Source organism: Trifolium pratense, linkage group LG3 (genome assembly GCF_020283565.1).
Source record: "Trifolium pratense cultivar HEN17-A07 linkage group LG3, ARS_RC_1.1, whole genome shotgun sequence".
Taxonomy (NCBI): domain Eukaryota; kingdom Viridiplantae; phylum Streptophyta; class Magnoliopsida; order Fabales; family Fabaceae; genus Trifolium; species Trifolium pratense.
In genome coordinates, this window is record NC_060061.1 from 20235700 (window position 1) to 20307788 (window position 72089).

The following is a 72089-nucleotide window of genomic DNA, read 5'->3' on the forward strand; positions in this document are numbered from 1 at the left end:
TAAGATCTACTCAAGTGTTCACAACTAGATCGACAAATTAGTGAATCGCAATCTCTTGTCAAAATCCACTCTATTCGTTGTCGATACTCCCCCGATCTCTCGGGCGGAAGCTACCTACAACGAATGATATTAACGCGCGTCAATCGTTCGCTACACTCTATGCCTCAATCTCTCGACCGGAGACACTCGAGTGCTCAATACAATTCAGTTCAGACATTAAATCAATACTCTCGCACGTGACTTAACTCAAAATCATTACAACACTAATGAAGGATTGTAAAGCATTAGAAACAGACTTGAATTGAATGAACACTATAAAGAGAGTATGATCTTACACAATTGCAGGTTACATTCAATGAACTACATCCTAAACTACCTAGATTCTACCTCCGAAGGAGTTTAGCTCCTCATCGTTCTTCGTACGCTTCCTCGCTTCATCGCCACAGCTCGTGAATCCATGATCTGATGCGCTTGGAGCTCTCCACTGGAGTGTTGAATCACGATCTTCAAGTTCCAAGACCAGAATGTAGTAAAAAGTTGCAGAATTTTCCAACCCGAAAACAGAATTATGCAGAAAATATATATACAGAAGGCAACCACGCCGCGCGCCAGATCTACCACGCCGCGCGTGGTTGCAACTCCATCACTATGCCGCGCGTGATAACAGAATCACGCGGCGCGTGATCAAGTCAGAGGCAAACTTCTTCTTCAATCAAGACTTCACGCCGCGCGTGGTCAAAGCTACGCCGCGCGTGATCAAGTCAGAGAGCAACCCAGTTCCTGAACAAAGCTTCACGCCGCGCGTGGTCAAGTATCACGCCGCGCGTGATCAGAGTGGAAATCTTGGCTCCCTGTGAGCTCCATCACGCGGCGCGTGATAGGCTACGCCCCCAGCGTAGTGAAAATCCTTCATTTCCTGCAGTTTTTCCTGTTTTCTTGCAAAATAAGTAATCAAGCTAATGGTTAGATTTCTCTCATATTTATTGCTAAAAACCTACTAAAATGTATCTAATGTTGCTAAAATAGGCATGGAATAGAGAGTGTGACGATTTGTCATCAGTTTTGCAATTTCAGTTTTGTATTTATTTTTGTGGGATTCAATTGTTCTTTTGAATCATGAATTGAGTGTATCTGGTAAATAAAAATAAATATGCACTCTTTTTGGAAAATTGCAAGTTCTACTTGCAAACTTGGTTACGATTTTGGTAAGTATTTTAAATTCAAATATTGGACAGTTTAAGGATATGTATTTTAAAATAAGTTGATTGAAACATAACGTTGCCAAAGTAACCTCTTTTGTGGAGATTAATTTATTTTGAAATACAAAAGGTTGTGTGCTTGTAACTTATGTGAATATTTAACCTGCCTAAAGGAAGGTAACTATTTTACAGAATTATAAGTGCAACTGTGGTGATAAACGTGTGATAATTATTCGGTTTTACGTGTGAATAATAAATTGGCCCAAAGGAAAATTTGTTATTTGACATGTTTTTATTATCAGTGTTTGATTACTACGCCAAGGTATCACTGAAAAGTTAATATTTTGTCCAAAGATAGAATATTAATGGATTCCCGATATCTTGTAATGGGATTTACATTTATTTGAATTTAAAATTACTTTTATATTAAGGCTTATTTGAGCATATTTTGCTTGATTTTTGTTCTCTCTTCAATTATGAATGACATGTTGAAGTTTACTTTCAACGTCAATTTAGTTAAATGGCTCAAACTTCATGTTTTAGAAAGTAAATCTTTTGATAGTTCTTGAAGTATGTATCTCGACGTTGCGTTAAGGACTGATCCTCCCTCACCTCGTACGGATGAGAGTACCTCTAAACAAAAGAGGGAAATTGGAAGGTGAGAGAGGTCAAATTGCATATGTTCGATGATCATAAGAAATGCCACTATGGGAACATTCTAGGGAGACTATCTGACAAAGATAAATACGGTAACAATTTTCAATAAGGAAATTTGAAAAGAGGTTTTTCAATAACGAAAAGTTTGATATACCTATGTTTTTTTGGGAAACCTTAATTCAATAAAGTATAAGGATAAACTACAGATAAAGTGTCTCAAAAGGAACAACAACATAAATAATTTAAATCAGGTAACGATAGTTGTTTTTTTTTTGTGGAACTAAAGGGAAAAGAAATATTACTTTAACTGTCAAACATGACATGTTAAGGGAAGGTATATTTCTTATCTGGTTTGTTTTAAGGTTGATTTAACTTTGGTATGTAGACACACATGTTGGATAGAGTGTCACAACTAACAACAGTGTGCCTATGTAAGGTTTTATGAATTGTCGGCAGCTAAGTGATGGTGAAAGATACATCTATATGTGGTTGACGACAAAACAGTTCAAGTTAAGGCAATTGAAAAAAAAAATAGATTATTGATAAAGACTAAATTGTATTTGAATTTTGATGAAACTATTTTTGCACTGTCTTTCAAACAAAAATTAAGTTCTATTTTTATTTTGAACCTATTTGGTTTTTCATGTTTATTTGGGAATGAAAACTTAAATTATTTCAAAATTTTAAATTAGTTGGTTTTGGTTCTTTATCAGGTTACAATAAAGAAAACTTTGTGCGTTGGTATAAACTGTCATCACCAAAGTGGGACCGCTTATATCGATCGATGAGATTTTCTTTGTACTTTGAGAAATGTTTTTAATTGGAACATGTAATTTTCTGCCCAAAGTTGATTATTATATGTTACGATTAAAAATTAATTTGAGATGAAGTTATTGGAGAATGCGTTGAACGGAGGAATTTGCCAACCCAAATGTGACAACTTTCAAAGCTCAATGTATACTCATTGATTAACTCATCTGAGATTTTGACTAAGGATTTGACCTTAGTTTGTACATTCTGCCCAAAGGTGATTGTACTATTATATTGGCCTGTTATGATAATACTAATCCAATTTGGTTTTGATTCAAAAATGAATTTCTCCACACATAATTGTTATGTTTTCATTGAAATGTTGAACATCATAGATCACTTGATTAGTGGGAGATAACTTATATTCTTTTGATATGCTTTATTAGTGGGAGTTTAAAATTTTATATTAACTCCTTCATAATGTTGAAATTATTTTAAGTATTATATAAATAAATATTATAGCTCAGTGTTATTTTGGATCACTATGCCGGTGATCAACACTATTTTGGAGCTGAGACATTATATAAATAAATATTATAGCTCAGTGTTGTTGGGATCACTATGCCGGTGATCAACACTATTTTGGAGTTGAGGCATTATGTGTAAACATAAATAAAATTAAGCTCAGTGTTGTCGGGATCACTTAGTCGGTGATTAACACTATCTTGGAGCTGAGGCATTATGTGTAAACATAGATAAATAAATTAAGCTCAGTGTTGTCGGGATCACTTAGCCGGTGATCAACACTATTTTGGAGCTGAGGCATTATGGTATCTTAAGAACCATGTAATTTCTCTGGCTTTGAGGCATTTGAGAGAAATTATGTCTAAAATATTGAAGCTCGATGTTGATTAGATCATTATACCGCGGTAGTCAACATTGTTTTGGAGCTTGGACTTGTGGTATCTTATGGACTATATAATTTCTCTGGCTTTAAGGCATTTGAGAGAAATTGAGGATTGACGAAGAAAATGATAGTATGGTTGAGATCACAGACATATCATTTTCTCGATACAATCTACATAAATGACTAGTCGACGAAGTTTGGTGGTATTTGTAACCATGGAAGGTGTTGTATTGATAATGATATAATTACCGCTATGATTCGATATCATTTAACTTTTGTTGGACGGAGTCTTAATTAGATGTTGCATCTTGGGATCAATGTGGCCACGTTAAAATATGTTATCAACCCGAGAGTCGTTTTCAAAATGTTTTCTTCAAATTAAATATACACAATTGATTTTGCCCAAGTGGGAGAATGTTAGAATATTTTCTAATATTATGTGGGCTGCAATCAATTGTGGGTTTTAGTTTTAATAAAAACGGGTTGATGTTGTTGTAATCAATTTGATGATGCTTAAGCCCGATAATTGTGATCAGTAATAATGGGTTTGAACACTAATTCTGATTTGTGTAGAAACAAAGTGTAGGCCCAACTCTAGAGTCCATGATGGGTGGTACTAGGGTTGTGATATTATATAAGATTGGCTAGGTCCCCTTTGCCGTCACGTACAAACACAATAAGCTCATTTGTGGTTTTACCCATCAAAGACCTCAAAGACCGGAGCAAGTAATAGGCAAAGGAAGACCTTGTCTAACATATCGATGTTTTCGATATTGGCTCTTCGGTAAACACAATCGTTTGATTATCAAGTAAGTGTGTTCTAATTTCATATAATATATCAATCTCTAAATTATTAATTATTACATTTGGTATCAGAGCCTAATATTATATGATTTAGACCCCTAACTTTTATTGGGCGAAATTCTTATTCAATGAACCGAATCTACTTGAATCAAATTTTGAACAAATTGAATGTGCCATAAACATAACCGTAGCTTTAGAAATTTGCTTCATCATATCATGGCTATCGTTAATTTCTTTGGTAGATCGGTTTTCATTGTTGAAGGATTATTTAATATTACCGATTGATTGTGATCGGTTTCCTATATACTAGTAAGCAATTTGCTTCATAATTCCTATTTTATTTCATGAATTGATGAAAATTTTGGTTAGCACTGCCATTACTTTATAATGATGAAGATTGCAATTTATCGTTACTAGATAATTGAATCCTTAATTATTATTATTATTTTATTTTCAATTGGGGGGCTTTGCTTGATTTGGTTATATTATTTTAAATTGAAGCACGTGCTTTGAAATTGTAAAAGTCTCTCTTGGGTATAGTTTACTGAACTTTTACAATCTGATATAGTTATTATCACTATTGTAGTGGTTTGATAATTGGTTCCACAAAAACAATTTTCTGGCCATTCGACATTTTTTGTGTGCCCTCTGTTGTGCTTTTTTTATTTATTTGTAAAATACATATGATGGGTTCTCAAAACACAAACCTATTGAAATGTATAAAGATCCTGGAATTATTGGTATTGTCTTTTGAGTTTGGTCATCTATACTTTTTTATTTAGCATATACTTGTATTTTGATCATATTTATTCTTATTATTTGATCAAATTTTATGTGCCATTAATAAGGACTATCATTGTGACTATCCTTTGGATTCTGAGGTAAATTTCATTTCTCAGTTTGTGGATCATGTATGTGTACATAATGCCAGAAATTCTTGTTCGATGACAAATACTTTGTGCAATATATTGAATTCGTTGGTTTGGTTTGGCAAAGAACCAAAAACTTTGTGCAAAATAGAGATTGCGGCGGTTTCAAACTGCCAGTAAAGTAAAAAAAAATATTATGATAGAGCGACGGTTTTAAACCGTCGCAAATGCAGAAATAGATTCCTTGCTAATTTCCATTTCCCGACGGTTTTAAACTGACGATAGCTTTGTCGCGACGGTTTGTGTGGCGGTTCTTAAAACCGTCGCAATGTTTAGCGACGACGCCAAGTTTTGCGGCCCTTTACCAACTGTCGTAATATCAGTTTGCGACGGTTCAAAACCGTCGCTAAAGCCTTTTAGAACGGTCGCTAACTATCAAATTTCTTGTAGTGACTCTAACATTCAATATCTTAAGTTATGAATTTCAAAAGAATTCAATTGTTTAGTAACATTTTTTTTTGAGTTATGCTATTTCTCTAATATTGTTTGTTTTTTTTAGTTATTTGGTTTAATTTGTTATGTTAATCTTAATATGTGTCGATCAAGACAAATGTGTTTTCTTATGAATTGATTTAGTTTTTTTTTTTTTTATATAATTGATTCATATTTTTTTATTATAATAGATTCATAGATTTAATAAATGATAAAAAAAATATTAAAAAAGAGAAGACGCGTAGATGCCACATCAGATTAATTATTAAAAAAAATGCCAATTATGAATTTGCTAGATGAGAAGCAACGTGAGAATGACAAGTGTACCTTTTACTTTGAGCAAGGCAAATATATAGGGTCTGTTTGGCCCAACTTTTTGTAGAGCTTATGCAAACAATTTATGCAATATAAATTAGGTTTTATGTTATTTTATAAGTTTACACTAGTAAAAATTGTGATTTTATAAGCTATTTTATCATAAAATAGCTTGACAAACTTATAATAATATATAAAAATTGCACAAACCGTTTGCATAAGCTCTAAAAAAAGATAGGACAAACGAGCCATAGTATAGATGAAACATGAAAGTGGCTTTTATTGTAACGCAATGTCTTGGTGAAATTAAATCACACGTAGTTTGAATTAACAACAAAAATGGAAATAGTAGCTAATAAAAATTATAACAAATAGTGGTTAGACAGGATTCATTCCACGATTGTCTGTGTATATTATGTAAATTTATCTTAAAAAAAATAAAAAAAGACATGTCTTATATGATAGTGAGTTTGTTAATAAATTTTTTTTCTGCTTTGTCAAATTTATTATTAAATATGAGGACATTGATATCATTGATTAAACCATCATATCATATTAATATATGTTTTTTAGAGCTCGGTCTAAAGGGTTCAACAACATTTTAAGCCTATGGCGGATGAATCCGTTAGCAGGCCTTAGAGTAAACTGACGATATTGTCTTGTTTCGGTGGATTGAAATTATCATTTTTGTGCTCCCTGCTATTTTTTGGTTTTTTGCTGTTGTTTTGGTTATTATGCAGGTATTGTATTGGCATCAAAAGACGTTTGCTGGAAGCTGCTCTGCTAAAATATGCATCTCGGTTGCATTTCATAAGGTCATCGTCCGGTTTGTCTTGGGTCAGAAACATTCAGTTTTTCTGTTGCCTAAGCGCGTAAGTGACATGACGCGAGATCCCGAGTCGCATTATTTTAACATTGTTTTGCTGTTCCTTGAGGTGTTCGCTGATTTTTTGTGGGCTCTACGAAAGAAATTCAAGTCGTATTGAGCGCTTTATTTTTCCATATTAGTATCAGACATGTATTGGTCTTGGTAGGCATACATTCATTTGGCGTATCTTAGCTAATTCTGATTATGGTGTATCTCTTGAATTTCTGTCATGTTGTGATGGTACTGAGATTTGTGGTCATAGGCTGTTTGTTTAGGTGCTTCAATAGGCTAGTTTAGCTTAATAATTCTACCTTTGATCTGCTTCTTTTAGTCTTCATTGTGATAGACTTGCTTGTATTGTTTCATAGCTCTTCTTGTGCTTATTTTTTTTTTAATTTAATATTTCCTTTGCTTTTCCAAAAAAAATATATGTTTTTTGGTAAGATCATATTAATATATGTTCAGGATGCTGCATTTTACAACCCATCTATTACTTTAAAAAATAAATCTAAGACTTTTTGGTAAGATATCTTATCTAAAAAACTCAAACAACATATATATTACAAACGAAAATTTGAAGGACCTCCAATGTATTTGGCCAAAATATCTAAGACTTTTTTTTTCAATGGGTGAATGGATCATTTATAAACACTTTTTTTTTAATTATATTACTAATTTTAATAAATTAACAATTAAATATCTTGGCCAAATATAAATCACCTATTGAACCTATACTATTCAGTCTTGTTGAAATAACAACAAAAATTTTATCTGTTGGATATGCCTTGAAATCTCAGTTACAAGAAGTCAGAAAAATCTTTGTTGAATCTTTTTGCATCTTTGATGTTTTAAAGATTTTTTGGGAAAAAATATATTTTCTTGGAAGATACTCTGACTTGGATTTGTTTTATTTTAAAACAGATTTGTTACTATTTTTTGGCATATATTTTTCTATAAATAGGGAGTGCTTTATTCATAGAAAAATTGAGAGAGAGAGAGAGAGAGAAAAGGAGCAACAATGTAGGGTTTTCAATTAGGATTTGCCGCCGACACAAGGCTAGGGTTTTAGAGAGAAACAAGAGGGGTTGTCTCTTGGTATAACTCTAGGGTTGAGCAAAGGGGATTGATTACACCTTGGAAAACACTTATCAAATTGAGTCTCTTGGCCACGGGAAGAGATTCGGGTTTTGGGTAGAATTAGGATTAATTCTTGTAACCCAATTGGGAATTTCTTTGTAGCGTTACTCTTTGATATAGTGGAACGGAGGGGCTGCTCTCTCCCCCAGACTAGGTCATTATTGGACCGAACTGGGTAAACAAATATTGTGTTCTTTCTTCTCCTTTATCTCTTTTATCGGTTATTATTATTATTGCTTATTCCGCTTAATTATTTGGTTGCCGTTTTATTGCTCCACACATCAAGTTATTCATTGGTGTGATTTTAAGACGAATTCACAACATTAACCAATGTTGATCATTGACATTCACATATTCTAATTGTTGAATAAAAAAAGGAGAAGAGTTTTAGTTCAAATTATTCTCAAATCAAACTAATACATAAAGGGATCATAGCTTTCTGGTGAAATAAGGCACTTATTACTACAATGCATGTAATAGAAATATAACAACCTAATCACTTCATAATGAATAGTGACAGCTGTTAATTAAGATTAACCACAATTACTTAGGATGTGCACCACACCAGCATTAAACGATGTAGGATTAATAATGCTAGTCTCTTTTGAGAAAGTTCTTGTACCATTGGGCAGAAAGCTTAGGGTGCCTTTTCAATCCATCTTTGTAATCTACAAAGTTAAATCCAAAACGAACAGTATAGCCATTAAACCATTCAAAAGAGTCGAAAAGTGACCATGAGAAATATCCCTTTACATTCGCGCCGCTCCTGCAATTTTTTTATATCGAAAAAGTCAAGTAAATAATTAAAAAATAATAATCAAAATTCATAAACCGTAGCATATAGTAGTAATAATCCTTTACTAAAAAAAATTGTAATAATCTTGTTACTTTATAAACAAAAAATTACTAGATGAAAATGTAAATGTAATGGATATTTAAAACAATAAGATCGTATACTGGAGTTTGGATTATGGTTTCATCAAACATCAAACTCAACCCATGGATATTAAGTTTTAGTTGTAGTTTTAGTCTACTGGTGATCATAATTTAGTTGGTAGAAATATCGTATTTTATATTTAGTAGTCGAAATTCGAACACTTTACTTATTCACTTTAAAAGTGAAATTTAGCCACTAAACGAATCTACGGAAGAAAAACAAGATATATAGCTTTAAGTTATATGATATATACAGTTTAGAATATTGTATAAAAGGATTTAGAATCAATGTTTGTACATAAAAAATAACGTATTTATGATACCTCATCAGTTGGTAGTTATTGGGGAAATTATTGGAGGATTCAGAACTTGAGCTTCGGAATTCCCATTTATCCACACTTATGGTGTGTGTGTGTGGAAACTAGAATACTAGACTAAAAAATAAGCTAAAATTGCAATAATACAATCAAAAGGATAATGTTTTGGGATAATAGCAATAACTTACTTAATTGCAGAATGAATGTAGTAGAAATGACGATACAAGTAATCAATTCTGTAAGTATCTAGAAGAGATTCTTCAACCGAAAGTGTTGGATCATTGAATTCATTCATACCTATACAATAAATAAGGGATATAGTATATGAATATAAAAGTACCACACAAATTAAGAAAAATTACATTTAAACTATTTTATAATATATGATTGTTCAATATAAATTGTTCAATTAATTTTTATTTTTCAAAAAGGAATTGTTCAAGTGAATAAGACAAGATTCAAGAAAATTGATCGGTTATTATTTCTATATTTACCATTTTCATGGATGTAAATTACAGGATTGTCATATTTATCCTTAATGTGTAACAAAAGATCACGAAGTCCCTTTGGATAAATGTATATCCAAACTGAAGCAGCCTGAAACAATTATAAATATTTATTATTATAATGCCCTCTCAAATTGTAACACACCTCTATTTTGGAAAAATATAATTCTAATAGAAAATTATCCCAGTGATTATTTTAAGTTACAAGACACTTACCCTTGGACCTAGGGGTATCCCGTTTTTCTCAACTGCAATTATGAAAATAAAGACAAAATTATCAAATTCAATTTATTTAATTTCTCCTAATATTAAATTAAATAAATAACAAGTAGAATAGATAAGTGTTCCTACATGAAGTCTCGGTCATAGGATCTGTTGTGAAACTGGGTTTCTCATTTTCTTGTGGAGGAGCATGGTTAATATAACTAGAAGAGTAATAGTTTAAACCAATAAAATCAAATGAACCATTAACTTCTCTTGATTGCAATTCAGTGAATGCAGGCAATCGACTTTTCACTATGCGTCGCATGCTTTTAGAATAATCTCCGGTTGTTAAGGGTTCCATAAACCTGAAATCAATCAAACAAATTAAAAATTTATTATTTTTCTAGTTATATTTTGTTACTCCTTTTTTTTTTTTTTTTACAATCCTTAATTGTTACTCCCTCCGTCCCAAAAAGAATGACCCATTTTGAATATATGCACTATTCATATATATTGTTTTGACCATATTTTTCTACTAATAAATAAAAATAAATATTAACATATAAGATGTTGTTAGATTCGTCTCGATGAGTATTTTCAAAATATCAATTTTTTATAATTTTTACTATTATACAATTAAAGATATTAGTCGCCAAAGTTATGCATTGGCATGCGTGTTTCGGTCAACTGGGTCATTCTTTTTGGGACGGAGGGAGTATTATTAACATTTGATTTTTTTTGAAAGTCAAGTGCTCTTATTATTAATTAGTTACCATCCAAATTGGAAGTCAAGTGCTCTTTCGGCAGCCTTTTTATCTGGTATGCTATTGTCTCCAAGTGGCAAGAACCAGTTAGTAACCAACGTTATGCCTATTTGTCCCTTTTGATTTTCCTGTACAATGTACATATCATATACGATGTTACTTCCATTCTAATAATATTTTTTTTTTAAAAAAAAAAATCAGTTTTCAATAAAGTTAAAATATTAAAACGAACCTGATACTTAGTCTTATATACTTGTACAGCTTTTGCATGAGCAAGAAGTTGATTGTGGGACACTATATAAGGTTCTGTGCCAGAATTACCACCCAGACACGTTGGATCCGAACATCGACCTGGTGGTGTTGTTCCAATTGCATATCCACCATTGCTAAAAAACCATGGCTCGTTCAGAGTAACCCAGTATTTCACTCTATCTCCAAATTCCTTGAAGCAAAGATTTGCATAGTCTTGAAAATCATCTCTGAAACATTGATATGAAATTAAAAAAATTAATTATAGTTCTCTACACATTAAATTGTTATGCTAGCAAAACAATATTTAGAAATGGAGATATTTACATCGCCAACAACTAGTGACTATAGTGCATTATTGACTGAATTCCATAGCAGCCAAATGTAATGCAAAAGCGACCAAAAATTAGGTCATTAGAAGAAAACAATTTATAATAGTTAGACTCACATTATTTGGGAACTTAAGAAACCGCCATACTCATCTTCTAAAACTTGGGGAAGATCCCAGTGAAAAAGAGTTACAAATGGTTGTATACCTGCAGTATTATCAACAATATTTAAGTAATTTTTAATAATAACAACTTGATTATTAAAATTATTATGATAAATAATATGTTGGGACTGTGAATTTTGAATGTTACCCTTATCCAATAGTTCATTGATGAGCTTGTTGTAATAACCGATCCCATCATAATTTATGCCTCCGCTCAACTTTCCCCCTATTGGTAAAAAGTAATCAAAAGAAGTGATGTTCATATTGTTAATTACATATATGGAATCCAAGTACAAGATAACATTGTGTTAAAAATTGTCGATGATCAAAGTTTGACTTACTTGGGAGTATTCTTGGCCAAGAGATTGAAAATCTATACGAATCTATATTTTGATCCTTTGCAATCGCAACATCTTCCTATAGTAATAAATTTAATATATTTGTTCACACACACAAAATCAAATTAATTAAAATGAAATAAAATACTGGCACTCTGCCAAAATTAATAATTATTTTCAATTCATATTTATCTAATCTAAGGTTATTAAGCATTGCGAGGTTCAATTATTATATTATGCTTAGTGGATGCACTGGTCTGTTATGTGTAAACTAAAGGCTAAAAGGCGGTTGGTTTTAGGGTTTTGAGACCGCTTAATTTCTTCATAATTTTTATATTACTAACTAAATCCATCCGTTGCATCAAAATATAAATCTGTAACTTTATCAGGGTTTTGGGATCGAAGATCACTCATCTTTTATCAACCATACATAAATCAATGGAGTGAGAGTACCTTGTAGCGGTGATATTGGTCAATGGTGATATCTGCATTGCTTCCATCCCTTATTCTTTCTGCATTTCAAATCATATATCATATATAAATTATGTATATACACAATTTAAAATCAAACAAGGATGATAAAATGATGTTAAACTTTATTGAATTTCCAATTTAATTAAAATGTTAGTTTAATTTTGATTTATACATCAAATTTATACATCATTTTATTATCAGAATAGTCATTTAATTTTTTGAAACGGAAAATGTTAGTAATGTTAATTTTTATCTTGAAGGTGGGGATCAAACCTGGATGATCATTGGTGTAGGTATCCCAAATACTTGGTCCTTTACCACCTTGGTTTACTGCACCTTCAACCTATATACATGTGTAATTAACAAAATCTCAAGTCAAGTATAAACATGAAAATATAAAATAATGTTAAAGAGGTGTTCATTCAATAGTAAGAACTTAACATTATAATCTCAAAAAATATAATTCATATTTCACTTTAAACAGTTATAAAATAATTATTAATATCACATGCAATATTTTTTTACACATATTCTCTTGATTAAAAAAAAAAAAGTTATAATGACTAGAAACATGTGTTTGAAAACTTTATACATACTTGGTAAGAGGACGAACCCGCCCCAAAGATAAAGTCATTAGAAAAATTGCTCCTTCTAAGGTTACCAATGTACTCAATAGGTGAGACTTCAACTGCTTCAACTGTATTTTTGGAGTTTATTGTCAATGAGCTAACAACTAAGAGACCAAACATGGACACAATGAAATCCATATTTTGTTTGTGTTATTTGGTGTGAGTACGTCTGCCTATTTATACAGTAAGGAAGTGTTTACCTACCCATCACCAAAATGTAAACCTACCAAACACCAAAAAATAAAAGTAGTCTATTGTATTTAATTAAATGAGGTTGCCATAATTTTACTTTTCTTAATTACTCTCGTGGCTAAATTTCAATATACGGATAATTTTTACTAGTGAACTATTCCTTAAAAATATTTAATAATAAGAGTATGACAAGTTGCTTGCCTGATTCATGGAGCATGTGAAGGTTTATTGTTCCTCTCTTAAAAATATTTGTTTATTTTTCTTCAACAAGTATGTTTCGAATTATTCTTAACTAATCTGATTTATTTTATGCAAATTAACCCCAATTAGTGCCTTAATAAAATTATGTTAAATCATTTGAATGCCTACATATTCATAGGTTCAACAATAAAATTTATCTAAGTTTGTTACCACGTTTATAGTGGTTTGTTACCTTGTCTACCTAAACACATCTTGTGTTTTGGCGACTGTTTTTAATAAAATTATTGCTGATTAAAAAAAAAAAAAACAATAAAATTTATCTAATTAAGTTGTATGAAAATAAGCCATTTTGAATTTTCGACATATTACATGTTCTGAGTAAAGCATATTGATATTAGGTTCTTTCACTTCTTTGTACATGAATGCAAGCTAGAAAGTAAGCAAAATGAAGAACCAATCCCATCAAGTGGTTTTCAGTTCAAGTTGTTAATTTTCAGTTCTTATATTGCCTATAATGGTTAAGAGTGTGGAAAAAGGCCTAACATAACAATGTCATGTAACGAGTGATAATTTCATTCCTTTATTTCTTCTTAACATTACTAGACTTTGAATGTTTCTAAGGATGACATTGTGTCATGATAATGGGAATTGATGTGTGAAAGTTGAGGGCAAGTGTTTCTAACAAAGCTAGCGTGATACATACAATGTTAAAAGTGTGTTAATTATAAATTTTCAATTGATTTTTTTTCTTCTTGGTTTTATAAAATTCTATAATCAAACCATATAAAAGTCTATATGTTGATTAGAAAGTGAACATGGTGAATCTCTTGCAAGGCCACAATTGGGGAAGGGAGAGTATGAATCGTATACTCTTAAGTTTTAGCCTTTGAATCAAGAAGTAAGTGAACATACATAGTGAATCTCTTACAAGTTGCTATATTCCATCTTTGTTGTTTATGTGCGTAGCTATTCACATATGCATGGATGGCCATAAGTGCTTTTGATCACAGATTCTTTCAAACATATGGTGGCTTATATGATTCCCATTTAATAAATGAAATTTTATATAGATAACAATGACAAAATTTGAATATATTAGATTGAATTATAAAACTATATCTTATGCATAAGAGTGCAAAATACAAATAAATAAAACCATAAAACTATACAAGACCCAAAAACAAAGCATAGAACTAGACCACCACATATGACAGTTCAAAGCTAAAGTGCTACTCGTCGCTTCCATCCATCTATAAGAGAAAGACTTGATCGTGTCCAACATATGATGTACTAAATTTGTCGAGCCTCTAAAAAATCTATGGTTCCGTTCAGTCCACACAACCCACACGCAAGCAAGCCATATGAGCTGCTTCAAAGAGCGTCGTGCACGAGAACCCCCAGCTGAATTAGAAAACTGAACAAAGTGATCCGAAATAGCCTGAGCAGGCACCAAAGGGGAGCCAATCCACGAGCTGACAAGAGACAAAAGAGAACCAAAAGTGCTGCAAGATAGAAACACATGTTGAGCCGTTTCAATCACTCCACATTTAGAAACACAATAATGAGTCTCCTGAGATAAAATGCCACGAGATACCATGTTTGCTTTGGTAGGTAACCTATCACGCAAGAGACATCACGAGAGAATGGAGACCTTCAAAGGAACCCGAGAGTATCAAATAAGACCAGTCGTAGCATCCAAAGTAATTGCATCCTGAGCCGTCAATAACTAGTATGCACAACGGACTGTATAGTCTGTATCCAGGTCTAACAGCCACTACCATTTATCTGGAGTATGATCCTGAAAGGAGATATGAAAAAGCAGGGCCGGTTCCGAGATTTTGGAGGCCCCGGGACAAATAATAAAAATGGACGACTAATAAAAATACAATTTTTTAAAAAAGAAATTTGATAGTGTTTTTAATAAAAATTACAACTTAAATTTAGAAATTAATTCTTTATTAATATAATTTTCTTGAAAAAAATAAATAAAGTAGTCAAATTATTTATAATTTATAGAGTTTTTTTTTTGTCAGAGTTATAGAATGTTTTTATTTATAAAATAAACAATAATAATTGTGTAAATTCATTATAGAAGTCTTAAATAAAAAAAATAAAAACAAAACTGTCCCAAGAGGAACTTGAACTCACAACCTTGGAGTCTTAAATACCATTCATGTGCGCGCACCAGCAGACCAAGGCATCTTTTGTGAAATTTTTTGTCTGAACAAATACATAACATATATTTGAAATGATGGGCTTGAAAAAAAAATTAAGGCCCCATCTTTTTTGAGGCCCTGGGCTGGAGGCCTGGTTGCCTTGGCCAAAAACCGAGCCTGTGAAAAAGTAAAGTCTGGCACTCCCCTAACATCTCCTCCTTCACGCCCTCAATTGACGTTGCCACACCCACGCGTCACCACCTGAGTGTCCTATAATTAAGATTATGCTGTATATATTTCACTTAACTTAATAGTATGGAAATACACTCATTTCCTATGCTGCAGATATATGACATGCTCTTATTTGCCAAATTTGAATTCCAATTTATTTTATAACTTTTTAAAAATATAAAAAAATATTTTTCTTTTAATATAAAATTTAGTTTTTCAATACAAGATTTTGAATATAGATCTAAATATCAATATGATTTCAAATTTATATTTCTATTTAGAAATTTTTAAGATTAGTTTGTAATTTAGAGATATTATTTTATTTTTTTTTACCACTGTACATAAAGTCATATAACTATAAATATAAATAAATGAATAAAAAAATTTAAAATATTCTTCATATTAAAATATATCTATATCTCTACATATAAGGTCATATAACTATAAATATAAATAAATAATAATATAATATCCTTTGAAATATATTATTTTGAATTTTTTTTATCTCTATATATAATAAAGTCAGATAGCTATAAATATGAATAAGAAGATTCTTTAGATAAAAATATGTCTATATCTCCCTTAACTTCCGCTATACAAACACATAAAATCAATTAGTAATATTTAAATTCCCATCAGATAGCATGGCCCTTTGTTTAATAGACAATGTTGTTAAACAATCCTTATTAAGATTCTTTTTGGCCTATCGTATACATAGATCTGTTACATTTGACATTTGAAATTTGAATAAGCATTTCCTACTGTTGTCTGCGTGATGAATAAGATGAGATTTAAGTAAAAGATTATTAAGGGAGTATCACTTATAAGTATGATTTTTTATTCTATTAACAGTAATCAATTAGTCTAAGGATTGATTAACTAACCCATAAAAATATAATTAGTGTAAGCTCTGCCCAGTCAACTGTTTCCTATAATAAAAAAATTAAATAATTGATTAAAGTGGTTAATGAATTCTCTTTAGAATAAATCATTTGGGAATTAAAATTGGAGTTCTATATTTTTGATAAAAACAATTTTTGATCAGATTTTATTAAACTCGTGGCTGATTGAACTCTAAATTACTAGGGGCATCTTTTTCAAGAAATCAAAGGATTAAAAAAACTGTTGTATGATTCTATATTTAAATTTGGTACAAACTTTACGGATGGATTCTTCTGTATTTAATGAGAGATCATCTTATAGATAAAATTAGTTTCAAAATGGTTTATACTTTGTACATAATTAACCTTCAATTTTTAGGAGAATAGACTTTGATAATTTGGAGTTTAAAAAATAAAATCTGATTAATTATTATTCCACCGAAAAATCAATTTGTTCGAATAATTCATTTCTTAAGTGATACTTATTAAGCATTGTAGATCAATTAATTTGTTAACATAATTTAATTAGTGTAAGCTCTTCCTAATCAATTGTTTAAAGAATACTTACCTCAAAAAAAAAAAAAAAAAAAAAACTGTTTAAAGAATACTATCTATTTTTTTTTTTTGAAAAGTAAAGAATACTATCTTTAATTTGGATCATGTGCTAGTATTTATAGTAAAGATCGACTCCAATTTTCTAAGCGGATTTCTTGCGCCCTTGTCCTTGGTTTTGCCCTCCACGTGATTTGTAAATCTGGTTTTGTTATGTGATCACTGAATTTGCATGGATACATTTTTAAAATATTTCCATTTTGCATGCTTTGTAGTAGTACACCTACCCCGTCGATTTTTTTATTTTTTTTATATTGAGATGAAGTTTCTACTTCGTTAAGAATTCTATGGAATATATATATATATATAAGGTTGGTTCTCCTCTTCCAATCGGATTTTTTTACACGGATGAGTCAGGAATTGAACCACAAAATACATATTTAAGGGGATTAAGACTCTTATCACTTGGACCAATTCATTATTAAAAGCCATCAAATTAATTTATACTAGTAATTAAAAAAATATTAATTATTATTAGTATTGCAATTGTTGCATATATATTGATGCTATGTATTATTTTGACTCAAGACGCAATGTATTTTTGGGAGTATCATCGATGTTATAAATAATATAAAATCATCGATATGACTTTATCCTAACAGCTTAAGTTTTTTGGATAATCGGTTATTTGACATGGTATCAGAGCTAATATGACTAAGTGGTCTAGAGTTCGATCCCCGCTCCCCTCACTTTCTAATTAAAAAGTGAAATTTAAGCATATGGTAGGTGGGCCTATGCATTATCCACGCTTCAAGCCCAAGTGGGCTCTTGCATGAGGGAACGTATTAAAAATAATATAAAACCATTGATGTGGATCTATTCCAACAGCTTAAGCTTTTGAGATAATTAATTATCTAATAATCAAGTTTAATGAATATATTTATTCAAAGAAGAACATGTGTAATACTCTCTGGTCCTATTAATAATAAAGAACATTTTGAAAAAAGTAGGTGAACATGTATTTTGAATATATTTATTCACAAATTTTTATATCTTGTTGATTTGTAATTAAGCCAAGTCTATGGTGAATGAAGGGGCTACTAATGTAGCGGCTTGTGGAGTATTTTACAAACTAGTAGATCCAAGTCTACGGCTTATTTCGGGTTCACTCGAAGCTGGTTGAGTTTTTTTTTATGTGTTCTTTTTCGTTTCTTTTTTCCTTGTTTTTTTTTTTTGTGTTTATAGTTAAATTAAATTTATCTTTTAATAAATATAGGTGTCTAGTAAATGTTCGGTTAAAATTTTAACAGCGAGAATTAAAAGTATTAATAGAAAAAATATAGAATAATTTCATCATAAAACTATTTACGGACTATTCTTAACTATAAGGGAAAATGTAATGACTAAAAACATATGTAACTCTTTATTATTTTGATTATATTGATGATTAGTTGATTATATTTATATTTATAGTTGATGATAGTTGACTAGTAAGTTTATTATATTGATTGATAATATAGTTAATTGTATTATATTGATTTTTGACACGTGAAATCAACGAATTATTTAATTGCACAAAATTGTACTTGTATTCCTCAATTATCGCTCTATAGTAAACTTCTTAAACATTGTTTATAGATTGACTATTGGAAACTAGAATGAGCCTTCCTATATTCTGCTGTCATTCTATATTTGCGTGATGCATAACATTGTTTATGATTAATTTGTACTCCACTTGAAATCTATAATATTTAACTGCCCAAAATTTTAATTCCTCAATTATCGTTCTAATAAAACTTCTTAAACATTGTTCATAGATTTAATACTATATTTAAAACTAGAATGCACCTCGAGTAAGGGTTGCGTAGTCACTTACTTGCCATATATCTGACATGTTTTATCTATCTGTTATAGCACTAATGTCAAACAAATCATAACAACAACATCATCAAATATTGCGGAACTTTTAGCACTACACGAGTCATAGATTAAACACATATAGAAGAATTGTGGTTTATCTTTCGAAAGAATGAATGCAACAATTATTTATAAAGATAATACCGCATGCATTGCTCAGTTTAAAGAGTGGTACATACAAAACATATTTTATCAAAATTCTTTTTCACTCGTGATCTCAGAATAATGGTAAAATAAGTATTCAACAAATTCATTTGTGTGACAATCCTGCATACCTTTTTACAAAGTCACTCCTGAGAAGAATTTTCCAGAACCTAGTACTAAAGATTGGTCTTCGTCATCTCATAGATAATTGTCTAATTGTGAGGAAGATAAATATATCATAAAAGGATATTGTATTGTACTATTTTTCCTTCACTAGAAATTTTTCCATTGAATTTTTTCTAGTAAAGTTTTAATGAAATATATCATCAATAGACATTCAAGTGAGAGTTTTATCAATATACTAGTAGATATTGTTAGAATTCAATTGATTCATAAACCCTAGAACCGATCATATTAATCATTAAGAAATAAAACATAATCATAATCATAAGCGGAAGCGTACCTGAGTTTGAGTTCTCCATATGTGATGATCAAAGGTCACGGGTATGTGTGATCTTCCAACCGCAGAATTCCTTATTGGCTCCTGAAACCTCTTCTGATGGGGATGAAGAGAGAACTTTTGACTGAGCGCCGTTTTCACGTTATTTCTACAGTTGGGGACCATAACCCTTATAAATAACCTTAGGGTTATTTCTTAGTTTTCAATATTCTAATTTGGCCCCTCATCAAATTAGATATTGACTTATGGTATCTACACAATAAATTATCTTTCATGATATTTATGCTTTTAGCCATAGACTTATTATTAATTATTAATTAGACCACTGATGCTTTGGCTAATTACATAATGACCCTAACACATGTAATATTACTATTGTGACCCAAAAATTCTAACAATCTCCCACTGGTCACATATGTAATTATACACATGTGTTAGACTTTATGAGCTCAAAATTCGCCATTATATTCCTTAAGCATATCCAAATTATCTCGTCCATTAGTCATGCCAATATATAGAACCAAGGTGATTTTCGTTACATTAATCATAACTAAACCCATCAATGATCACCAATAGTGACACAACTAAATGACATAGACCCATCATGAAATGTGTAGCATGAAAATCACATGAAGTTGGTCTGTATATGTCGATTTTCAACTGGTCCTCCTTATCCTTAGTGAGATCAAACCTTAACCATAGTCAGAGTGTAAACATACCAAAACTGTATTTCTGCAGAAAATATTCTTAAGCCTTACTTGAACTGAAGTGTGTCTATATTATAAAAGCATTAAAAATAACAAACTCCCACTAGAACTGAATATCACAAAATGACTTGACACCCATATGAGCAATATGCTCATGAAGCCTTTTGGGTGGAAAACTTTAGTAAGCGGATCCGCAACATGGAGTTTGTACTGATATGCTATATAGACAACTGTTCACTCTGAACTTAATCTTTAACAACAAGACTTCGTCGAGTTCCTGTTGTTATTGAAAATAGAACTACTGATTTATTGTCACAAATAACTTTAGTGGTCTTTAACTCCTTATCCACTGTGTGCAGCCCCGTGACAAAGTTCTATAATCAGATGCGTCATGATATGTTATCTTTGCATCTAATATAATCGGAGTCAATATACCAAATGATCTCAAACTGGTCTGACTTCCAATATATGAGCATGTGTTCTTTTGTTCTCTTTAAATACTGTATGATCCATTTGGCTGCTTCAAATGGTCTGATCTTAAATTTCTTAAATATCGGCCCAACATCCCAAAAATTGTACGCAATACTTGAACGCATACAAAACTGAATATACATTAGACTCCCTACTACTTATCACAAGGAATCTTCTGCATTTACTTTTCTTTAAAGTTATTCATAGGGCACTGTTTGAGACTGAACTTGTCTCCCTTAGCCACATGGTTTACCGTCTTGTCATTGACAAACAAAACCAAGAAAATATATTTGCTCCCACACAACTCATGATATATACAATCATCAACCAAATTCACCTCAAAACCGAATGAGATGATCACTTGATGAATTTTGAAATACCATAATTGAGATGCTTGCTTGAGTTCATATATGGATTTCTTAAGTTTGCAAACCATATATTTTGAAACAAAATTTTCCGGCTGCACTATATACATTGTTTCATTAATGTTACCATTTAGAAACATTGTCTTTATATCCACCAGATGTAACTCAAGTTCTAAATGTGTCACCAATGTCATTATGGTCCTAAAAGAGTCTTTCGAAAAAACCGAAAAGAAAGACTCTTTATAATCAATACCTTCTTTATATGTAAATCCTTTTGTGACAAGACGAGCTTTTTACCTCTCCACATCGCCTATCGAATCCCTCAAGACCAATGAGTTTCGCACCTTATGGCAATGAGAAAATCCCAAATGTCATTGTCATTTATGGAATTTATCACTTTATTTAGGGTATCGATCCACCTTTGAGAGTTAGAACTTTCCATTGCTTGATGAAATCTGATCAAATCATCATCCATCATTCCAATGTTAACCTTATGTCCCTGGATAAATACAATATAATCATCTATTGTATTTCTATTTTCTCTCATGGATCTCCTGAATGACATATGTTCTTGAGGTGTAAGAGTTTGTTCATATGGAACAATTTCTTGTATGGAGAGTTAAACACCTATGGAAATATCAATATATTCCTCCATAACCATATCTCCCCCTGCAAACTCGACATCCTCAAAGAACTCCTGATAGAAAAATGAAATTTAATTGTGGGATCATAAAACATGTACCTTCTTCTCATTTGTATTATAAGGTCTTGCTATAACCGGACATTAAGGGCATATGCTGCAGTTTTAATTGAAAAATAAAAATTATTGGACGTTGTTCACCTGAATTGTTAAATTTACCATAGTATTCACTACCACGGTTAAACTTAACTCTTTTGATTCTTTAGTCGAGTTGATTCTCAACATCAGTCTGGATAAAAATTGAACACGTCCAATGACTTTCTTGTTTCATGAATGAGATAAATGAAGCCATATAGAAAATCGTCTTTGAACATTATGAATATTGTTTACCATTCCAAACAGCTGGAAAGAATGACACACAAATATCAATATTAATAAGTTCAAAGACATCCAAAGTCTCACTGGCCTCGTATCTCCTTTATTGGTTTATTTTCCCTTTTCTGTAAAACCTGAGTCTGAGATTTCATTTGACATAAGTCTCTTTATTCTCCATTTGGAGATGTCACCCAATATCTTGTGTCAAATGTACCTTAATTCTCATTGGTTAATTAAATGTAGCAATTGTGTTAAATTGAATAGAGATTATTGTAACCTGACAAAGAACCAAAACCAACTAATTTTAAATTTTGAAATAATTTAAGTTTCCATTCCCAAATAAACAAGAAAAACCAAATAGGTTAAAAATAAAAATAGAACTTAATTTTTGTTTGAAAGACAGTGCAAAAATAGTTTCATCAAAATCCAAATACAATTTAGTCTTTATCAATAATCTAAATTTTTCAATTGCCTCAACTTGAACTGTTTTGTCGTCAACCACATATAGATGTATCTTTCACCATCACTTAGTTGCCGACAATTCATAAAACATTACATAAACACACTGTTGTTAGTTGTGGCACCAGAATCTATCCAACATACGTGTGTCTACATACCAAAGTTAAATCAACCTGAAAACAAACCAAATGCATTCCCTTAACACGTCATGTTTGACGGTTAAAGTAATCCTTCTTTACTCTTTAGCTCCACAAAAGAAACAACTATTGTTACCTGATTTAAATTATTTATGTTGTTGTTCCTTTTGAGGCATTGTATCCGCAGCTTATCCTTATACTTTATTGAATTAAGGTTTTCCAAAAGCATAGTATATCAAACTTTTCGTTATTGAAAAACCTCTTTTCAAATTTCCTTAATGAAAACTGTTACCGTATTTATCTTTTCAGATAGTCTGCCCTAGAATGTTCCCATAGTGGCATTTTTTATGATCATCGAACATATGCAATTTGACCTCTCCCACCTTCCAATTTCCCTCTTTTGTTTAGAGGTACTCTCATCCGTACGAGGTGAGGGAGAATCAGTCCTTAACGCAACGTCGAGATCCATACTTCAAGAACTATCAAAAGATTTACTTTCTAGAACTTGAAGTTTGAGCCATTTAACTAAATTGACGTTGAAAGTAAACTTCAACATGTCATTCATAACTGAAGAGAGAACAAAAATCAAGCAAAACATGCTCAAGTAAACCTCAAAATAAAAGTAACTTTAAATTCAAATAAAGGTAAACCCCATTACAAGATATCGGGAATCCATTAACATTCTATCTTTGGACAAAATATTAACTTTTCAGTGATACCTTGGCGCAGTAATCAAACACTGATAATAAGAACATGTCAAATAACAAATTTTCCTTTGGGCCAATTTATTATTCACACGTAAAACCGAATAATTATCACACGTTTATCACCACAGGTGCACTTATAATTCTGTAAAATAGTTACCTTCCTTTGGGCCGGTTAAATATTCACATAAGTTACAAGCACACAACCTTTTTATATTTCAAAATAAGTTAATCTACACAAAAGAGGTTACTTTGGCAACATAATGTTTCAATCAACTTATTTCAAAATATAAACTTAAACTGTGAAATATTTGAATTTAAATTACTTAACCAGAAAATTATAACCAAAGTTGCAAGCATAAAATAACTTGCAATTTCCCACAATAGTGCTTTCAAATCTGAATTTACATGAACCACTGTTGCACTGATTCAAAATATACACTTAATTCACATATCAAATGCTTATTGTTATTTCGATCAATTTGTTTCTAAAACAAATATTAAACTGAAAACTGTATTGAAATAAGATTACTTAAAACAAATAATATAAAGATGAAACTTATGAAAAATGAGAAACTGAACCTCATAAAAATTGATACCGAATAACATTTATACAGACCAAACGGGAACCGAAATAGTGAAAGCAGAATTTTGCCAAAAATAATTAGCTTTTGATTTAATCCAAAATTCATAAGTTCAATCTGAATTGTTCCAAGCACTTTACATCTTAAAATAACATTTAAGAAAATTCGTATAGGAACAGGTATTTCCTCACGACACATAACAAAAAAAGAATAAAGCTTATATTCATTCAGATTGAATCAAGACAAGATGCCATGTGTGTGAAACAAAAGGAACCGAAGCATAAAACTCAACCATAGCAATATATCTTATTATGAAAAGCTGTTTGCAAAATTGAACCCAATATCATAACTAAAATTGCAAGTATAAGAACACAACTTGAAATTTTTTCATAACCGATTAAACAATAGCCCCATGAATTATCTGCTAACTAAATTTTCAAGACATAAGAATGAAATATGCAGAAACTCCAGATTCATAGGGCAGTTGTTTATATATCTCAGTGTTACAAAACACACAGACAAATCAAATATCACATAAAATTAATTAAGTGGGCAGAACGTTGTTATGATATGTATACTTTTGATCAATTACTTTAATCCAATTTCATTGATGCTCATATACATGAAGTCAAGAAACAATACAATGAGACAAATTGAATATACGATGCATACAGAGTATATAATATAATGAAAGTTGAAACCGAAACCGAAAACATCATTATGCATCGTAATTTCCAAAATAAAAATTGAAACTAAAATTCAAATCAACAAAATCATAATTATCTCATGAACGTTGATTAAAAATTTAGACCAAACCCTGAATTTTTAATAGAAAAATCGAAACCAAACCGAATATAGATACCCAACAAAATACATGCCGATAAAACCAAATAGGCATGAAAACTTTATTTTCTTAATGATCAAACATGAGTGGCTCTGATACCACTTGTTAGAATTCAATTGATTCATAAACCCTAGAACCGATCATATTAATCATTAAGAAATAAAACATAATCATAATCATAAGCGGAAGCGTATCTGAGTTTGAGTTCTCCATATGTGATGATCAAAGGTCACGGGTATGTGTGATCTTCCAACCGCAGAATTCCTTATTGGCTCCTGAAACCTCTTCTGATGGGGATGAAGAGAGAACTTTTGACTGAGCGCCGTTTTCACGTTATTTCTACAGTTGGGGACCATAACCCTTATAAATAACCTTAGGGTTATTTCTTAGTTTTCAATATTCTAATTTGGCCCCTCATCAAATTAGATATTGACTTATGGTATCTACACAATAAATTATCTTTCATGATATTTATGCTTTTAGCCATAGACTTATTATTAATTATTAATTAGACCACTGATGCTTTGGCTAATTACATAATGACCCTAACACATGTAATATTACTATTGTGACCCAAAAATTCTAACAGATATCCGTATAGATTCTTGTTCCATGTGACCCATTAAAGTGGACTCTTAATGAATAAGACTAAGAAAGTCTAGTTGAAATCATAAGTAGTTTTGAATTCACAACAAAAATTAAAATACTAACACAAATTTTAACAAATGTTAATCATTCACATTCACATATTAAGATAGCTAAATAAAAGGAGAAGAGTTTTAGTTCAAATTGTTCTCGAAATCAAACTGATACATAATGAATACTGAAATCATAGCTTTCTGGTGAAATCATGCACTTATTACAAATATGCGTATAATATAATTATAACAACCCAATCACTTCATAATGAATAGTGACTATAAAGATGTTAATTATGATTAATACACATTTATTTAGGATGTGCACCACACTAGGATCAAACAATGTAGGATTAAGTAGGCTAGTTTTTTTTGAGAAAGTTCTTGAGCCATTGGGCAGAAAGTTTAGGGTGCCTTTTCAATCCATTTGTGTAATCTACAAAGTTTAATCCAAAACGAACAGTAAAGCCATTAAACCATTCATAAGAGTCAAAAAGTGACCAATGGAAATATCCCTTTACATTTGCGCCACTCCTGCAATTTTTTTATATCGACAAAAGTCAAGAAAGTAATCAAAATTCATAAATTGTATTGTAGCATATAATAGTAATAGTCCTTTAGTCAATTTTATTTTATTTTTTAAAAAAATCCTTTAGTGAAAAACATAGTAATAATCTTGTTATTACTTTATAAAAAAAACACTACTAGATGAAAATGTAATGTAAATATATTGGATATTTAAAATAATAAGAGTATTTAATAGTACTTTCTTTTTTCAAATACTCTTTACATTTAAAATATTGTGAATTTAGAATATTGTATGAAAGGATTTGGAATCTCTCTTTGTACATTTAAAAAACAACTTGTACCTCAAATGGTAGTTATTGAAGATAATATTGGAGGGGTCGCATTTCTCCACGCTTACGGTGTGTATGTCGTGATACTAGATTACTAGACTAAAAAATAACCTAAAATAGCAATAATACAATAAAAAGGATCATGTGTTGGGATAATAGCAATAACTTACTCGATGGCAGCATGAATGTAGAAGAAATGACGATATAAGGAATCAATTCTGTAAGTATCTAGAAGAGCTTCTTCTATTGAAAGTGTTGGATCGTTGAATTCATTCATACCTATACAATAATAAATAAGAGATATAGTATAAAAATAAAAATATCGTGTACATATTCTTTGAAATAAGTTAGGATAAGAAATATTTCATTTAAAGTTTTTTATAATATGATTGGTCAATATAAATTGTTGAATTAATTTTTAGTTTTTGAAAAGGAATTGTTCAATTGAATAAGACAACATTGAAGAAAATTGACGAGTTATTTCTATATTTACCATTTTCATGGATGTAAACCGAGGGATTGTTATATTTATCCTTGATGTGTAACAAAAGATCTCGAAGTCCCTTTGGATAAGTGTATATCCAAAAGGAAGCAGCCTGAAACAATTATAAATGTTTATTCTCAAATTGTAACACACCTGTTCTTTGGTAAAAATAATTGTAAAAATAATTGTAACACTTCCAGTAATTATTTTAAGTAAGAAGACACTTACCCTTGGACCTAGGGGTATCCCATTTTTTTCAACTGCAATTGTGAAAACAAAGATAAAATTATCAAATTCAATTTATTTGATGTATCGTAATTAATATTAAATAAATAACAAGTAGAATAGATAAGTGTCCTTACATGATGTTGTGGTCATAGGATCTGTTGCAAAACTGGGTTTGGCATTGTCTACTGGAGGTGCATCGCTAATATAGCTAGAAGAGTAATAGTTTAAACCAATAAAATCAAATGAACCATTGATTTCTCTTGATTGCAATTCAGTGAACTTAGGCAATCGATCTTTCACTATGGCTCGCATGCTTTTAGGATAATCTCCATTTGTTAAGGGTTCCATAAACCTGAAATCAATCAAAGCTAAATTTGTTTAATATATAATTCATTGTTATCCGTCTTTCATCATGTAGATTATTAATTAGGCTAAATTTTTAATTAGTTACCATCCAAATTGGAAGTCAAGTGCTCTTTCGGCAGCCTTTTTATCTGGTATGCTATTGTCTCCAAGTGGTATGAACCAGTTAGTGTTCAACGTTATGCCTATAAGTCCCTTTTGATTTTCCTGTACATATCATATTTTCATGTTACTTAAAAATAAAAATAATAATAAGACATCCGTTCTAACAACAATTTTTTAAAAAAATATAATTTTTTTTAAAAAAAGTTAATGTAATAAAAAAAATTGAGCTAGAGATCGTTTCAAGCTGATATAATAAACGAACCTGATATTTAGTCTTATATAAATGTACAACTTTTGCATGAGCAAGAAGTTGATGGTGTGTCACTTTATAAGGTTCTGTGCCAGAATTACCACCCAGACACGTTGGATCTGAACATCGACCTGGTGCTGTTGTTCCTAGTACATATCCACCATTGGTAAACATCCAAGGCTCGTTCAAAGTAACCCAATATTTCACTCTATCTCCAAATTCCTTGAAGCAAAGATTCGCAAAGTCTTGAAAATCATCTCTGAAACATTAATATGGAATTAACCAAAATAATTATAGTTCTCTACACATTAAATTGTGATGCTAGGAAAACAATATTTAAATATATGGAAAATGCTAACCGGTGCCCCCGGGGCACTGGTTAAGGTAACTAAAGATAGTAATATTATCTTGAAACTTGTGAAGTCAACATCTTAAAAGTTTAAATTTTTGTTTTTTCAATGCAATTTTTTTCTTTTCTTTCCCTTTTTAGTTCCTTAACTAGTGCCCCGGGGGCACTAGTTAGCATGACCCTTTAAATATTTCCATCGCGAACAACCGGTGACTAATTAATGCCATAGCAACAAAAAAAATTGGTCATTAATTACAAGCAAACTTTATAATAAATAGTGAGACTCACATTATTTGGTAACTTAAGAAACCACCATACTCATCTTGTAAGACTTGGGGAAGATCCCAATGGAAAAGAGTTACAAATGGTTCCATATCTGCAATTTTATGATAAATTATTAAAAATTAAGTATTTTTTACTAATAGCAACATGATTTTTAAAATTAATATGATAAATAATGTATATCTTGGAACTGTGGATTTTGAATGCTACCCTTATCCAATAGTTCATTGATGAGGTTGTTGTAATATGCGATCCCTTCTTGATTTATGCCTCCACTCAACTTTCCCTCTATTAGTTCAAAGTATAATCAATAGAAGTGATGTTAAAATTGCTACATATATGGAATCCAAATACGAGAAAACATTGTATTACAAATTCTCGATGATCAAAGTTTGACTTACTTGGGAGTATTCTTGGCCAAGAGATTGAGAATCTATATGAATCCATATTTTGCTCCTTTGCAATTGCAACATCTTCCTATAGTAATAAATTTAATATATTTGTTCACACACACAAAATCAAATTAATTAAAATGAAATAAAATACTGGCACTCTGCCAAAATTAATAATTATTATCAATTCATATTTATCTAATCTAAGGTTATTTCAAAGCATTACGAGGCTCAATTATTATTTTAAGCTTACATGTTAGAGAAAAATCTTAATTAGAATAATTGTATTAGGTCTAACTAAATTATAAAATTAAACGAGATTATAAGGCGAGGGATGTTTCCCCACACCTAAAATTGGACATCTAAAGAAGTATGTTATTCGAAAATTCAGATATTAGAAGATTCGACGAATTTTGGATGGACTCTAATTTTATTTTAGAATTTTTAAAATCAACTTAGAAATATTAATTATCTTACTATTTTGCGGGATGTTAAAGTGAGGAATCACATTTACTAAGTTCCGACAAAGGTTTCTTTAGAGTGGTTCAAAAAAGAACATCAAAAACAAAAAGAACATGAAATATTTTGGTGAAACTGTCTGGTTAATTTCTTCATATTAAAATTTACTTTAATACCAACTATAGACCAATCCGTTTCACCAAAATATATCTCTATCAGTTTATTCGGGTTTTGGGATCGAAGATCACTCATCTTTTATCACTTATACATAAGTCAATCGAGGGAGTACGTACCTTGTAGCGGTGATATTGGTCAATGGAGATGTCCGCATTGCTTCCATCCTTTATTCTTCCTGCATTTCAAATCATATACATGTATAATTATGTATATACATGTGTAAATTATGTTCATAAATTATGATACCCAAATAAAGGGTGGATTTTAAGGTGAGGGCTCATTAAGTCTCTTACTGGTGTACCACTAACATTATTCATCAGATTAAATCACCCCACATTATTTCAATACTAGTTCCCACACTGAATTTTGGTTTCCACTTCATATTTTTCTCTCCATACCATAATTCACTATTTTTTTTTTTTTGAACAGCACCAGAATCACTATCTATCATCACAAAAAAAACAAAACTGCAAATTCTGCATCTAAAACCACAGAACTTTCAATTTGGGCCAAAACATATAATCATCTAAAGAACAAGATGAATTTTAGATTTAACAAATTGTTTTCAAACTTGAAAGTGTGTGATAACCGTCATTATTGTTGTTGATCCAATAACATGTCCATCAAGTGCTTGACAAAAAAAATTCTCTAAAGACACTTATGGATTTTCTTTTGTATTACAGAACATTAATTTCCACCATTGTTCTTGTTATTAGCGGTTTCAAAAAAAAATAGCATTATTATTAATAGTGGTAAATGGTGCTTTCAAAGAATCTCATTTGATAATGCATCGTGAGTTTGAGGGGAAGTGTTAGATAATAATATTATTAGGGCTTTAAGTATTGGGCTTTATATGTTAGTAATTTAGTAGTCCATTAGGAATTATTATAAATTATTTTGTAATCCTTATTTTATTAAGTAATGCTATTATAATATTATTGAAACCCTAGCCGTCACTTTGTGTTTTTCTCTGAACTTTAACATGCTCTTCGTACACAAAACAATTTTCCCTCTCTAAAAGATTTCATTCATCAACCATCACCCCTTTGGTTTAATCCAATTCATAAATTATTTTAAAATAAATAAAACATTCCATCTTCTTAATTTCAAGTGTGATGAATGACAAAATTAAGGTTAAAATCTGAAAGGAAATTATGAAAATGGACGTATGGAGAGAGAAGGGGAGACCAAAATTTAGTGTGGCAAAGAGTATTGAAATCATGTGGGGCAATTTAATCCGATGGTTAAGATTAGTAGTACACCGAGGATGGACTTAATTAAGCTCTTACCCTAAAATCCACCATAAAACATTACCGTCTCATTGAAACATTTTTCACATTAGAAGAGTTTAGGAGAAGAAAAGATGAAAGGAAAAATCAAGTGAAAATTAGATCGGTTTTTAGATATTCAAATTATAAATTGTAATGTTTTTTATCAAATATTAATATTACAAAAAATATTATAAAATAATAGTTTGACTTTTTTGGCGAAATAAATATTAAGTTTGATGTAAAATATAACATATAATATATTAAAAATTGATATTTTGAAATGACAATTATCAATTATATTTGAAATATCAAAAAGTAGATTAAATTAAACTAACAAATAGTATTAACAAAATTTAAAATGAACAAAAATTTGGTTAATACAATTGTATATTCATAATAATAAAAAGATAAATGAGTATTAAAATTTATGTATGCAGTTTGGTTCGATTTGAAAAAATCAATCCGAAATTCGATCCGATCTAATGATTTTTATAAAAGGACATCCAAACACATCGAAAAAATATCTTATGTGAGACAAGTATCTCTCCATAATTAGCAATTGGGTTAGGCATGTATCTCTCCATAATTAACTAGTTTTAAATGTCTATGCAACATATTTGTCAATTCCACCTGTGGATATACTGTGGAAGCTAGCTTAGAGAGCAAATAATTTTATTTTATTTTTTGGTTTCCTTTTAGTAATGGCTTTTGGTTTCCAAATTGAAAAATTTTAACGGGAAGAGTATTTGGAATTTGTTTAGTCTACTTTTTTAAAATATAAAAAATAATTTTTCTTTTTATTTTCTTAACTAGTGTTCTATTTTAAAAACACTAGTTAACATGACCTTTCTTTAATTTATAAATGTACCATCAAAACTTTAAATTTGTATATTTTTAAAACTAAAAATTGTATGGTGAAGGACGAAATTAACCTGCATGATCATTGGCGTATGTATCCCAAATACTTGGTCCTTTACCACCTTGGTTTGCTGCACCTTCAACCTATACATGTGTATGTACATTTCACAAATTAACACAACAAAGTAATTAACAAAATCTCAAGTCAAGTAAACATGAAAATAAAATAATGTTCAAGAGGTTTTTATTCAATAGTAAGAGCTTAACTTTTATAAACTGAAGAAATATAATTCATAATTCACTCTAAATAATTATTAATATCACCGTACAATATTATTTTCTATAATTATATATTCATTAGTATACAATGGTTTTCTTCTTTTTTTTTGGGGTTACCTTTTACGCAGGTTTTCTTAATTACAAAAAAGAGTTATAAGGGAAATTGCTAGAAACATGCGTTTGAAAATTTTATACACATGTTATTTTAAATGGTAGGCAAAATTACACTACAAATCCTTTATCTTATTTTTTGGTAACATTTTGGTCCTTTATCTTTTTTTTTGTAACAATTTGGTCCTTTATCATTTTTTTTTGTAACACTTTGGTTCTTATCTTATTTATTTATAAAAAATAAAGGATCAAAGTGTTACAAATAAAAAAAATAAAGGACCAAACTGTTACAAAAAAAGGGACTAAAGTGTTACAGATAAAAAAAATAAAGGACTAAAGTGTTACAAATAAAAGATAAAGGACCAAAATGTTACAGAAAAAAGATAAAGGACCAAAGTGTTACAAAAAAATAAGATAAAGGATCTGTAGTGTAATTTTGCCTAAATGGTATATATTATTAATCAGGTCTCTACACAAGATGAACAGAAACAAATTTTATACATACTTGGTATGCGGCCGAACCCGCCCCAAAGATAAAGTCACTAGAAAAATTGCTCCTTCTAAGGTTACCAATGAACTCAACAGGTGAGACTTCAACTGTCTCAACTGCTTCAACTGCATTTTTTGAAGTAATTGTCGATGAGCTCACAATAAAGAGAACAAACATGGCCACAATGAAATCCATATTTTGTTTGTGTAGTTTGGTGTGAGTACGTCTGCCTATTTATACAGTAAGGAAGTGTTCACCTACCCAACACCAAAATGTAAACCTACCAAACACCAAAAAATAAAAGTAGTCTATTGTATTTAATTAAATGACGTTGCATTTAATTGGAGGTTGCCATAATTTTACTTTTCTTAACTACTCTCGTGGCTAAATTTCAATATACGGATAATTTTTACTAGTGGCCTATTTTAGCATAGAGGTGTGGCGCAATGTGCTTAAATGGTTAGGTTTTTCGACACTATTGGATGTTGAAGGTATTGATCACTTTTTGTTATTCGGCGATTTATTCAAAGTGAAGGACAAATGACGTGTTCGCCACTTGGTATGGTTGGCAACTACGTGGAATCTATGGAAGATGCGTAATAATGTTATTTTTCAGGGCGTTATTCCTGACTCTTCGGCGCTATTGGACTCTATTAAACTCTCTTCGTGGATATGGTTTAATGGTAGATATGGTCGTAATGTGTTTTGTCCTTTATCTAACTGGTGTTTGGACCCAATATCTTGTATTCAAAGTGCCTAATATTTTGTTGTAAGGGTTTGAGTACCCCTTGTGCTCCCTTATAATAAATAACTTGCTTATCAAAAAAATAAAATAAAGGGTTACTTATGTTTTTTGGTTCTTTTAAATATATTAAATTTTATTTTTAGTTTTTTATATTTTTTTTTTTCGAATTTTAGTTCTTATAAATTTTTAGTTTTTAAATTTAGTTCCTATAAAACAAAGAAAATTAAATATGTAACTTATTGAACTGACATTAATTATGTCATCGTAATTTTCAAACATAAAAACAATGACAGGCATCAAATTTTACTTCCAAAAAATATTATCGACCGCTATTCCACTTTCTGATATTTTAAGCATTGATCAAAGATGACCATTTATAAAGATAGTCAAGTTATGAAGGTGGTTCATCGAAACATGTAGTCACCCCTCTTATGTATGAATATTTTATGTTTTATGTTAAGAAGTTAAGAATGATGTGCTTCGGTGTTGGTTGAGTTTATTCTCTTGGGTGTCTGTCCATACTAGTTTCTCTCCTCCTTTTTATTTAGGAGCGGCTCTTTGTAAGTTTGGTGTTTGTCGACTTTTGGAAACTTTATATGTATCTTCTTTTTGCTTTGTTTTTTAGTACCCCTAATACTCTTTTTACAGTGAATTTTTTGTCTTCAATTTGTATAGTGGCACAAAATTTCTACCTTAAAGTCAATAATTAAGTAAGAAATTCTGGGTACGAATTTTGGCCTACGCAAACTGAACATGAGTAATCTATATGATATAAATTTGCAATCCAACAATAAATTTTATAAATTTTATATTATAAAATTAGTAGAAAAAAACTACACCAATATATAATATTAATCTGCCTATATTGAATGACATGTAATGGCAAAACTTTTCCATTAAAAAAAATAATTAATTTTTCCAGCTTTTAGTTTTCCTTTTCCCTTTGCTCCAATTGTTAAAAATTATCATGCATCAATCGGTGAAAAATATAATAAACCTCTCTGTGGTGACTACCTCTTAGTCCAAAGTGATATTTTTAAAAAGAAGTTTAGTGGCCCAAGCCCATGGCATAACATACATACACGCATTTAGGCTCTGTTTGGTAACACAAATAAGCTAGCTTATAGCTTATTATATGAGCTTATAAGCTTGTTTCAAAAAATTAGAGGTGTTTGGTAACAAGCTTTTTGTACTAGCTTATAGCTTTTTTTCAGATGCTATTTCAAGTAGCATTTGAGCTTATAGCTTATAGCTTTTTACACTTTATTCCATTTTTACCCTTTAATTTAATAACTACCCACTCTAAAAAATAAACTACCCACTATCAATTATGTAATTTTATATTTAATAACCACTTTAAAAGCTAATTTTACCAAACACTTTAATTTCAATAAGCTAGCTTTTCAGCTATCAGCTATAAGCTAGCTTTTCAGCTATCAGCTAGCTTATCAGCTATCAGCTAGCTTATAGCTTATTTTTACCAAACGGACCCTTAATCCTAATTATGTAGCCGCCACACTTCATCTTCTCTGGTTCATTTCTCATCTTCTTCGACTCTGCTTCTTTTCTCAGTTTATGAACTCTTACACTTTAATTCACTTCTTTTTCTTCAGTTATTATTCTTTGTTATAGAAATAGTTAATCATGGGTGCAAAACGAAATTTTCAGGGTGTGCCAAAAAACAAAAATACAAGATTATAGGTGCAAATTTTAACAGTTGAGCGGGTGCAGCTGCACATCCTCAACTGTACCTAGATTCGCCCCTATATATATATATATATATATATATATATATATATATATATATATATATATATATAAAACCAGAGAAATAAAACCATTTCATACTATATACACCGCCTGCGACGCACTGTAGCACTTTCGTCTTATTTGCTTCATACATATAAATTGTGTATACACCGCCACTACAAGAAAACTGCTCTGGAGCGTCGGCCAAAAAAAGACGCTAAATGGCAAAAAACGGACGCTACAAGGTACTTAGCGTCAGCTTAGCGTCTACATCGTGACAAACACTTAAATGCCTGAAGCTAGACAGTTGCGTCCAGCAGACGCTATCTGGCGTCCGTCCCGTTAGATGCTAAGCGGAAGCTAGTGACATGTATATTAGGCAGACGCTAGTAGCTTCGGTTTTTGGGTGACGCTACACATATATATTGGTGTTATAAAACGTCACCCTTAGAGTCCGCTTGACAGACGCTAAATGTAGCGTCTGCTCTAAATAGATGCTATATTTTAGTTTCTGAATTATATAGCGTCCGCTAAAGCAGACGCTTTTGTTTTTTATTTTTTAATTTCAAAAACTCATCCTAGAAAGGAACCTATCCTGTATTTCTAAAAATACATCAAAAAATTATTATCTTTCATAGTTTACGACCATAATTTCTCACAACCATAAAATCTCTACCAATACATTCATTAAAGTCATCAAAACCAAAGATAAAGAATCAAAGGCATAAAAGAAAGCCAAGAACACAATTGTATTTATACAATTAATAACTTAGAAATGCGACAAAAATAATGTCATTAGTATAACTCATACTGCATCCTTGGACCAATATGCCTATGAATCTAGGAAAACTTTAAATACACCAGTTTAATAGAAATTCACCTACCTATGACATATGTAAATGATTGCATATCAATTGTAAAAAAACCATATATAGATGCTAAAAGATTCAATTATACCAATCTGGCATAAGCAAGATATTTTGGTACAAGTGTTGAAATAGTGGCAATGATGTGCAACTTAATTTCATCATCTTCTTCAACTGTCTTCATTTTGTGTCAATTGACTCAAATGTTCTAGATGTTGTTCCTGTAAATCGATATGACACTAATATCATTACAAACCCCAAAAGCACTGTCAATTGACTCAAATGTTCCAGATGTCTGTCCTGCATATTTACATTTCAATATTCAATCAAAATTTCCACTACATAAAATGTACCAGCATATTTTATGAAAATGGAAATTGAAAAATCAATAAATCCAGCAGCTAGAAATTATAAATTCAGTTTCAAAGTGAGTATAGAAGACTAGTGAGTGTGGCAAGGTAAGCTTAGTGGCTTATGACTTTCCCAAAAATGCTATAATTTCAATTTACATAACAAAGAGTAAATACCAAGTTATTATCAAAGATAATCAAACTCAACTTCTTTACTAATACGTTATTAGCCTCTTGGTAAGATTAGTAATATTTGTTGAAAATGCCAAAATTTAAGCCTTCAATAATATCAACACTATGTCACTAGCAAAACTAACATGCAATATCATGTGCAAGTAAGCAATTAAACAATATGTGCCCATGATTTATAAGTATGAATAAAATTTACGAGTTTTTTCTCTATACTGACCAATTGTGAAATTTTCTATTCAAGAGATCGGTCCATTTGATTTGAGGAACAGATCAAATTCAAAGTGTTTATGGATACATTTACTAAAAATTAAGAGTGTTACATGCAATACTTATAAAAGGTTTCTTACACTCTTGGAGAACATATTAATATATTCCCTATGGTAAACTAATTTTATAATAAAAAGCCATATATTGGTAAGTAAATCTGAAGCTGGTAAGTCAGATCTTCATCAACACTTTAAAGAGATAATGCATAGAGGTAGATAATAAAAAGTCATATATTGGTAAGTAAATCTTTTAAGAATTTTTGTCATAGAGGTAGATATTTATATGCAAGTACATTAAATCCAATAGCACACATCCCTCAAAATCTTAAGGTCGTAAACTTTTTGAGTCGGAAGAGTCACATTGAAATGTAATGAAATTGAGAGAAAGGCTCACATAGAGTGGAGAATCAAAAGACTACAACAAGTATGCATTTTGGAACAAGTTAAAATCATCCATACATAACAAAATGCCAATTATAAGAGGCCAAATACAAGATGTAGTACAGAGGGCTATAATTAAGAACAAGGCTAGAATTGAAGTACCTGTATTTTGAAGAACAAAACAAAAGACTTAAAGATTTGTAGCATGATAGTGAAGAACCTTATAGTTCTAAATCATCTGATACTCATTCTTATCATCGAATTTATGCACCGGCACGATACTAGGACAAGCAATATCAGCTTCCTGCATAAAAAGTAAGCAATGATAAATTGAAAGTCACTTTGTCTAAACTCATTACAAAAGAGATAAGATCAAAGAACTAACAAAAAGTGCAGAAGAAATATTTACAAAACACAACAGATTTAAACTAAAATTGCAAACTCAAAAAAGAAAGGAATCCTCGAGTCTTTTAAAATATCAATTCATTATCATGTGTATAACTATAGCAGGCTTGTGATCTTTCTTTTTACATGGAACCGAAACAAAAGTTTCCTTGTGAACACATATAATATTATAATTCATGTGTAATAAATATTTCTACAACCTTGTACTCTATATCAAATATTACTTCTCCAAAGAGAGTGAATAAAAAAATTTCAAAGTCAATCTCTTTATAAAGTCTATGATATTTTGATTAAGCCATGCCTTTCAATTGTGTGGTGCATATCAAATGGATTTGTCCATTATTCCCTCGTTATCAAACACCAAGCTCTTTATCTTGGTTGAATCAAAAGAGATAAAATGATACATGTTTTGTGCAATAAGAGGCAAACGGTTCAGTACTTTGTTAGGTTATATTCTAGTCTTTTGGTTTAAAAATTGGAATTGGGATTTGAACTGTCTACATAGAAAAAGAAACCTTGAAACAATTTCTCAAACATTCAAAATTAAGCATTCAAAGTTTTTACCTATTATGAATTAAAGAACACACATTCAACTATATAAAATTATCATTCAATCTATTTAATAACATGGAAGGACTACCCTTTTAATTTTAAATTAAAATAAAGACAACCAAAAAAACTCACAGACACACACACAATAACCTGTTTGGTGTGAGTCAATGCATCATCATCTTCACCAGTAAAAGGGGTACCAATAAATATTATACGCTATAATAGATCACAATTCTCCACCAGAACTCTCTAAGCTTTATCAATAAAAAATCATGCACAACTCAAGATCCAAACACAAATCCTAGCTCTTGTTTCCATTTCACACACACAAACACACACATATCTATATTATTACCAAAGAAAACACCATGTAGCTATGGACAACCAATAAAGACACGACCACCTAACGTAATTAAAATCCAATTCTACATGTAGAACCCACTAAAATGCATTGAAGTAGAATAACAATAAAAAATCACCTGCATGGAAGCAAGAAGGTCTTGGCAATGACCCTTCAAGATTGAAATATCTTGTATCTTTTTGTTCCTGGACACAAGATTCATATGGTTTACCTGCATATATAAAACCAATTTCAGTTTTAAGCACAAAGTAGGTACAAACTTTGAAGGCTTAAGTCAGTGTCTATCATTAGTTTTTCATATGAATTGAAAAAAAATTGGTTAAAATGGGTGTGGTTAAATTAGAAACACTTCAATTCATCAGAATTTGAATACAATATACTATAATAAAATAAAAGTTAGCTTGTAAATGCTAACCAATCAAAACAATCAATAGTGGGAGGGAGAATTTGTTCAACCCACCATCATCCAAATACACGGTTAGCTAAGGAGGAAAAAATAGACGTAAACAAAGAAAATACAGTTAGTGAACTCAGAAGATTAGAGATCGAGATGAGGGAGCAAGATTGAGATATACCAATTGAAGGAGGAGTTATCGGCGGTGAAATGATGACTGAACAGGGGAGAGAATTAGCGAGTTGAGAGAAGTTTCCGTGACTATCAATTTCTAATTCCTTTGATTTTAGGGTTCTTCGTTTCATATGTGGTGACAATTTCTAAATCCACCAATCTTCTCTTTCGCCAAACCTGATAAAAAAAAAAGCGCACGGAAATTGAAGCTAATCAAGAGAAACACGGATCCAACAATATTAGTGAACGCAGGTTGAGCATCACACGGTGTTCTTCATTATGAAAAGCGAACGACAGATTCTGAGGTAGAGAAAGATTGGTGAATGGGTTCGTGACCAAAATCGGGTTCGATTGAGAAAAAAGAGTTGGCTTAGATTGTGGATTTGTGTGAAAATTGGGAAGTTGGGAACTGAAGAGAGTTTAATGAGATTGAGGGTTTGTGAGATTGAGGGTTAGTTCATCAGAGAGGGAAGATAATTGTTGGCGAAAACTAATATTTTTATTTTTATTAATTTAAGTGTTTTATAATAATATACTGTAATTTTATTAATTTGGTCTATTTAGCGTCAGCCACTATAGACACTAACATATTTTTGTATTTTTAATTTCTTTAGCTTCTAAGTAACGTCTGCTTTGGCAGACGCTATATTTAATGCCTCATTAAAAATTTAAATTAAATTGAAAAACGATGTAGAGTCCGCCCAACAGACACAATGGAGACGCTAGTAGCGTCCGTGTCGCGGCTAACGCTATAATTTTTGAAGCTAAAACACACTTTTGTTGTAGTGCGCCTGCGACGCACTGTAAAAAAAAGTGAGTTATATGATATCATATTTTACAATTTTGGTGAAAAGGCCAAGAAGTTTAATTTATTTTGTCATATTTAATTTTTGACCATTTTGCTGTATCTTGTCTTGCACCAAAAATTAGCACAAGTGGGAGACAACGAAACTATTGCACCCTTTTATGTAAAATTGTCTCTATCAAATTATTTATTTTTTGATCAATTGTCTCTATCTATCTTGTTCTATTATAATGGTTAATACACGTGAATAAATTAGAGTGATCAGCTCTTTGCTGATCCTTAGTTTTTTTAAGATAATAATAATAATAATAATAATAATAATAATAATAATAATAATAATAATAATAATAATAATAATAATAATAATACATATCCAACATTCGTCCTCATCCAAAACCACTCTCGTGAGAAACTTTGAGTAACAACAAACGTCATTCCCACTCTAATATCACAAGATTTAAATCATAACTATATCTCATAGCAAAGACTTGGGGGCAACTGTTACGGACCGGCTAAAAGCCCATCATCCAAGGCCAAAAGTCATTAAGGTGTATCATCATCATTGACTGATAAAGGACCCTTCACAAGATATTTTGTGACTCATTCCAATCACTTGGAGGGACCCACAAAACGGTTATGCACGCCATCTCCACTAGATATGCGCACATGCATATACCCTCAAGGTACAAACATTCTCACCCAATTTACACTCTCTCACCTTAAGATATTGGCTTGAGCGTTGGAGTGTTAATTAACATTTGATGATCCTTTATCATCTGGAGAAGAATTTCATGATGTTGGAGATCAATACATTGATGAAGATGATTTTGTAGTCTTGTAGGAAAATATAATTAAGTTAAAAACCGAATCATCTTATTTTGAATTGTTATTTGGATGTTTATAAATACACAAACAACAACATTTGTGTACTATACTCAAAAGTAACACTAGTCATTGATTTATAATTTTAAATTTCATTGGTAATGATTCTACAAGGGGAACTTGTTGCAGTTTGGATTTGGTGCAGTTTAAAACCTGTGGAGTTTAATTGGTGCATTCAATGTCACTGTGAGAGATGCTTTGTGTGTGAAATGCAGGAAACTGCACCAAAATCAAATTGCAGGGAATCCTCATCCAACTTGTTGCAGTAAGTAGAGAATTTTTCTGATAGCTTTGAAAAAGTGCAGGTTTTTTTTTTCTAATAAAGGAAAAGTACAACCAATAATGTTGTCAGAACCGGACCGGTCATCGAACCGGCGAGCTCACCGGTTCAAGGTTCAATTGGTCGGACCAGGTTCAATCGGGGTCGAACCGTTTTTAATTAAATATATATTTTAATTAATATATAAATAAAAATATATGAATAATTGCTCAATATTTTAATTAAAACGACGTTGTCTTGCCCTGTTTTTTTTTCAAAAAAAAAAACTCGAAAACCGCTTGAACCGCCCGGCCGGTTCGCCGGTTCGTCCCGGTTCGACCCCGGTTCACGCGTTTTTTTGTCGGTCGATTTCCTATCCGTTTTTTCTCAAAACCGAACCGTTTTCATGACCGGTCCGACCGGCCGGTCCGGTCCGGTTTTGATAACCTTGAGTACAACACTTTGAGTATACGTATAGCTTATAGGAACAACACACTGTACACTCTTTTTTTAAACATAACATATATTGCCATTCTCTTAGAATTTTTTTTATTAACCTTCTGATTTTCAAGAGAAGCAAGTTCCATAATTCACGGTTCGGACATAAGTAAATTTTGGAAAAAATTATTCATACTTAAAATTAAATTCAGATTCTTCCAAACAATTCATCATAAAAAGAGGTCATTAACCACTTGAGTTCAATATTTTGGTTCGTATTATCTTGAATCTTGTTACAAGAAAGAGAGAAAATTATACTACTACTAAATGCATTGTTTTTTTCTCTTTCTATCTCTCGATGCACTGTATATGCTTCTATACTCCGATTAAATAAACTTATAACTTGGTGATTGTTATGAATAATAATATGTAATGAATGCTCATTATTGTGTGGGTTTTTTGTCCCCTAAATGTGTCCTATAAATAGGACCCTGTTTTTTTTTTTTACACCCCAGTAGACTGATTATCAATTGGTGAATTGATTTTCCCAATATTAGGGGGAGATAATAAGCAGCTGAAAATATGAATTAGAAGTTCAAATGAAATATTTGAAATAAATTATTGTTATTATTATGTTGATCCTCTTAGAAATCAATATGAAGGAGAAGTTCAAAAAAATAACTCATTTGCAAAGTTTATAAAATCAATCAACAGCTGCTAATGCTCCAATAAAAATGAATGTCTCTGTTGGACAATCTAATATTGCAAATGATTCCTAACCACGCGTGAAGCATGGTAAGCAAATCGGTTCCAAAGATAAAAATCCTCAAATAAGAAAAGGAGCTAAAAACAAAGATGACCCGAGTGAGGATATGAAAATAGTATTTGACATAATTAATTTTTCAGTTCCAGAAGAACTTATCAGGTACTTGTAATTTACGAAAATATTGAGATCTCGACAAACTATGTCATGAATGGAATACGATGGAACCGAAATGAAGTCAACGTTGACAATATTTTTGCACATAGTAAAGCGCTATATGTGATAAACGACAATGAGGATCATATATCAAAGTCTATTAAAGATTATAGACAATGAAATTATTGAGTAAATAGGTAGACGTGATTGATACAATATTAAAATTAGCTTTGCAAAGCAAAAGGTTGTTGGACCAGAAGTCCATACACCCGAAGATAAAAATAATTAGTACAAATTAGTTTTCGCGCGGAAAGAAAATAATGATAAACGTCAATAATTAAGTAAGAAATTCTGGGTACGAATTTTGGCCTACGCAAACTGAACATGAGTAATCTATATGATATAAATTTGCAATCCAACAATAAATTTTATAAATTTTATATTATAAAATTAGTAGAAAAAAACTACACCAATATATAATATTAATCTGACTATATTGAATGACATGTAATGGCAAAACTTTTCCATTAAAAAAAATAATTAATTTTTCCAGCTTTTAGTTTTCCTTTTCCCTTTGCTCCAATTGTTAAAAATTATCATGCATAAATCGGTGAAAAATATAATAAACTTCTCTATGGTGACTACCTCTTAGTCCAAAGTGATATTTTTAAAAAGAAGTTTAGTGGCCCAAGCCCATGGCATAACATACATACACGCATTTAATCCTAATTATGTAGCCGCTACACTTCATCTTCTCTGGTTCATTTCTCATCTTCTTCGACTCTGCTTCTTTTCTCAGTTTATGAACTCTTACACTTTAATTCACTTCTTTTTCTTCGGTTATTATTCTTTGTTATAGAAATAGTTAATCATGGGTGCAAAAAGAAATTTTCAGGGTGTGCCAAGAACAAAAATACAAGATTATAGGTGCAAATTTTAACAGTTGAGCGGGTGCAGCTGCACACCCTCAACTGTACCTAGATTCGCCCCTATATATATATATATATATATATATATAAAACCAGAGAAATAAAACCATTTCCTACTGTATACACCGCCTGCGACGCACTGTAGCACTTTCTTCTTATTTGCTTCATACATATAAATTGTGTATACACCGCCTGCGACGCACTGTAAAAAAAGTGAGTTATATGATATCTTATTTTACAATTTTGGTGAAAAGGCCAAAAAGTTTAATTTATTTTGTCATATTTAATTTTTTACCATTTTGCTGTATCTTGTCTTGCACCAAAAATTAGCACAACTGGGAGACAACGAAACTATTGCACCCTTTATGTAAAATTGTCTCTATCAAATTATTTATTTTTTGATCAATTGTCTCTATCTATCTTGTTCTATTATAATGGTTAATACACGTGAATAAATTAGAGTGATCAGCTCTTTGCTGATCCTTAGTTTTTTTAAGATAATAATAATAATAATAATAATAATAATAATAATAATAATAATAATAATAATAATAATAATAATAATAATAATAATAATAATAATAATAATACATGTGAATCACTTCATTTCAATTGTAATTAACTATCCATCATCACTATTTCTGTTATGCTTCATCTTATTTAAGTTGTTGAGAGGCCTAGACCCAACAACCACTCGATGGTTTGTTTTCTCTTAAACCAACTCAACACAAAGTTACCCTATTAAATTTGGAGGCTCTAGATTTAAACATGCTGCTAAAAAACGCTTCAATTGTCAATTTATTTTGGGGTCTGTTTTTTTTAATGACAAATATATTATATATTAGAAATACAAAGATGTATTAGAAGGTTCTGAATAACAAAAATGTATTAGAAACACACTCCACTAAAACCCAACAATCTCTAAGGTAAAACAAACATGCAAATAAAACTACAAGAAAATACCAATAAACTATAACCTCTCAAAATCACCATCACGAGAAGAAGAATATCCCCATGAAGAGAGATACAAAACGCAACTACAAGTAGGACAAAACAATAAGAGGTCATCTAATCCCCTTGAACAAGGGCTTTAAGCCACGAATAGATAAAATAAAAATTTTAATATGGAAAAAAGTCTCCTTATGAGTCATAAACTCATTAGCTTATATAGGAAAAAAGCTTTAGAGAAACATAAAGGTTTATGAGAATTTTTGTTTTATAAAAATGAGACAACAACTTTGTAATTAACTTTTCAAGAATTCAAGCAACTATAACTTTCAAATCTCTATTTACTGTAACTAGAATCAATAAAATCTTATTTTAACGTCTCAATAAAGATTCAATGTATTGACTTTATAAGGCGAAGATGGTCATCAAATTCTGATGGTTCTTTTTTGGTTCGATCAGCGTACAAGGTTTTGCAGGACAGCCGTGTAGATACGGCTCTGGATACACATACAATGGCAACATTGAAAAGATTATGGAAGAACAATGTTCCATCAAAAGTTAGTGTTTTCGGTTGGCGATTGTTACTTGAAAAATTACCAACCCGGAAGGCTTTATTTCGCAAAGGTATTATCAGGAATAATCATGAGAGGAGTTGCGTATTTTGCTTCAAAGAGGTAGAGGATATACAACACATTTTTTTCATATGCTGCATTACTTCAAAAATTTGGCAGAAAATATTTGTTTGGTTGGGCACTAATATTGTCATCCCTTTTGAGGACATTACAAGTCATTTCTATTTGTTTGGTGAATTAGCAAAAGGCAATCATAGCAAGCGAATTCGTCATATAATTTGGTTGGCGACGACATGGAGTATTTGGCGTACGCGTAATAACATTATTTTCTTGGTTTTGGTTTATAGGCCGAACATGGAGCAATGTTAATTTAGCTTTCTCTGACTGACGTAATAATCCTTTAGATTGCTTTCAACGCATCTAAAGTGGTATATTCTGAAATTGTAAAGGTTGAGTACCCTTGTACTCCTTATAATTTATTTTTTCTTATTAAAAAAAAAGAAATTTATCATTTCACTAATAAATAGAGGGATAATACTAATACAGTAATTCCACACAACACTGTTTATCATTCATAGGTTTTCTCTTTTTTCTTTGTTTATTATTTATTTTGCGCACCAATGTCATAATAGAAACTCCATCAGTTCCACATCTTTTCACAACCGCACTTCTTCATCATTTTATCCTGGCGGTGGCTTCCAGTTTTTTCTGGTTGATCGAAGCCGCCAAGCACAATAAACTCGCGAGCTTTGAACTTCGACGTTAAAAATCTAGGACCAAAGCGATGGTAGTGGTGGTCGGTGATAACGATGACGATGGATCTTAACTCGTGAACATATAATTAATTGAATGTAGTTTGTTAAGTCACTTTACTTGTATCTCAAGTCATTGGTTAGCCAGAATTGGAACATCTTAGTTATAGTGTTTTAACTTTACTTCTATAAATAACAATTGTAATCAATATTAATTAAAAACTCAGTTTATAATATAAATTAATATGACTATTCAAATATCTCTTGTAAATGCTGGATTGGAAGGAGTTGTCGAGTAGAGATGTTCTTTATTTCTTAAATAAATGGACAATATAATTATTAAAGTTTTAATATATAAATATTTAAATAATTTCAACAATTTTTAAAAGACATGAATTGATATCGTTGATTTACTTCAAAATTAAAATAATTGATATCTTCATTTTTTTCGGGTAACCAAGAGTATCCCTACTCAATTGAAAGATCGCAAGCGTTGCCGTGTTTGTTTTACGAACACTACAAGAAAATATGGGATTAGCTACGACGGCATTTGTAGCTAATTCGTAGCTAATCTCTAGTAAAAGAGAGTTAGCTACCGATATGTTGCGAATCAGCTGTCATATAGGGCGTAGCATGGATTGGGCAGCAAATCACCTATCAAAATATTTCCTAGCTAATTTGCAACTAATATAAAGAATATCCTAACTAGTTCCCAATTAATACCTAGTTAAATAGTGTTCTAAAGTGGAATGCAGAACCGGTGTCATATTGGCCTTTGTTTTGACGGTTGTTTGGGTTGCCATACTTCTCTTTTTGCGCTGTAGAACAAGACCTTGTTTGTTCAGGACCCCTTTTTTTTGGTATTCAGGACCCCATTTCTAGTAGATTGTAAATAAGATTTTGATGACTTCTGTAATTAAGGAGAAACATCAATGGTAACTATAAAAGCTAATAAATCCATTTGGGTTAACCTAGTGGTGTTGAATTGAAACCTTGGAGTGTGTTCTTCTCAAGGTCTTAGATTCGATTTCCCCAGTTGCCAATTTCGATTGATTAGTCCATATAAAATAAAATAAAAAACTCTTGCTTTAATTGGTTCCTCACAAGTGGAAGGTAGGATTGTTCCCCTCGAATTAGTCAATCCTCGAATAGATACCAATTATTTATTTTTTATTTTAAAAAATATAAAAGCTAATATCATTCCATAAAGAGCAAGACAAATTCACTTAAATATATCCAAACAAAGTTTCCCAGTTGATGAACTCGCGTTTTGGCTCATTCCAAACAATGGTATCATGTGAGTATCCGTGGTGCTAATGAAATCGATGTTTGCATGCAAAAACAAACTGGAAATTAAGTCCCTTGTGTGGATCTGGTAAATGTTGCATATGGCTGAGAGAGACTACTCTTAATTATTAAATTGTTTAACAGATTTTGAAAAGGAAGATTTTTCCATTTATTTCGACAAAGTGCATTTGAAAGACGTGAAAACTAATGTTTTGTATTATTGGAGAATGTAGATGAATAAAAATACGATCACACTTGATAATTTAAGGTATTTGTCCAACAAACTACATAAATAGATTTGTATAACTTGATTTATGGACCTCAAACTCTTTAACCCTTAGTTCAACCAACTCAATCAGTTGAGCTACTACCATCCCACCTTGTTCCTTAACCCACAACTAACTTGTAACCAAATTTTATTTCACATGCATATAGTTTATTTTTTTTATTGGTTGAAGGACAAATCCTCCCATATTATCTAGGGATAATAAATAAGAAAAAACCTAAAAAATATATATGGATTTGATTAGATTTAGATGGTAATCAAATTTAGGTTTTTTATAAACTATCCCTTCATAATTTAGAGTTATTTATCATCAACCAATGAGAACAAATTATATGCATAGAAAATAAAAGTTTGTTACAACTTAGTTGTATGTACCACATACAAATTTACTTATATGACTTTTTCTCTTTAATTGATGGATAAGTACCCCAAATTATAAAGGAGTATGAGGAGATCTCACCTTAAATTAAATTAAATAGATTAATCAAATTAAACAATTCAAAAGCCTAACATTCTTTTAAAAACATTCAATTTAATTCATCTATTAATGGATGGATATTAATCAAATTTATCTATTAAAGTATAAATTTAGTTAGGCTTTAATACACTTTTGACCCCCCTATGTTGGAACATGATGAGAATTTGGAGGGAACTTGGTATTGAAATAAACACAAAGTGTTAGAACCATGTATAGTGTGAATTGAAAAAAAAGACTTTTTAAGTACCACATTGCTAAGATCACACTTCTTGGTAGTGTTTATATACTACAAAGTGACCACCAAGGGTGTGCCCTTGGGGTACCCACTTTTGTAAGAAAGGGAGACCGCACACCATGACGAATATCACACACACGCGCGCCGTTGGCGCTGTCCGGTCGGCTCGGACCGGGCTTGGGTGATATATTAATTTTTTCCCCACGTTTCAGTTTTGACAGTGCAGTAATTCATCTGTATTTATTTGAAAACGGCTGTTTTATCCTGGGGACTTCACAGTCGATATACTACAGTGCACTTTTCGAGTAGTTCCGCGAAACGTCTTAAAGAAAGCGACCTAGTACGCGACTCAGCCAATAATTTATTTCGTTGCCATTTTTTGAAAAAATCGTTTTCTGTTTTTGACAAAGTCAGTAAACCGTTTTTTAACAATTTTAAGACGATTCGAAAATATCTGCCGAAAAAGACAAAGGCAAGGCTACGACAGAACAGCTTAAAGAAAAAGCGCTGCAAATTAAATTAGATAGGCAGCTATGGATTGATAATGATTATGTTTGCAAAAACTATATCATTAATGGTTTAGAAGATGATCTGTATGATTATTACAAAACCTATGATACAACCAGTGATGTGTGGGAGGCTCTGAGTAAAAAATATGATACTGAAGAAGCTGGTGTGAAGAAGTATGCGGTAAGCAGATATCTGAAATATCATATGGTGGATGAAAGGTCGGTGGAAGTGCAGTCACATGAGCTGTAGAAGATTGCTCATGAGATTATAACCGAATGTATGCCTTTACATGAGCAGTTTCAAATTTCTGTGATTATTGATAAGCTGCCCCCTAGTTGGAAAGACTTTAAGAATCAGCTCCGTCATAAGACAAAGGAGTTTTCCATTGAAGGTCTGATTACCCGTCTTCGTATAGAAGAAGAGTCACGAAAACAAGACATGAAAGAAGAGGAAAAGATATTGGTTGTTTCTAACAACAATAAAAAGAAATTCGGTGCGGCTCTAAAGCCTACGGGCAAACCATTGAAAATTCAGAATCAGAGTCGCAATCAAAACCGAGTTAAGAATGGTAACCCGGTTAGGGGCCATAATGCTAAGCAGCAGCAGCAACCTGGCCATAATGCTGTTGATCCATTTTATTGCTTCAATTGCTGGAAAACAGGTCATATATCAAAGAAGTGCAGAAATCCAAAGAGGCCTAAACTGGCTAACCTTGCACATATTAATGTGAATGTGGCTGATGAGCCATATGCTTGTATGATCACCGAAATTAATATGGTCGGTGGTACTGATGGATGGATAGATACTGGCGCTACCCGCCATGTCTGTTATGATCGTGCTATGTTTAAACATACACGAATGCTGAAATAAGAAGGTGCAGATGGGTAACGCTCATACATCTGATGTTGGAGATGTTGTTTTGAAGTTCACCTCTAGAAAGACTCTTATCTTAAAAGAAGTCCTTCATGTTCATGAGATGAAGAAGAATCTTGTTTCTGGTTTCCTTTTGAATAAGGCTGGGTTTAATCAAACTATTGGGGCTGATATGTACACCATCACTAAGAATGATATTTTTATTGGGAAGGGGTACGCCTCTGATGGCATGTTTAAGCTTAATGTTGATTTTGCTGTTAGGAATAAAATTTCTACTTCTGTTTACTCTTTGTGTGATTTTAATATTTGGCATTCTAGACTTTGTCATGTTAATAAGCGCTCAATTTTAAATATTAGTATCTTAGGATTAATTCCTAAACTTAGTTTTAATGACATAGAAAAATGTGAATTTTGTAGTCAAGCAAAAATAACAAAGAGCAAACATAAATCGGTTATACGAGAATCTGAACCAATGGACCTTATACATTCTGATATATGTGAACTAGATGGAACCATGACTAGAAATAACAAAAGTTATTTTATCACTTTTATTGATGATTGTTCAGATTATACTTTTGTTTATTTAATGAAAAATAAAAGTGATGCTTTTGATATGTTTAAAGTTTTTGTGAATGAAATAGAAAATCAATTTAATACGAAAATCAAGAGACTTCGTAGTGATAGGGGAATCGAATATAATTCTAGTTTATTTAATGAATTTTATAAACAACACGGAATTATACATGAAACGACTGCGCCATATTCCCCTGAAATGAATGGTAGAGCAGAAAGAAAGAATATAACTCTTACTGAATTAGTTGTTGCTATTATGTTAAATTCCGGTGCCGCTAAACATTGGTGGGGGGAAATAATTTTGGTGTTTTTCGACTTTTGGAAACTTTATATGTATCTTCTTTTTGCTTTGTTTTTTAGTACCCCTAATACTCTTAGTATCTTCTTTTGGAAATTTTTTTTTTCAATTTGTATAGTGGCACAAAATTTCTACCTTAAAGTCAATAATTAAGTAAGAAATTCTGGGTACGAACTTTGGCCTACGCAAACTGAACATGAGTGATCTATATGATATAAATTTGCAATCCGATAATAAATTTTATAAATTTTATATTATAAAATTAGTAGAAAAAAACTACACCAATATATAATATTTATCTGACTATATTGAATGACATGTAATGGCAAAACTTTTCCATTAAAAAAAATAATTAATTTTTCCAGCTTTTAGTTTTCCTTTTACCTTTGCTCCAATTGTTAAAAATTATCATGCATAAATCGGTGAAAAATATAATAAACCTCTCTATGGTGACTACCTCTTAGTCCAAAGTGATATTTTTAAAAAGAAGTTTAGTGGCCCAAGCTCATGGCATAACATACATACACGCATTTAATCCTAATTATGTAGCCGCCACACTTCATCTTCTCTGGTTCATTTCTCATCTTCTTCGACTCTGCTTCTTTTACTCTGCGCTTCTTTTCTCAGTTTATGAACTCTTACACTTTAATTCACTTCTTTTTCTTCGGTTATTATTCTTTGTTATAGAAATAGTTAATCATGGGTGCAAAAAGAAAATTTCAGGGTGTGCAAAGAACAAAAATACAAGATTATAGGTACAAATTTTAACAGTTGAGCGGGTGCAGTTGCACACCCTCAACTGTACCTAGATCCGCCCCTATATATATATATATATTTGTCATTTAAAAAAAGTGAGTTATATGATATCTTATTTTACAATTTTGGTGAAAAGGCCAAGAAGTTTAATTTATTTTGTCATATTTAATTTTTGACCATTTTGCTGTATCTTGTCTTGCACCAAAAATTAGCACAAGTGGGAGACAACGAAACTATTGCACCCTTTATGTAAAATGGTCTCTATCAAATTATTTATTTTTTGATCAATTGTCTCTATCTATCTTGTTCTATTATAATGGTTAATACACGTGAATAAATTAGAGTGATCAGCTCTTTGCTGATCCTTAGTTTTTTTAAGAAAATAAAAATAATAATAATACATGTGAATCAATTCATTTCAATTGTAATTAACTATATATCCATCATCACTATTTCTGTTATGCTTCATCTTATTTAAGTTGTTGAGAGGCCTAGACCCAACAACCACTCGATGGTTTGTTTTCTCTTAAACCAACTCAACACAAAGTTACCCTATTAAATTTGGAGGCTCTAGATTTAAACATGCTGCTAAAAAACGCTTCAATTGTCAATTTATTTTGGGGTCTGTTTTATTTTTTAATGACAAATATATTATATATTAGAAATACAAAGATGTATTAGAAGGTTCTGAACAACAAAAATGTATTAGAAACACACTCCACTAAAACCCAACAATCTCTAAGGTAAAACAAACATGAAAATAAAACTACAAGAAAATACCAACAAACTATAACCTCTCAAAATCACCATCACGAGAAGAAGAATACCCCCATGAAGAGAGAGACAAAACACAACTACAGGTAAGAGGTCATCTAATCCCCTTGAACAAGGGCTTTAAGCCACGAATAGATAAAATAAAAATTTTAATATGGAAAAAAGTCTCCTTATAAAAATTTTATATAGGAAAAAAGCTTTAGAGAAAAACATAAAGGTTTCTGAGAATTTTTGTTTTATAAAAATGAGACAACAACTTTGTAATTAACTTTTCAAGAATTCAAGCTACTATAACTTTCAAATCTCTATTTACTGTAACTAGAATCAATAAAATCTTATTTTAACGTCTCAATAAAGATTCAATGTATTGACTTTATAAGGCGAAGATGGTCATCAAATTCTGATGGTTCTTTTTTGGTTCGATCAGCGTACAAGGTTTTGCAGGACAACCGTGTAGATACGGCTCTGGATACACATACAATGGCAACATTGAAAAGATTATGGAAGAACAATGTTCCATCAAAAGTTAGTGTTTTCGGTTGGCGGTTGTTACTTGAAAAATTACCAACCCGGGAGGCTTTATTTCGCAAAGGTATTATCAGGAATAATCATGAGAGGAGTTGCGTATTTTGCTTCAAAGAGGTAGAGGACATACAACACATTTTTTTCACATGCTGCATTACTTAAAAAATTTGGCAGAAAATATTTGTTTGGTTGGACACTAATATTGTCATCCCTTTTGAGGACATTACAAGTTATTTCTATTTGTTTGGTGAATTAGCAAAAGGCAATCATAGCAAGCGAATTCGTCATATAATTTGGTTGGCGACGACGTGGAGTATTTGGCGTACGCGTAATAACATTATTTTCTTGGTTTTGGTTTATAGGCCGAACATGGAACAATGTTAATTTAGCTTTCTCTGACTGACGTAATAATCCTTTAGATTGCTTTCAACGCATCTAAAGTGGTCTATTCTGAAATTGTAAAGGTTGAGTACCCCTTGTACTCCTTATAATTTATTTTTTCTTATTAATTTCAACAATTTTTAAAAGACATGAATTGATATCGTTGATTTACTTCAAAATTAAAATAATTGATATCTTCATTTTTTTTCAGGTAACCAAGAGTATCCCTACTCGATTGAAAGATCGCAAGCGTTGCCGTGTTTGTTTTACGAACACTACAAGAAAATATGGGATTAGCTACGACGGCATTTGTAGCTAATTCGTAGCTAATCTCTAGTAAAAAAGAGTTAGCTACCGATATGTTGCGAATCAGCTATCATATAGGGCGTAGCATGCATGGGCAGCAAATCACCTATCAAAATATTTCCTAACTAATTTGCAACTAATATAAAGAATATCCTAACTAGTTCTCAATTAATACCTAGTTAAATAGTGTTCTAAAATGCAGAACCGGTGTCATATTGGCCTTTGTTTTGATGGTTGTTTGGGTTGCCATACTTCTCTTTTTGCGCTGTAGAACAAGACCTTGTTTGTTCAGGACCCCATTTCTAGTAGATTGTAAATAAGATTTTGATGACTTCTGTAATTAAGGAGAAACATCAATGGTAACTATAAAAGCTAATAAATCCATTTGGGTTAACCTAGTGGTGTTGAATTGAAACCTTGGAGTGTGTTCTTCTCAAGGTCTTAGATTCGATTTCCCCAGTTGCCAATTTCGATTGATTAGTCCATATAAAATAAAATAAAAAACTCTTGCTTTAATTGGTTCCTCACAAGTGGAAGGTAGGATTGTTCCCCTCGAATTAGTCAATCCTCGAATAGATACCAATTATTTATTTTTTATTTTAAAAAATATAAAAGCTAATATCATTCCATAAAGAGCAAGACAAATTCACTTAAATATATCCAAACAAAGTTTCCCAGTTGATGAACTCGCGTTTTGGCTCATTCCAAACAATGGTATCATGTGAGTATCCGTGGTGCTAATGAAATCGATGTTTGCATGCAAAAACAAACTGGAAATTAAGTCCCTTGTGTGGATCTGGTAAATGTTGCATATGGCTGAGAGAGACTACTCTTAATTATTAAATTGTTTAACAGATTTTGAAAAGGAAGATTTTTCCATTTATTTCGACAAAGTGCATTTGAAAGACGTGAAAACTAATGTTTTGTATTATTGGAGAATGTAGATGAATAAAAATACGATCACACTTGATAATTTAAGGTATTTGTCCAACAAACTACATAAATAGATTTGTATAACTTGATTTATGGACCTCAAACTCTTTAACCCTTAGTTCAACCAACTCAATCAGTTGAGCTACTACCATCCCACCTTGTTCCTTAACCCACAACTAATAACTTGTAACCAAATTTTATTTCACATGCATATAGTTTATTTTTTTTATTGGTTGAAGGACAAATCCTCCCATATTATCTAGGGATAATAAATAAGAAAAAACCTAAAAAATATATATGGATTTGATTAGATTTAGATGGTAATCAAATTTAGGTTTTTTTATAAACTATCCCTTCATAATTTAGAGTTATTTATCATCAACCAATGAGAACAAATTATATGCATAGAAAATAAAAGTTTGTTACAACTTAGTTGTATGTACCACATACAAATTTACTTATATGACTTTTTCTCTTTAATTGATGGATAAGTACCCCAAATTATAAAGGAGTATGAGGAGATCTCACCTTAAATTAAATTAAATAGATTAATCAAATTAAACAATTCAAAAGCCTAACATTCTTTTAAAAACATTCAATTTAATTCATCTATTAATGGATGGATATTAATCAAATTTATCTATTAAAGTATAAATTTAGTTAGGCTTTAATACACTTTTAACCCCCCTATGTTGGAACATGATGAGAATTTGGAGGGAACTTGGTATTGAAATAAACACAAAGTGTTAGAACCATGTATAGTGTGAATTGAAAAAAAAGACTTTTTAAGTACCACATTGCTAAGATCACACTTCTTGGTAGTGTTTATATACTACAAAGTGACCACCAAGGGTGTGCCCTTGGGGTACCCACTTTTGTAAGAAAGGGAGACCGCACACCATGACGAATATCACACACACGCGCGCCGTCGGCGCTGTCCGGTCGGCTCGGACCGGGCTTGGGTGATATATTAATTTTTTCCCCACGTTTCAGTTTTGACAGTGCAGTAGTTCATCTGTATTTATTTGAAAACGGCTGTTTTATCCTGGGGACTTCGCGGTCGATATACTACAGTGCACTTTTCGAGTAGTTCCGCGAAACGTCTTAAAGAAAGCGACCTAGTACGCGACTCAGCCAATAATTTATTTCGTTGCCATTTTTTGAAAAAATCGTTTTCTGTTTTTGACAAAGTCAGTAAACCGTTTTTTAACAATTTTAAGACGATTCGAAAATATCATGGCAAACGAAGAGATTATTGGTACTTCATCCGTCGGTGCTACAGAAAGGCCGTTTAAGTTTGAAGGTAATCATTTCAAACGTTGGCAACAGAAGATGTTTTTCTTCCCGACGCTTAAAAAATGTGCCTACGTTTTGAAACAACATATTCCTGTGGTTCCTACTGATGCTTCGGCTTCAGGAACTAATGAACAGACCGTTAACACCAACGGTGAAACTGTATCTGCCGAAAAAGACAAAGGCAAAGCTACGTGTTGGGTTTTTGAGATTGGCTAAAATTTTGCAAAAGCCAACCAGCCAGATGCTGGATCGCGATGCTGTAGCATCATCGTACAGCACCCTGATACTCTGTTTTGCGCAGAATTTCTTTTTCAAATCAAAGGAAGATTTAAGTCGTTTTTATATTTAAGCATGTGCGACTATTCAAGACGTGGCTTGTTCTACAAGTTTTCCTGAAGGCGGTTTGAGAATTATTATTGAAAACAAAAATATAACTTGTTATATTTTTGAAAATAATAATTTATATTTTTTTTGTTTGGCCACACATGAAACAAAACAAATTATATTTCTGGAAATAATATAGGGTTGGCCGCAATTTTTACAGCTGTGTTTGTCTGAAGACCTAGCTTGCACATCAAGACAATTGAAGACTATAAATATGTGAAGCCTCAAGCCTTTACAACTCGTGTATTCTAAACCGTGTTTTTTACAAAGTGTGAGTTTTTAAGGTTTAGAGTTTGTGTCTTTTGTCAGCCTTTCTTGTGTCGATTTGATGCAAGTTTAGGACTGTGTTTTGTGTTGTTTATTGTAAGCTTCTCCTAAGCTTTTAAGCACGGAGTTAGTGTGTGTGATTCACTCATATGCTTTTAAGCAAGAGTGTGGTCTAGTTTCTATGAGAGTGTCTCCATGCTGACTATTGTTATTGACAGCAACATAGTATGTGTTGTTAGAAGGAATTTGGGACGGGGTCTCATTATCTAAGAGGTTCTTAGGTAGGATTGCACGGGTAGTGTCTAGGTGATAAGTCAAGTACCGGGTGTTGGTCGAGGGCTTTGAACTAGAGCTATTATAGTGGATTCATTCCTGGATTGGTATCCCCCAGAGTAGGTGACGTTGCACTGAACTGGGTTAACAACTACCTGTCTTATTTATTATTCTGCAATTTGTTTATTTATTTACTGTGTTCTGCGACTGTCTTGCTGCAACGTGTGCTATAGCATCTTGTGCAGCATTGTGTTCACTGCGTGCCAGATTTCACTACGGCAGAACAGCTTAAAGAAAAGGCGCTGCAAAATTAAATTAGATAGGCAGCTATGGATTGATAATGATTATGTTTGCAAAAACTATATCATTAATGGTTTAGAAGATGATCTCTATGATTATTACAAAACCTATGATACAACCAGTGATGTGTGGGAGGCTCTGAGTAAAAAATATGATACTGAAGAAGCTGGTGTGAAGAAGTATGCGGTAAGCAGATATCTGAAATATCATATGGTGGATGAAAGGTCGGTGGAAGTGCAGTCACATGAGCTGTAGAAGATTGCTCATGAGATTATAACCGAATGTATGCCTTTACATGAGCAGTTTCAAATTTCTGTGATTATTGATAAGCTGCCCCCTAGTTGGAAAGACTTTAAGAATCAGCTCCGTCATAAGACAAAGGAGTTTTCCATTGAAGGTCTGATTACACGTCTTCGTATAGAAGAAGAGTCACGAAAACAAGACATGAAAGAAGAAGAAAAGATATTGGTTGTTTCTAACAACAATAAAAAGAAATTCGGTGCGGCTCTGAAGCCTACGGGCAAACCATTGAAAATTCAGAATCAGAGTCGCAATCAAAACCGAGTTAAGAATGGTAACCCGGTTAGGGGCCATAATGCTAAGCAGCAGCAGCAACCAGGCCATAATGCTGTTGATCCATTTTATTGCTTCAATTGCTGGAAAACAGGTCATATATCAAAGAAGTGCAGAAATCCAAATAGGCCTAAACTGGCTAACCTTGCACATATTAATGTGAATGTGGCTGATGAGCCATATGCTTGTATGATCACCGAAATTAATATGGTCGGTGGTACTGATGGATGGATAGATACTGGCGCTACCCGCCATGTCTGTTATGATCGTGCTATGTTTAAACATACACGAATGCTGAAATAAGAAGGTGCAGATGGGTAACGCTCATACATCTGATGTTGGAGATGTTGTTTTGAAGTTCACCTCTGGAAAGACTCTTATCTTAAAAGAAGTCCTTCATGTTCATGAGATGAAGAAGAATCTTGTTTCTGGTTTCCTTTTGAATAAGGCTGGGTTTAATCAAACTATTGGGGCTGATATGTACACCATCACTAAGAATGATATTTTTATTGGGAAGGGGTACGCCTCTGATGGCATGTTTAAGCTTAATGTTGATTTTGCTGTTAGGAATAAAATTTCTACTTCTGTTTACTCTTTGTGTGATTTTAATATTTGGCATTCTAGACTTTGTCATGTTAATAAGCGCTCAATTTTGAATATTAGTATCTTAGGATTAATTCCTAAACTTAGTTTTAATGACATAGAAAAATGTGAATTTTGTAGTCAAGCAAAAATAACAAAGAGCAAACATAAATCGGTTATACGAGAATCTGAACCAATGGACCTTATACATTCTGATATATGTGAACTAGATGGAACCATGACTAGAAATAACAAACGTTATTTTATCACTTTTATTGATGATTGTTCAGATTATACTTTTGTTTATTTAATGAAAAATAAAAGTGATGCTTTTGATATGTTTAAAGTTTTTGTGAATGAAATAGAAAATCAATTTAATACGAAAATCAAGAGACTTCGTAGTGATAGGGGAATCGAATATAATTCTAGTTAATTTAATGAATTTTATAAACAACACGGAATTATACATGAAACGACTGCGCCATATTCCCCTGAAATGAATGGTAGAGCAGAAAGAAAGAATATAACTCTTACTGAATTTGTTGTTGCTATTATGTTAAATTCCGGTGCCGCTAAACATTGGTGGGGGGAAATAATTTTGGTGTTTTTCGACTTTTGGAAACTTTATATGTATCTTCTTTTTGCTTTGTTTTTTAGTACCCCTAATACTCTTAGTATCTTCTTTTGGAAATTTTTTTTTTCAATTTGTATAGTGGCACAAAATTTCTACCTTAAAGTCAATAATTAAGTAAGAAATTCTGGGTACGAACTTTGGCCTACGCAAACTGAACATGAGTGATCTATATGATATAAATTTGCAATCCGACAATAAATTTTATATTATAAAATTAGTAGAAAAAAACTACACCAATATATAATATTAATCTGACTATATTGAATGACATATAATGGCAAAACTTTTCCATTAAAAAAAATAATTAATTTTTCCAGCTTTTAGTTTTCCTTTTACCTTTGCTCCAATTGTTAAAAATTATCATGCATAAATCGGTGAAAAATATAATAAACCTCTCTATGGTGACTACCTCTTAGTCCAAAGTGATATTTTTAAAAAGAAGTTTAGTGGCCCAAGCTCATGGCATAACATACATACACGCATTTAATCCTAATTATGTAGCCGCCACACTTCATCTTCTCTGGTTCATTTCTCATCTTCTTCGACTCTGCTTCTTTTACTCTGCTCTTCTTTTCTCAGTTTATGAACTCTTACACTTTAATTCACTTCTTTTTCTTCAGTTGTTATTCTTTGTTATAGAAATAGTTAATCATGGGTGCAAAAAGAAAATTTCAGGGTGTGCAAAGAACAAAAATACAAGATTATAGGTACAAATTTTAACAGTTGAGCGGGTGCAGTTGCACACCCTCAACTGTACCTAGATCCGCCCCTATATATATATATATATATTTGCCATTTAAAAAAAGTGAGTTATATGATATCTTATTTTACAATTTTGGTGAAAAGGCCAAGAAGTTTAATTTATTTTGTCATATTTAATTTTTGACCATTTTGCTGTATCTTGTCTTGCACCAAAAATTAGCACAAGTGGGAGACAACGAAACTATTGCACCCTTTATGTAAAATGGTCTCTATCAAATTATTTATTTTTTGATCAATTGTCTCTATCTATCTTGTTCTATTATAATGGTTAATACACGTGAATAAATTAGAGTGATCAGCTCTTTGCTGATCCTTAGTTTTTTTAAGAAAATAAAAATAATAATAATACATGTGAATCAATTCATTTCAATTGTAATTAACTATATATCCATCATCACTATTTCTGTTATGCTTCATCTTATTTAAGTTGTTGAGAGGCCTAGACCCAACAACCACTCGATGGTTTGTTTTCTCTTAAACCAACTCAACACAAAGTTACCCTATTAAATTTGGAGGCTCAAGATTTAAACATGCTGCTAAAAAACGCTTCAATTGTCAATTTATTTTGGGGTCTGTTTTATTTTTTAATGACAAATATATTATATATTAGAAATACAAAGATGTATTAGAAGGTTCTGAACAACAAAAATGTATTAGAAACACACTCCACTAAAACCCAATAATCTTTAAGGTAAAACAAACATGCAAATAAAACTACAAGAAAATACCAACAAACTATAACCTCTCAAAATCACCATCACGAGAAGAAGAATACCCCCATGAAGAGAGAGACAAAACGCAACTACAGGTAAAGAGGTCATCTAATCCTCTTGAACAAGGGCTTTAAGCCACGAATAGATAAAATAAAAATTTTAATATGGAAAAAAGTCTCCTTATAAAAATTTTATATAGGAAAAAAGCTTTAGAGAAAAACATAAAGGTTTCTGAGAATTTTTGTTTTATAAAAATGAGACAACAACTTTGTAATTAACTTTTCAAGAATTCAAGCTACTATAACTTTCAAATCTCTATTTACTGTAACTAGAATCAATAAAATCTTATTTTAACGTCTCAATAAAGATTCAATGTATTGACTTTATAAGGCGAAGATGGTCATCAAATTCTGATGGTTCTTTTTTGGTTCGATCAGCGTACAAGGTTTTGCAGGACAACCGTGTAGATACGGCTCTGGATACACATACAATGGCAACATTGAAAAGATTATGGAAGAACAATGTTCCATCAAAAGTTAGTGTTTTCGGTTGGCGGTTGTTACTTGAAAAATTACCAACCCGGGAGGCTTTATTTCGCAAAGGTATTATCAGGAATAATCATGAGAGGAGTTGCGTATTTTGCTTCAAAGAGGTAGAGGACATACAACACATTTTTTTCACATGCTGCATTACTTAAAAAATTTGGCAGAAAATATTTGTTTGGTTGGACACTAATATTGTCATCCCTTTTGAGGACATTACAAGTTATTTCTATTTGTTTGGTGAATTAGCAAAAGGCAATCATAGCAAGCGAATTCGTCATATAATTTGGTTGGCGACGACGTGGAGTATTTGGCGTACGCGTAATAACATTATTTTCTTGGTTTTGGTTTATAGGCCGAACATGGAACAATGTTAATTTAGCTTTCTCTGACTGACGTAATAATCCTTTAGATTGCTTTCAACGCATCTAAAGTGGTCTATTCTGAAATTGTAAAGGTTGAGTACCCCTTGTACTCCTTATAATTTATTTTTTCTTATTAATTTCAACAATTTTTAAAAGACATGAATTGATATCGTTGATTTACTTCAAAATTAAAATAATTGATATCTTCATTTTTTTTCGGGTAACCAAGAGTATCCCTACTCGATTGAAAGATCGCAAGAGTTGCCGTGTTTGTTTTACGAACACTACAAGAAAATATGGGATTAGCTACTACGGCATTTGTAGCTAATTCGTAGCTAATCTCTAGTAAAAGAGAGTTAGCTACCGATATGTTGCGAATCAGCTGTCATATAGGGCGTAGCATGGATTGGGCAGCAAATCACCTATCAAAATATTTCCTAGCTAATTTGCAACTAATATAAAGAATATCCTAACTAGTTCTCAATTAATACCTAGTTAAATAGTGTTCTAAAATGCAGAACCGGTGTCATATTGGCCTTTGTTTTGACGGTTGTTTGGGTTGCCATACTTCTCTTTTTGCGCTGTAGAACAAGACCTTGTTTGTTCAGGACCCCATTTCTAGTAGATTGTAAATAAGATTTTGATGACTTCTGTAATTAAGGAGAAACATCAATGGTAACTATAAAAGCTAATAAATCCATTTGGGTTAACCTAGTGGTGTTGAATTGAAACCTTGGAGTGTGTTCTTCTCAAGGTCTTAGATTCGATTTCCCCAGTTGCCAATTTCGATTGATTAGTCCATATAAAATAAAATAAAAAACTCTTGCTTTAATTGGTTCCTCACAAGTGGAAGGTAGGATTGTTCCCCTCGAATTAGTCAATCCTCGAATAGATACCAATTATTTATTTTTTATTTTAAAAAATATAAAAGCTAATATCATTCCATAAAGAGCAAGACAAATTCACTTAAATATATCCAAACAAAGTTTCCCAGTTGATGAACTCGCGTTTTGGCTCATTCCAAACAATGGTATCATGTGAGTATCCGTGGTGCTAATGAAATCGATGTTTGCATGCAAAAACAAACTGGAAATTAAGTCCCTTGTGTGGATCTGGTAAATGTTGCATATGGCTGAGAGAGACTACTCTTAATTATTAAATTGTTTAACAGATTTTGAAAAGGAAGATTTTTCCATTTATTTCGACAAAGTGCATTTGAAAGACGTGAAAACTAATGTTTTGTATTATTGGAGAATGTAGATGAATAAAAATACGATCACACTTGATAATTTAAGGTATTTGTCCAACAAACTACATAAATAGATTTGTATAACTTGATTTATGGACCTCAAACTCTTTAACCCTTAGTTCAACCAACTCAATCAGTTGAGCTACTACCATCCCACCTTGTTCCTTAACCCACAACTAATAACTTGTAACCAAATTTTATTTCACATGCATATAGTTTATTTTTTTTATTGGTTGAAGGACAAATCCTCCCAAATTATCTAGGGATAATAAATAAGAAAAAACCTAAAAAATATATATGGATTTGATTAGATTTAGATGGTAATCAAATTTAGGTTTTTTCTAAACTATCCATTCATAATTTAGAGTTATTTATCATCAACCAATGAGAACAAATCATATGTATAGAAAATAAAAGTTTGTTACAAGTTAGTTGTAAGTACCACATACAAATTTACTTATATAACTTGTTCTTTTTAATTGATGGATAAGTACCCTGAAATTATAAAGGAGTAGAGGAAATCTCACCTTAAATTAAATGGATTAATCAATTCAAAAGCCTAACATTCTTTTAAAAACATTCAATTTAATTCATCTATTAATGGATGGATATTAATCACATTTATCTATTAAAGTATAAATTTAGTTATTTACTTTATTGAATTTTTAATTATATAAATTTTTTAACGAGACTATGTTGTAAGGGTACTCCGTTTTAGAAAGAGTATCGGTACCGGATACATACCGGGTACTGGTACGCGTATGGTACTCCCATGGTACGTACCCTTAAAGTACCAAGTTTTTTTTTTGTTTTTCATGTGGGTATGCGTGATACTTCCGGGGTACGCGTGTGGTACTCTCAGGATACACACGTGGTACATATTTCATCAAAAACTATTCTCATTTTTTTTTGCAACACTTTCCAATCCCATTCTTTTTTTATTTGTTTATTTTATTAATAAAGATTCACTTTAGTTTAAAATTAGAATCCCATAGAGAAGCGGCCATAAACTGGATAGTCTTGACCAATTTGAAAGATCATTTAATGTAGTAGAAATAACTGAATTTTTGGTTTTTTGATCAAGTAAGGGAAACTCAATAGAATTCATAATTGTCTCAATGTTTTGTTTAATTGTCTAAATATTCAAGAATTAAGACCATTCTAATGCTCCCTTGCGCCATGCATAAACCAAACCAACAATTAGGATAAGCACGAAGATGAAAGCTTCGATAAATACGGATACCCCCAATACATCAAAACTCATTGCCCATGGGTAAAGAAAGACTGTTTCAACATCAAAAACAACAAAAACTAGAGCAAACATATAATAACGGATTTGAAATTGTAACCAAGCATCGCCTATCGGTTCTATTCCGGATTCATAACTAGAAAGTTTTGCTGGCCCTTTTCTAATCGGAGCTAATATTCCAGAAATAAGAAATGCCAAAATAGGAATAAAGATTCGGTCTCCTTACCTTTTTATTTATTTAAAAGTAGAGCCGCATAGTTTTACTACTACTCTTAATTTCCTAAACGTGTAAACCACAATATAACTACTTTTAAAGTTTGCTATTGTTTATGTTTAATTATTTTCTTTAAGAATATAATTTTATTATTTTAACTATATAACTATATTTAAAAAAAATTATACGAGCGTACCCATACCTTAGTTTTTTTAAAATGTCGTACCACGTACCGGTACCAGTACCGGATACCGGTACCGTACCCGCACCTATGCAACATTTCAAAATATTTCTAAAACGTTTTTTTTCTCAATTGGTGTGAATGAATGGATCCTTTAGCTTTGGATTTTTTTTTGTCAATTATTTTACTGCTTAAATATTTAATGCTCAAGGTAAATAAGATGAGTGTTTGGGTTTGAATGCTAATTCCTGTGATTTGCCTTTCAACTGAGTTAATCACTGATTTTTAAATTTCCTAAAAATATTTATTTTTTGGCAAAATTACACTACAAGTCTTTTATCTTATTTTGTGGTAACATTTTGGTCCTTTATCTTTTTTTTGTAACAATTTCGTCCTTTATCTTTTTTTTTGTAACACTTTGGTCCTTATCTTATTTTTTATAAAAAATAAAGGATCAAAGTGTTACAAATAAAAAAAAGATAAAGGACCAAACTGTTACAAAAAAAGGGACTAAAGTGTTACAGATAAAAAAAATAAAGGACTAAAGTGTTACAAATAAAAGATAAAGGACCAAAATATTACCAAAAAATAAGATAAAGGACTTTTAGTGTAATTTTGCCAAAAGAGGACGGCTCAACCTAAAGAGACAATTCTAGACATAACTATACAAATGAGATATTTGTTAGGGCGATTCTAGACAATTCTAGACATACCTAAAGAGACAATTCTAGACATAACATATCCAACATTCGTCCTCATCCAAAACCACTCTCGTGAGAAACTTTTGTTGGAACAAAATTGATTTAAAAATGTTTGCCCCTAAATCTATTAAGGTTTTGATGATAACAAAGTATTAATAAACAATTGGAAGGACTAAAAATTTAATTTAAGTGTGCAGGACTTAGATTCAATTAAGCTCTGATCAATGATCAGAAGATAAGGACTTCAGAAGTTTGTAAGCGATCAGAAGATTGTGAGACTCAGAAGTTGTGATCTTCAGACGATGAAGTCTTCAGAACTTCTTAAGGTCTTAACTTCATCAAGCTCTGATGATCTTCTTGAAGTTTGTAAAGATTCTCTTTTGCAAGTCAACTCTTCTACCAATGAAGAAAAGGACCTTTCAAGCCTGATCAGAACAGCTAATCTCCTTTTGTCTGTCCTCTTTTGAGAACGTGGGTCATCAGTGGTGTTAGCTGAATAAGGAAAGTCTTCTCTGCAGTAGTCAAAGTACCTGAAACTCTTTCTTAGTTTTGGATACAACCAAACTGCATCTAGACAGGCTGCTTGAAGACAAAAGATTATCTACTTCAACGGTCTTCTTTGCAACGACTCTTTTCTAGTCATATATATACTAGAAGGATCAGCTGTATTACATATATATTAACATCAAGGATTATTAACACGCACGAACAAACTCTGAATTCCTCATACAAAGCTCTGAACCTCTGAACTGTGTTGTTGCACTTTAAGTTCAAATATTTAGTATTTGTTCTTCTAGGTTCTGACTAAGAGCTGTTGTATACTTTCCATTACTTTATTATATCTTGTACTTGAGATAACTTAAGCTTGTGTGCTTAAGTGTGAAGTCTTAAGCTTGTGTGCTTGAGCAGTGTTGAGAAGTCTCTTGCTTGTGTGCTTGAGCAGTTGTAATCTTGTGTGATTATAGTGAAATCCCTTGGAAGTGCAAGGGGACTGGACTACTCTCGTTTTGTGAGAGGAACCAGTATAAATTGCTTGTGTGATCTCTCTCTCTCTCTTAACCTGTTTTATTGTGTTATTTATCCGCTGTTGTTGTAGTTAAGTTAAGAACTTGAAAAAGTTTTAAACTTGACTAAAACACAATTCAACCCCCCCCCCCCTTCTTGTGTTTTCACACCTTCAATTGGTATCAGAGCTCTGGTCTGTTACTTTCACTTAACAGTGAGACAGTAAAGATCTTGTGAGAACACTATGTCTGGAGGAGACGATAGTAGCACTAGAACAACCGATGAAGCCGGTGAGGCCAGTGGAGCTGGTGGTGGTCCTAGAAATGCTTTTGGTTTTGACTACTTGAGTAATGAATCACATGAACATAGTGGCAACAGAAAAGCCCCTATATTCAATGGTGATGCATCATTATTTGAGTGGTGGAAGGAAAGACTGTATAGCAATATTACTGCTATTGATCATGAGTTGTGGGATTTGGTTGAGCTGGGAGTAACTTTTGAAAACTTAAATGAACATGGAAGATTGTCCATTGAGCATAGAAAGTTACTCACACCAGCTAACTTAAAAATCTACACTAAGCATCATAGAGTAAAGGACATTGTTGTTGGTGCTATTAGACATGAAGATTATGTCAGAATAGAAAACAAGTCTACTGCTAAATCTATCTTTGATTCGATGTGTGCTACCTATGATGGTAATGAAAAGGTTCAAGAGGCTAAGGCTAGTCTCTTGATAAGGCAATATGAACTATTCACTATGCAACAAGATGAAAACATTGAAACTATGTTTACAAGGTTTCAAATCCTTGTATCTGGTCTTAAAGCTCTTAAGAGGAGTTATTCCACCTATGATCATGTTCAGAAGATTCTGAGAAGTCTTCCTATTGCTTGGAGACCTAAGGTCACTGCAATAGAAGAAGCTCAAAATCTCAAGACTCTGAGTCTTGAGGCTCTGATAAGCAATCTCAGAAGCCATGAGATGGTTCTGAACGCTGACTCAGAAGCTAAGAAGAAGTCCAAGTCTGTGGCTTTACAGTCAACTAGGACTCCTTCTAACGCTCTTAAGACTCAGCTTCTTGACATTGAAGAGGAATCTTCTGCAGATGGTCAAGAGGATGAAATGGGTGAAGATGAATTTGCTTTATTCACCAAGTTTCAGCAATGGAACAGATTTAACAAAAGAAACTTCAGAGGTAACAGTTCCAGAAACTTTGTCAGCAAAAAGGATGATCAGAAGAACTGCTTCAACTGTAAGAAGCCAGGACACTTTATTGCTGACTGTCCAGAAATGTCTGCTAAAGACAAAAGCAAAAGATACAGTTCAAAGAAGCAACAATTTAAGAGCAAATTGAAAAAGAGTCTGATGGCTACTTTTGAAGAGCTATCATCTGAGGAAGAAGTTGAGGAAGAAGAAGAGGCAAATCTAGCCCTGATGGCTTCAACTGACTCAGATGCAGATTCAGAGGATGAATCAGAATCAGAATCAGAAGTAACAGATGAGGTATTTTCTGACTGCTCTAAATCTCAACTTATAACTGCACTTAACAAGGTCATTGAGAAACATCTCAGAGTGTTAAGTAAACAAAAAGTTTTACAAGAAAAGCTTAACACTCTGACTGAACAAGCAGAACATTTTCAAGGTCTATATCAAGAAACTCTGAATAGAGTAAATGACTTTGAAAAAGGTTGTGCTGTTTGTCACAAACCTATTGATGAGCAGGAAATAGCTCTTCAACAGTTTGTGCATCTCAACCTTGGGAAGAGCAAAGCTGCTAATAGAATTTATAATGTTTTGAGACATAGAGGAGAAAGACTTGGCTATGAATATGGTAGAACATATTCAAAGCTGAAGACCTCTGCCAAAAAGGTTGGAAAATCTTGGGTTTATTATGTTGTTCCATCCAGTGAAGAGGGAAAGAATCCTGGTATTGTTGAAAATGACAATGATGATCTGAGTGATTTAGAAGCTGACAGCTCAGAGGAACCAAGTTCCTCAGGATCTGGAAAGGAAAGTTCAGAAGATAGAAGTTGTTCAGAACCTGAGAACATTGGTTCAGAAGTTCTGAAAACTTCAAAATCTGAGACTTCTAATTCTGGAACCAAAGGAATTTCAGTACCTGAGGCTAGTCAATCTAAAAGCTCAGAAGTTTTTAAAAGAAAGAATTCAAACTCCAAATCTCAGATGCAGTACAGGACTCAGATTATTTATGATTCTAGAGTAAGTAGATATAATCAATCAGAACATAGGATTGGTAATAAATACAAACCTTGGAATCATAAACAATCCAAATCCTGGAATAATAAAAGATTTCAAACAAAGAAAAGGTTTCAAAAAGGTTATTACTCCAAACCAAGATCTTTCTCTAACACTAAACAACATAGTAAGCATTTGTGGACTAACAAGCGTGGACCCAGAAGATGGGTACCAAAAGCTGAAATAATGTATCATTCAGATTTACCAACTAGGGAAGGATATGTCCTACCTAGAGTATGGGAACAAGTCCTATGCAAAGGAAGAAGGGCTTATGTCCTAGACAAATGGCTGACAAGTTCTCAAGTTAACAATCAGAACTTGAAAAATGAAGAGGAAGAATACTGGGATGACTTTATCATTAACTGTGATGAAGAGTTCTACCGCAATGATTAAAGTTGTTTCTCATACAGCCTGCCACTCAAAGAAGTATCATGAATCACTCATGGTATTTGGATAGTGGATGTTCAAGGCATATGACTGGTGACAAACAACTATTTTCCAAGCTGACTATGAAAGAAGGAGGATCTGTTGGCTTTGGAGGTAATCAAAAGGGAAAGATAATAGGTACAGGTACAGTAGGTAATTCTTCTCTATCTATTAATGATGTTTGGTTAGTAGATGGACTCAAACATAACTTATTGAGCATAAGTCAATTTTGCGACAATGGTTATGTAGTTGTCTTTAATAAGGAATCATGTACTGTGTCTAAACAATCTGATAACTCCATTATATTCAAAGGTCTGAGAAAGAACAATGTTTATAAAATTAATCTTTCTGATTTGAATGAACAAAAAGTGGTGTGTCTTTTGACCTTGAGTGAAGAAAAATGGATCTGGCATAAGAGGTTAGGCCATGCTAACTGGAGGTTAATCTCTAAGCTTAGCAAGCTTGACCTTGTCAGAGGTTTACCTAAAATCAAATATCACTCAAACACACTTTGTGGTTCATGTCAAAAAGGAAAGATTACAAAATCATCTTTTAAACCTAAGAACATTGTCTCTACCTCAAGACCATTGGAACTTCTTCACATTGATCTTTTTGGGCCAGTTCACACTGCCTCTATCAATGGAAAGAAGTATGGATTAGTGATTGTTGATGACTACAGTAGATGGACTTGGGTAAAATTCCTAAGAACAAAAGATGAAGCTTATGATGAGTTTAGCATCTTCTGCAAACAAATTCAAAATAAAAAAGGCTACACTATTTTAAAAAGTTAGAAGTGATCATGGTGGAGAATTTGAAAATGAACCTTTTGAAAACTTTTGTGAAAAATATGGCATTCTGCATGAATTCTCTTCTCCTAGAACTCCTCAACAAAATGGGGTTGTAGAAAGGAAGAATAGAACTCTGCAAGAAATGGCCAGAACCATGATGCATGAAACAAATGTAGCAAAGTTTTTATGGGCAGAAGCTGTAAACACAACATGTTATGTTCAAAATAGAATCTATATCAGATCTAAGTTGAACAAAACTGCTTATGAATTGTTCAAAGGAAGAAAACCTGATATTTCTTATTTTCATCAGTTTGGATGTACATGTTACATCTTAAATAACAAAGTCCATCTAAAGAAATTTGATGCTAGAGGTTATAAGGGTATTTTTATAGGATACTCTGAACGCTCAAAAGCATACAGACTGTATATTTCTGAAACACATACTGTGGAAGAAACTATGCATGTCAAATTTGATGACAAAGAGCCTGCTCAAGTGTCAGAGCTTGTGGAAGGTTTGTCTAGATTTCAGGTATCAGAGGATCAGTATTCAGATATTCCAGACTACTCAGAACATCCATTCTCTGAAGAACCTCTGAATATGACAGTTCCTACAGACTCTGAACAACAAAGAACTGAAGCAACTACTGAACCTGCTGATGATGAGTCTGAAGATGATGAGCCCCCAAGAAATACTTTCAAATACAAATCATCACATCCAGAGGAACTGATCTTAGGCAACAAGGATAGTCCAATGAAGACAAGATCTCAACTAAGAAATGAGGAATCTTTAGTTGGTCTTATCTCAATGATGGAACCTTCTGATGAAAGTACAAAAGCAAGTATTTTCGTTATATCGTATCCACAGAGACTAGTGTGATATCAAACGTTGATTTGCAATTTCCATGATTTTAAGTACGGGTTTTTGTAAGATTTAGTTTTGAAAACATAAGAATTCGAATGGATAAAAGGATTTAAACTTTCGGATAATAAAAGGTTGTCGGAACTAGATTCATTATCTCGTTAGCATGTATCAATCAACCTCACTATATATATTTCATTTACCAATCATTATTATCACATATCACACATTGAACGTATCCGTATCCGGATTACGCCGTGAGATCTATTATATCTACCAACGTTCGATGCCTCGAATCATTAATCGACATAATAGCATTAAGATCTGATATTTGACGTGATTACTAAACTCAACATCTATGTCTAAACATTGAAGTTTAATAAGTGATTATCTTTTACTCTTGATTCAAACAATATATGTCTATGTTGTTCAAATCTTTATAGAAATAGACAATTAAAACAAGATAACACTTATAATGATTGATAAAGAAAACACATATATTAAGATTAAATTGACTACATGTTCACAAAATAACTACATCTAATCCCAACAACAAAGGAATTTAGCTAGACATGATAAAAGTAAACTTACAAGAAAAAGGGATGAAGAACATCTCTTGATTTCTCAAGTATAATGATGAATCCACCTTCAAGAACTCTTAAAACTAATATTACTCGTATTTTTTAACTATTACAAAACTCTATATCTAAGAAAATGGCTTCTGAGCTCTATTTATAGATTTTCAGGACAGAGGAGTTCGCTAAGCGAAATGATGTTCGCTGAGCGAACTAGTTACTTAAGCAAGGGGTTTCTTGACACGTAGCAAAAGGCTTGACTCATCACTTTGTTCGCCGATGCTCGCTATGTCTCGCTAACAGACCCTTCCTCCCGGGTTGTGCTCGCCATCTCTCGCTATCTTTCGCTGAGCGAACGTTGAGTTTGCTGTCCTGTTCGCTGAATCTCGCTGAAGCTCGCCATGGACCCTTTGTCTACTGGTTTAGTTCGCTGTAGCTCGCTATGGCTTCGCTGAGCGAAGGCTTCAAAACCTGCTTTTCTAGCCATTCCTAACAAAAATGCCTTGGGATCAATTCCTCTTTGATTTAATGTTTATATTTACACCAAAAGGGGTTTTAATCAAGATTTCTTCATAAAAGTATTGGTAAGTGCTCATATTTATCAAACATTATAACTAAAATTGGGCACTTATCAAATCTCCCCAACTTAGGACTTTGTTTGTCCTCAAACAAAAGGTAATATTTCAACAAGCTCAAAATTTTAAATCTCAGGAAAGGTTTGTAATCAATCAAAGTTTTTGAAATTTCTTTTCCTAAGCATGAGTAAAACAATGCCTACTCAAGACTATTCCTTACAACTTTCAAAAGAACAAAGCATGATCATGAATTGATTGCTATGTCTAAGCAAAATTCTCCACATTTTTATCAAACAATCAAGACTCAAGTGTTATCAAAAATTTCTCACCAATATATCACTCAAAGGTAAGTGTTTCACTCAATCCAAACAAAGTGTATGCAACAATTCAATTCAAACATTTATCAGAGCAATGTCACAAAACATGTCGTCAATTGTGGATCACTAAGGACTTTATTAAGCTTGTAACGGGGCTGGGCTACAAAAAATCATTGTTTTTCTTTGGATTTCAAAAGGCCTCAAGAATAAGAGAGCAATACAAAACTTACAGAAAATTCATCTTAAAATTTCACATTCATTTACTCCCTTTCTTTTCTTTCTCCCCTATTTCATTGGTGATTCTTTTCTTTCTTTACAATGACACTTTCTTTTTCACAAATTTTTCTTTTTCTTTCTTTTTGTGTCAATCTTTTATTTTCAACATTTTTCTCTTTTCAATCACCCAATCCACTACTTTTCCAAATTATTTTTATGACATTTGTAACCTACTTCTCCCCAACTTGAATCTTTAACATGACCCTAATTGAAATACAATTGCTCTCCTATCCTAAGACAAGGGTAGAGTAGTTGTTTTTCCATTCTTTTGGTTTCAGGGTTTATAAAACAAACAATTTTCAAAATTTTAAGGCTCAACAGGGGACACAAAAGATCACTATCTCACAAGGTAGGTTAAGTTTGGCCAAGTAGTTATCACTCAAAAAGAAACAGGGCCTTGATCATATCCACAATATCAAACACATTAGTGACAGCAAGATTAAGTTAAAATCAAATGAGCACACAACATTGCTGGCTCTCAAAAATTTATGTAAACAATGGAAAGTTCACACATTCTCACCCGGCTAGGTTGATAACACAAGCTTCAATCATGTTCAACAAAAACATTGAAAATTATCTTAGAACAATCAACACATTTCAAAACCATGTTGGGTTCCTAAGCTTATTTCAAGGACTAATCAAGAAGTTTTGACATGAAGTTTCACAAAACATATTCAACATGCTTGATCATTGATTTACCATAAACCTAACTTCAGATTTTTCCTAATCATGTGAGCTTGTTTGCAAAAAAAAAAAACTATTTTACAATATTCACACTACTTAAAAACTTGTCACCAAATATTAAACATTAACATTTAAAACACATAAAAAAAAACATTGTCATCAAACATTGCTAAGTACCACAACACATGTTCAAAATACAAAAGCTTAACACAACCACATAAAACATGAATTTAACTTGTTCCCGACAAACAACTAAATAAAGCAAAAGAAATAAATGACTGAAAGCTTGTAAATTTTCACTAATTTTTGTGAGCTTTCAATCATCATCTGAATCTGCTTCTTCTTCCTCTTCTCCTGCCATGCTTGCATC

At 31.9% G+C, this 72089-nt stretch overlaps 3 protein-coding genes across 3 annotated transcripts; all 3 read right to left on the bottom strand.

Annotated features, from left to right (window-relative positions):
* Positions 1-8358: 8358 nt before the first annotated feature.
* On the bottom strand, positions 8359-13138 carry LOC123916571 (non-cyanogenic beta-glucosidase-like). The gene is made up of 13 exons (XM_045968052.1): positions 12876-13138; positions 12553-12622; positions 12259-12317; positions 11809-11884; positions 11616-11693; positions 11423-11510; positions 10958-11204; positions 10735-10853; positions 10109-10326; positions 9974-10005; positions 9746-9848; positions 9440-9548; positions 8359-8764 (listed from the first exon to the last, which is right to left on the bottom strand). The coding sequence occupies exons 1-13, from the start codon at positions 13044-13046 to the stop codon at positions 8593-8595; spliced, it is 1542 nt and encodes a 513-aa protein (XP_045824008.1). The 5' UTR covers positions 13047-13138; the 3' UTR covers positions 8359-8592.
* Positions 13139-25705: 12567 nt separating this feature from the next.
* On the bottom strand, positions 25706-32787 carry LOC123916570 (non-cyanogenic beta-glucosidase-like). The gene is made up of 13 exons (XM_045968051.1): positions 32537-32787; positions 31716-31785; positions 29629-29687; positions 28886-28961; positions 28695-28772; positions 28491-28578; positions 27866-28112; positions 27587-27705; positions 27270-27487; positions 27136-27167; positions 26917-27019; positions 26594-26702; positions 25706-26100 (listed from the first exon to the last, which is right to left on the bottom strand). The coding sequence occupies exons 1-13, from the start codon at positions 32714-32716 to the stop codon at positions 25929-25931; spliced, it is 1551 nt and encodes a 516-aa protein (XP_045824007.1). The 5' UTR covers positions 32717-32787; the 3' UTR covers positions 25706-25928.
* Positions 32788-35746: 2959 nt separating this feature from the next.
* Positions 35747-39409, bottom strand: LOC123916572. Its single transcript, XM_045968053.1, has 3 exons — positions 38964-39409; positions 38507-38599; positions 35747-36181 (listed from the first exon to the last, which is right to left on the bottom strand). Exons 1-3 carry the CDS (start codon positions 39085-39087, stop codon positions 36090-36092), a joined length of 309 nt encoding a protein of 102 aa, XP_045824009.1. The 5' UTR covers positions 39088-39409; the 3' UTR covers positions 35747-36089.
* Between the last annotated feature and the right edge of the window lie 32680 nt (positions 39410-72089).

Coding starts and splice junctions, on each gene's coding strand:
- LOC123916572 (XM_045968053.1), bottom strand. CDS start 39,087: ATGAAACGAAGAACCCTAAAATCAAAGGAATTAGAAATTGATAGTCAC. Junction 38,600..38,963: donor GATAACTCCTCCTTCAATTG/GTATATCTCAAT, acceptor TTATATATGCAG/GTAAACCATATGAATCTTGT. Junction 36,182..38,506: donor ACCTTCTTGCTTCCATGCAG/GTGATTTTTTAT, acceptor GTAAATATGCAG/GACAGACATCTGGAACATTT.
- LOC123916571 (XM_045968052.1), bottom strand. CDS start 13,046: ATGGATTTCATTGTGTCCATGTTTGGTCTCTTAGTTGTTAGCTCATTG. Junction 12,318..12,552: donor CTACACCAATGATCATCCAG/GTTTGATCCCCA, acceptor TTTGAAATGCAG/AAAGAATAAGGGATGGAAGC. Junction 11,511..11,615: donor CAATGAACTATTGGATAAGG/GTAACATTCAAA, acceptor ATAATACTGCAG/GTATACAACCATTTGTAACT.
- LOC123916570 (XM_045968051.1), bottom strand. CDS start 32,716: ATGGATTTCATTGTGGCCATGTTTGTTCTCTTTATTGTGAGCTCATCG. Junction 28,113..28,490: donor TTCTTAAGTTACCAAATAAT/GTGAGTCTCACT, acceptor TTAATGTTTCAG/AGATGATTTTCAAGACTTTG. Junction 26,101..26,593: donor TACATTCATGCTGCCATCGA/GTAAGTTATTGC, acceptor AAAAAATTGCAG/GAGTGGCGCAAATGTAAAGG.